The sequence below is a fragment of the Drosophila persimilis genome, unplaced genomic scaffold (assembly GCF_003286085.1).
Source record: "Drosophila persimilis strain 14011-0111.01,24,50 unplaced genomic scaffold, DperRS2 tig00000191-arrow-pilon, whole genome shotgun sequence".
NCBI classification, from domain to species: Eukaryota; Metazoa; Arthropoda; class Insecta; order Diptera; family Drosophilidae; genus Drosophila; species Drosophila persimilis.
The window spans coordinates 1332616-1399993 of NW_020825298.1; the positions used below are offsets into that span (position 1 = coordinate 1332616).

The 67378-nt window shown below is 46.7% G+C and overlaps 6 protein-coding genes across 6 annotated transcripts; 3 read left to right on the forward strand and 3 right to left on the reverse strand.

Annotated features, from left to right (window-relative positions):
- Positions 1–18268: 18268 nt before the first annotated feature.
- Positions 18269–20153, reverse strand: LOC6595422 (ABC transporter F family member 4). Its single transcript, XM_002020808.2, has 2 exons — positions 19791–20153; positions 18269–19726 (listed from the first exon to the last, which is right to left on the reverse strand). The coding sequence occupies exons 1-2, from the start codon at positions 20104–20106 to the stop codon at positions 18474–18476; spliced, it is 1569 nt and encodes a 522-aa protein (XP_002020844.1). The 5' UTR covers positions 20107–20153; the 3' UTR covers positions 18269–18473.
- An 11339-nt stretch (positions 20154–31492) lies between these two features.
- Positions 31493–32540, reverse strand: LOC6595421. The gene is made up of 2 exons (XM_002020807.2): positions 32024–32540; positions 31493–31955 (listed from the first exon to the last, which is right to left on the reverse strand). Exons 1-2 carry the CDS (start codon positions 32322–32324, stop codon positions 31639–31641), a joined length of 618 nt encoding a protein of 205 aa, XP_002020843.1. The 5' UTR covers positions 32325–32540; the 3' UTR covers positions 31493–31638.
- Positions 32541–32740: 200 nt separating this feature from the next.
- On the forward strand, positions 32741–33541 carry LOC6595420 (protein enhancer of rudimentary). The gene is made up of 2 exons (XM_002020806.2): positions 32741–32805; positions 32886–33541. The coding sequence occupies exon 2, from the start codon at positions 32916–32918 to the stop codon at positions 33222–33224; it is 309 nt and encodes a 102-aa protein (XP_002020842.1). The 5' UTR covers positions 32741–32805; positions 32886–32915; the 3' UTR covers positions 33225–33541.
- Positions 33542–34184: 643 nt separating this feature from the next.
- LOC6595419 (protein enhancer of rudimentary) lies at positions 34185–34986 on the reverse strand. The gene is made up of 2 exons (XM_002020805.2): positions 34831–34986; positions 34185–34755 (listed from the first exon to the last, which is right to left on the reverse strand). The coding sequence occupies exon 2, from the start codon at positions 34728–34730 to the stop codon at positions 34422–34424; it is 309 nt and encodes a 102-aa protein (XP_002020841.1). The 5' UTR covers positions 34731–34755; positions 34831–34986; the 3' UTR covers positions 34185–34421.
- Positions 34987–35113: 127 nt separating this feature from the next.
- On the forward strand, positions 35114–35988 carry LOC6595418 (proteasome activator complex subunit 3). Its single transcript, XM_002020804.2, has 2 exons — positions 35114–35527; positions 35587–35988. The coding sequence occupies exons 1-2, from the start codon at positions 35287–35289 to the stop codon at positions 35952–35954; spliced, it is 609 nt and encodes a 202-aa protein (XP_002020840.1). The 5' UTR covers positions 35114–35286; the 3' UTR covers positions 35955–35988.
- A 29506-nt stretch (positions 35989–65494) lies between these two features.
- Positions 65495–66565, forward strand: LOC113565765. The gene is made up of 3 exons (XM_026988863.1): positions 65495–65540; positions 65599–65934; positions 65996–66565. The coding sequence occupies exons 2-3, from the start codon at positions 65610–65612 to the stop codon at positions 66286–66288; spliced, it is 618 nt and encodes a 205-aa protein (XP_026844664.1). The 5' UTR covers positions 65495–65540; positions 65599–65609; the 3' UTR covers positions 66289–66565.
- The last annotated feature ends 813 nt before the right edge of the window (positions 66566–67378 follow it).

The following is a 67378-nucleotide window of genomic DNA, read 5'->3' on the forward strand; positions in this document are numbered from 1 at the left end:
CCGGGACTGGGGACTGGAGACTGGGTCTGGGTCTGCAAAGGGTTAGGAAATGCCGTCAGCGAAACTCATTTAAAACTAATCAACAAGTAGCGTGAAAATTGAGCAAAGAGCAAAAGGCAAAGGGAGAAAATATAATGGAATCGATGAGTGGAAGAATGAACAGGAATAGACATGAATTTCGTGGATACGAGAGGACGGGGGGGATGCACCTCGGGGCAGCTGAAGACGAGAAAAGTATCTTCGTTCGAAGACTCACACTCTTTCGGATGAAGTGGCACTGAGGGGCAGTGCTTAACGTTTTAGAGATTTCCCATTGCAAGCAGGAGAATAGGAGTATCTCAAGCCCAACCTAGTGCCCGAGTAGCCTGCCGACTTGGCTCTAATTTAAGGAGTAATCCAGGCATTTCAACAACCCAAACACACCTGCAAGCCCTGCACACACTGCCTACTATTTTCCATCAATTTGTGGGGCCGGCTTAAGCGCTCAACAACTTGTCCGAGATTCGGGTACTTGCTGCTGCCTGCCAGATTCCCAGGACAATCCATGAGCCTCTGCTGCTACAATGCTCTAAGGCTGGCCTGAGCCATTCATAGATAATTCCAATTGAATGCAATTGCAGGAAGTGACTGGGACTGCAAATGGGAATGGGACTGGGGCTGGGGCTGGGACTGGTATGGGGCATGCAACAATTACATGAAATGCCTCAGGGCGAAGCAGGCAGGAGGCTGGCCATAGCCACTGCCAGTTTGCCACTTTGCCAGGCAGCTTTTTGTTAATTTTTTAATACCCTCTTCTGTGTATCTCCGGCTGGGCCTCCGTGCGCCTCGGTGTCTCCCACTCAACAGCATCTATCTGTCTGCAAGTCCCTCGCACCCGACAAAATCTTGTAGGAGCTCCGCACTCGTACATTCTGCAGAGCAATTTCCATTAATTTTGTGTGCAACTCAACTGAAACGTAAATGAACAAAGGATCTTGCCTTCAGGTGAGCACCCGACCATCAGGATGCGGTGCGGAATCGGTAGGGGCAGGAGTACGTACGGGGCTCGAGAGAAATGTTTGCTATTGATAAAATTTACTAAGCCAAAGGGAAGCTCTCTCTCGCTCTCTCTCTCTCTCTCTCTCGAATGAAGGAAAGCAGCAGGAAGCAGGAAGAAACCCTCTTGAGAGGGTAGCTTAGGGGAAGGGGGAAGGGGGTGGGAGGAAGGGAGGACTACCAGCGGCTATCAGCGGCATCGAGTGTTGATTGTGCTAAATAACTGCACAACAATGGCCTAAGTACGTTGATAGAAAAGTAATGAAAAGCCAGCGGCCAGAACATTGAAAGAAGGCAGCGCTCAAGCAGTGCTCGAGCAGATAGAGGGGGTTCAGCGGAGCAAGCAGTGCAAGTTGATTGGTTGCCCAACAAAGGCTAATTCGCTGGCTGGCCCCAACCCCAGTCCCAAACCCCTCCACGGCACTAGCAACGGCACTAGCAATAATTGGTAAAAGTCAGGGCTTCGCCAGAGAACAGAACCAACAAAAACCGAAAAAAGATACAAAACGAATTAGGAATACACTCAAAAAGAGGGCTCTAGCCTGGCAATCCAGCCTAGGACGGAAGATCTTAGCCCAAGAAGAGTGCCCAGGGTATCCGAGACTACAGTCACCATGGAGGAGGTTCCTCACAAAGAAGAGGAGTCCTACGAGATTCAGGAGCCTTCAGAGGAGGTTCGCGTGGTAGAGCCTACCTCTGAAGATGGGAAAACCCAGTACAAGGTCAAGGGAGACAAGCAAGAAGTCCCCAAGACCAAGATTTTAACAAAAATGCACCAAAAAGGAAGAAATAAGAACTATTTGTGTTTGGAGATATTCCAGAGACCGATACTCAAATTTATTGGTTGAGAAAAGGATTTTGGGGAATTAAAAGGACCTTCGTAGCTAATCGAACCAAAAACCCAATAAAGTGTATAAAGGGAAGAGCGGAGAGCGAAGAGCGAAGAAAGAATGAAACTGCTGCAGAAAGAACATGAAGAAAATCGAAAAACAAAAGACGAAAATTGTGTAAAGTGGTTTTATGGGGCAACAAAATAGAAAAATAGGATTTACCACACACACACAGCAGTACAGTGAGAGATGGACTGGGAGTGGGACTGGGACTCGGGACTGGGACTCGGGACTGGGACTGGGACCCGCCTTAAGGTTAAAGTAAAGATTGCAGCAGCGGCTCAAATGGATTTACGTGTTGCGAATTTTAATTAAACGATAAAAAAGCAGGGGAAGGCGAGTGCGAAGGCAGAGAAACGGACAGCAGACGTAGACACATCTCTGGGAATGGATGACCAGGCCAGGCCAGAACGGAAGAGGCCAAAACAGAGCCAGCACCAGTCCAGTTCCAGAGAAGAGCGAGCACTGCGTGTGCTTAGTACAAATTTATGGGCATGAGGTTTCTGGAACGGGAACGAGAGGACGGGATGGGTCCTCCAAGTGGCGGCATCATTTGGCCATTGTCCGGCCAGGAGCCCACTCCTTGCTATTCATTGCGGTTCGCTGGTGTAAAATTTAATTTACGAGCTTGTATTTTCAATATGCTTATCCCCCAAGAAGCGCCCCTCTGCCCCACGGATGCCCAAGCCGCATGGAAGTGATTAACATTAAATCATACAGACGGGGGGGTCATATCTTTGGCGGACACACCTGACAGCCGCTCGGAACGGCTTCAATCTCTCTGGAAGGTAGGATCTCCATCTTGTAGGCCCCTTCCCGGACCCGCCGGACAATTACACTTTGCGGCCCATCCTCATTCATCCATTTTCACGCACGTACAATTTTTTCGCACACAATTTTCACCTTTTGCGTGGAAAACCCCAAAATGAAAAACAATAAATGCAGGAAGGAAGGAAGCCATAGCTACGCATTTTGTTTGCTAATTTCCCGCCTGCTTTTATCGGTATGTCGGGACTTATCAACGAGCCAGCTGCCAGATGCCATTAGCCATGGCCCAAGCCAACGCCCCGCCCCAGCCCCCGCCCCGATTGACACTTGCGAGGGGGGTCACGGCACTGGGTGGCACATCCTCCTGGTCCGTTGCCAAGTGGAAATTTCCCAGCAATTTGTTTGATTTTGCGCTTATTGGACTCGGCGCTTTGCATAAGCAATAAACATAAATTATCAATATAGTGGAGGCTGTTGATCCTGCAAGGATGGGTCCTACGAGAGTGGGGGGGATGGGACTCTGACCACAGAGTTATGTCCTAAGAGATACTGACAGTTATCTAAGGTCATAAGTCATTCAATAAAGGAGAGAGCCACATACCCGCATACCTATAGAAGGCGGAGAGTGTGATGCTAGGGCCAGAGATTGGGAGCAGCCCCTGAGAGCAGTACCCCATAGAAACAGTCCCTTATAACCTGAAGACTCCTTTTACGATTCCATCTACAGATGAGGCACATATCCCTTTCAAGAGGGTGAATAACTGTGCTTTAGAATACCATCAAATACAATAATCGTTGCCTCAGGATGAAGACCATACCATATACATGAATATATTTCAATGAAGTATCTAATATTCGAAGACTTTTAGTGGAAAATCTCCCTCTGCAAGAATGTCTCTCAACTCCACTTAACCGCTTCTCATACGAAGCCTATAATTAATTAATGAAAAAACAGCGAATGCCCGTAATGCCAACAATTAAATTTAGATATTTTATTAATGACCCATTAAGAGCGCAAATTGAATTCAAATCAATTCGATTCATCAGCGCGGGAAAATTCCATCAGGCAAGAAACCACACAAAAGCCGCGCCACACAACATTTTTTGCAACGCCATCGAACGACGGGGGGGAGTGCCAGGGGGAGACCATAAAAATTGGTTTTCATAAAACTCTGTTCACGTTTTAAATGAATTAAAATTCGAAAATCCGATATGCTTAGAGCCAAAATCAAAAGGCTTAACGTCACCGACGAGCCGCGGGGCTCAAAAATCCATACCGACAGACGGGAAAAAAGGGACATGTGGGAGGGATATGGGAGGGGATTGTGTACAGTCCAAAAGATACCCTCTAGCAGGAGCAAGATTTGAGGTTTGTTAATTGTGAAATGCAAGAAAACAAAGAAGAAAATCAAATATTTCCAGCTGTTTGGCTCGATAACTGTTGATTCGGAATAGACTATGGGTTCGACGACCCTTTCGGCCAAACCACAACAGGCCATTAAGCCGACTACCGACTGCCGACTACCGGGTGTAAAAACACCAAACAAAAGCAAAAGTTGCATCGATATAGGGCTAGAATTTCTCCCCACTGACACTCCCCTTCCCTGTGCCTGTATCTGTGTGTCTGTGTGTGTGTGTGTGTGTGTGATATGTGAGCTCTTGTGATATACATGAGCACTTTCTAAACTGCTTAAAATATTTTGCTGAAGCTTAACAAAAACAAAATCAACGGAAAACCCAAAAGTTATCGAATACCTCCTCTGTCGCTCCCCACTACGCTCCCCACTCCCCTCTCCACATATCCCCTGGCTCTGTGGGGAGCTCTTCAAACGGTTTTCAAGCGTCTAAACGGGAGAGGTATCGCTTTCATATGGAGAGAAAGCTGCAGCACCTACATGTGTGTGTGCCTGTGTGTGTGTGTGTGGGTTGTGTGCGGATGTGTGTGTGTGTGTGTGTGTATGGCGATGTATCTTTCACTTTTCCTGCATGTGGCAATGAACCGTGAAACCGTAAAATGTTATGTTCTGAAAATCTGAAAATTTTTAGCGCGCTTCAAAGCGTTCAGCCCCTCCCCGGCTCTCCCTGCACTCCTCTCCACTCCACCCTCCACTCCTCCGGCGCTCCTGATGCTTTAGCTACTTGTTTGGCTGCCGCTGCCACTGCCACTGCCACTGATGCTGCCTCCTGCCTGCCGCTCCTAGAGTTTCCACCTGGCAATAATGTGGACCAACCGTTGTGGGGTGGCCGCTCCTCCGCTTGGCTGGCATCTGCAGCTGAATTTCCCATAGACCAGGTGCCCGGGAGCTCCTCCACGTTGCTCCTCCTGTGCTGTCGCCTGTGTACCTCCCCTTGCGGTGTCTGCCCCATTTGGCTTCCCTTCAGCCCTCTCTCTATCCCTCTTTCTCCCTCTAATGTGAATGTTTCCGATGCACTTATCGGCTGTGGAGTGTGGCGTGTGGATGGGATGGGGCTTTGGGCTTAAATCTTGGGCAAAGTTTTGATTATATCGATTACATGGCGCTAAATACCGAAAATTGATCATTCAATTGGTGGAGGAGGAGCTGTGGAGTATGAAATGCGTCTCTTAATTGGAAAGAAACTGCAGAACAAGCCATTTGGGAAGTGTGAGTTCTATAACTAATCAAATTTGTGCATTTATCTATTAGCAGCGAAGATTCAGTCGAATCTTGTATAGATAAACCCTGTGAAAGATAGATAGATCAAGATCCCTGGATATTCAACGTTTTCCAGTAACGAGAAGAGGCAGGAATACCATTCAAAGTTCTACGGACTGTAAAGTATTCTAGAAGTTCTATTAATTAAATCTCGTTATATTCTGAATGATTTTCGGCCTGTCTTCACTTTGGGACTCAAATCTCAAGAGACATTAAGGCGTCCTTCTGCTTGATTTGATGAAATTACATTTGAAAATCTCCCAGATACTGCTGCCCCATTTTGTGGCACTTCAACACCCACCAAGAGACAGCTGCTCGCCCATCATCTGCTTTATAGGCAGATCTGAAGAGTATGGCGGTAGAGGGAGCTTGAGCTTGCCAGCGCCTACATGAAATGTATTTTTAAAAACCTTGTTAGAGAAATTTAATACGGCTTCGGCGGCGGCTATCGATAGACATGACCACTTAGTGCTTGTGCATTTTTAATAAACACCGACTGAAAGGTATTTCCAAGTCACGTGCCACACACCCGTCCCGCCACGGCGCCCCATGGAAATGCCTTTCCTTTGGGCTTCCTTTGGGTTGCTTTCCGCTGCCAAGTTGGCCAGCGATTTGCTTTCGAAACTTTCAAAGAGCAACAGAGCCAGCGCACACTTAATTTACGAATAAACGCGCATAATTTTATATCTACACAAGACTTGGTATTCCCCTCCACTCCCCACACCTGCCCCGGCCACTGCCCCTGCCCCTGCCCCCTCCTAGACGCTGTCTAAAGTTGGTGGCATATGAAAAGGTTGCCAACGTGGCGTGTTATAATAATTTCTCAAGATACGCATGTGGGCTAGAAAGAGCGGAGCTACACTGGGAACAAAAATTCAAGAAAATATACTCTTGAAAACACTCTAAGGAATATTTCAAGCATATTTGTAGATTTATAATACATTTCCATGTCTCCACAACTTTTTTCGGGAATTGGTTTTGTGTGATTGGGAGCTTTATTTAGTTGTCATATTGTTCCGATGGTTCTAACGATGACTGGAACAGCAAAGGTGGTGTACGCTGGAGCAGCGGCATAGGTGGTCACGAGAGAAGGTCACGGGGGCAGCATTACCTTGTAATTGTACAATTTTAATTTTGTATTTGAAAAACCAGGCTATAATTTTCAATTTCTTCTATGTATCCCCTTTGTTTTTCTTTCAGTGCAGCTGAGGATATGTGGTTCCGGCAGTGTGTGTGTGTTTGTGTGTGTGTGCACAGGTAGTTGAAAAGTTTGTTAACCAATGTCTGGTTGCGGGCGAGGCGCAAAATTGTGCTCAAGGTGTGCCTGGCACGCACCTCGGGACTGCTTTGCTGTCTGACTGCTGCTTGCGCTGCTTGCGCGGCTTGGTCTTTTGTGCAAGTTTTTGCCATTCCGATTTTACCTTTACCGTTACTAGCTGCCCCTCTCCTCTGCCCCTCTATGCTAAAAACTTAAACCAAACTTACACTCTCACCAGCACCAACACCAGCAGCAGCACACACACACACATAGATGTAGATGTAGATGGGTGCACCTGCACGCATGTGGAACCCTTTTTCGCCTCCATTGGCATGTGCAAAAAAAGTTTTATTTCGGTCGAAAACTTTTGCTACCCACTGTTGTTGTTGTTGCTGCCGCCGTTGATGATGATGAAAACGCAAAAAGCGACAAGAAAGCAGAGAAGCAGTCGAGCCAAAGGCACAGGGGAGGCCGCAGAGCGGATCCGCGTAGAGGGCCGCAAGCAGGGAGGCGAAAATCCTGGGAGAAAGGTAAATCCATAAAGGGTGAGGTGGGGAATTTGCACTCCCGAATTGTCGATCTTTGCAGGCACGATCGCATACGGAAAACCACGTTAATTGAAATACTAAGCTATTAATATGAAGAGTGCTTTGAATGGCTCACCTTATGACGATACACCTTTGCGGCGCAGAGGAGCAGCAGGCAGATAGGATAGCTGGCAAAACAGAGGAGATGGCGGCCGAGAGGAAGGCGAAACGCGTCGAGCCGCAACCGAGCAAAACGCGAGCAGCGTAAACAATTCGCAATAAGGCCAAAAACAACGGTGAAAGTAATGAAACGCCGCGGCGGCAAACCAACGCCACTTCCAGCAATAAAATACAAACAAAACGGAGAGAACGCCAGAGAGTTGCTTCGTTTCACAGTTTGATTGGAGGCAATTACGGAAATGCACGTGGAAACGATTTACATAATGTATTATAAATAACCAATTGCCGGACACTGACACTTGCATCATTTACACTGCACGGACATGTCACTGCATGTCGCACAAACCGAAAAAAACAACAACCACTTTACTTGTTACGAATCACGCGACGATCCGCCAAGGCTGAACAGAAGTGAACGAGAGAAAGAGGAAGGAGAACAGAGCAGATCACAGTTGGTGATTGCTGGTGCATTCTCGAAAAGAATAAGAGCAGCAGCAGAGAGCGACAAAAAGCTGTGAGAACAGAGAGGCTTGCGCTTTAAGCTCTTTGCTCAAAGCTGCAGTTTCGCTGCTGAGATGCTGCTTGGCTTCTTCGACTTTGTTTTTGCTGCTGCTGATCTTTTGTCTCTTTCCTGACAAGGGCTCTGGTTCAAGGGCACTAAATATCAGGTGAGGCCTGCATATATTCTTTGTATCTATTTACATGAATAAACTATTTGTTTGTTTTGCAGCAATAAAAAAGAATTATCCATGGGAAGCCAAAAATCAAATTTTTGTTCTCCTCTACGGCAAAGTGCACCTGCTGTTCGTTGTGGCTTCGTTGGTAATCGGCCCCGAGCCAGATCCCTTTCTTGTGCTGCTTTGTTACACTTCAGCGACTGTTCGCGCTGCTCCTCGGCGCTTTCTCGTCTCAAAACAGCGCTGCCAGGAGTCTAAAACTTTTGAAGGTGCCGAAAGTTGCTTCACGCACACCTACGCAGACACACACACACACACACTCCAACTCCCGCACAGTACATTTGATTTTTGAATGATAGACTTGTTGCAACTGGCGACAGCTTAGTGGCTGCACTGCTCCTCTGGCATAATGCACTGCTTTATCATAGTTACTGATTAGCCATTGCCTTGCGGTTCAGTATCTATAGTCTTTACTAAGTGAAATGCTAAAAAATGGAGATTTTAGAGTGCACATCTGCTTACCCTTCAGCCTTCAACCATACCTTCAGTGCTTCTCCACCTGTTTGCTTGGGCAAGCTGGTATTGATATCATTTCATGTCCCATCCATCAGTCAATTAATATCATTATGCAAAAGCAACATTAACCAACTGACAACGACAGGCAGCCCCAACAGGCCCCAGCAGGGAGCAGCAGGGGGGAGGCATATCGAGGATGCCAGGCAGTCAGCCAGCCAGGAGGCGGGATACGGGATATCAGGCAGTCAGTCAGGTGGGGGATACGGATACGATATCAGGCAGGCAGGAATTAGTCGTTCGGCTATATCCCCTTGGACCAATCACACAGCTGTCAGCGTTGACGTGCCACTGCGGGACCAGATTAAGGCAGGGCAGGGTATGGCGTACGTGTGTACATACGTGTGTGAGCGTGTGTGTGTGTGAGGTGGGGTTCGAGGGGGAAGTTCGACAAAGAAGACCATTAAGGAGTTGGAATTATGGAGAAACATATATTGGAATACCCTACAGATTTTAATCGATTTTATAATGGTTTTCTGGAGGTTCTTGAAAGAGAACATCCCAGGTTTATCCATGAAATTATAATGTGAGCAAAACATTTTGAAAGGATATGGAAAAGATTTATAAATATAGTGCCTGAGTGCCATTTCATTTAGTTCCAGGAAGGATCCCTTCAATACTTCCATCCCTTAGATCTAATGCATAACTCCCCCAAACCCTATATACTCCATAGTCGATGGTCCATGCCCTGCCCCGCTGTGTTTTCTCGTGACTCTTTGTTATAAAAAGCGGTGAGATTTGAGAGAAAGACACGTGGACAGATGTCAGGCCCAGCATCGATGGCAGCCACCAGAGCAGGAAGAGGCGAGTCTTTTGTGGCACATTGTGGCAGGCGGCAGGCGGCAGTCGGCAGGCGGCAGTCGGTAGTTTCAACGTCAATTAGATGATGTTTGCTGCATTTGCCACAAATTGACAAACTCGTCGACGGCACAAAGGGATTTTACCGCGCACACAGAAGAGGAGCGCCACAAAATATACGTATATACAAAATATACTTAGAAAAATATGTAAAGCCAAGACAGAGAGCGGCTCAGTGGAGGAAAAAACAAGTGAAAAAACCCCAAATGAAAATTCAAACCCGAAGAAAATATGCCAAAAGGAAAGCAAAGCAAAGAGGAAAGGAAAATTGTGTTGCTTTTACTTTTTCTGTTTCTGGTTTGCGGCTATGTTCAATTCCGTTGACGTTATCAAAAGTTGCGGCAAAAATAAGGAAAACCTAAGGAAAAAGGAAAATCAGGAAATAAATATATATATATGCGAGTATTTTGTACATAGAAGGACGGCAGGAAGGGGAAGGGGAAAGGGGAAAGGGGGGAAGAAAAGGATACAAGTAATTTGCCAAGGGCAATGTGGCCACAACGGAAGTTAACATTGAAAAGGATTACGGCGTGCCAGAGACTCGTCTTTTGTGTCGGACTCTTAGACGATATCTACCTCTGAGCATCTCTCTGCCTCTCTCTCTCCCTTCTCCCTGCTCTCTTCCCTCTTCACTGTGCAGAGGAGTATATGTATGTGTTGACAGCAGCAACCAGTTAGCATCCAAGCTATTGGGCCATTTGTCGCTTCCCCCTTGGGAGGGGGGTCCTGGGCTCTGCCTGGGCTTCCATTTCGAAGGTAAAAAGTCAAAGATTTTCTGCAATTGGGATTTCGTTATTATAAGCATTGTTCAGGCATTCCCCCACCCCATTCACCCACCCCCTACCAAAATGTCTCCTTCTTCGTTTAAGTTGGACAAATTGAAATTTGCATTTTGATTAGCTCTCGTCGAATGACAATGTCCAAGGTGGCTCTGGGTCCTATCCATTCATTTCCATTTCCATTTACAACAGAATAGGGACACACACACACACGCACACACACACACAAACATAAAGAGGAGAAAGTTCCAAGTCAACGGCAGGCATATGTGTCCGTAATGTCTTCATAATCCTCATGGACAAAGTCCCTTCTTGGTGCCAGACAAATTATGACACTTACTTACTAATTTCCTTCCTAAATGCATTCTCTGGGCTCGGTCCCGCTCTCGCTCCCGCTCCCTGGGATCTGTCTTTCATCTGAATCCTCTCTGAAGGCCCGGCTGGCTCCAAGGCTGCAGTTTAGCCTCAGCTCTTCAGACGGCATAAGTTGTTAACTTAAGCTTCTACAGCAGCTTCTACTGCCTCTCCCGCAGTATCTGTATCTGTAGCTGTATCTGTTTCTGTATCTGTATCTGCATCTCTAGATGTATCTGTGGATGTGTGTGTGTGTGTGTGTGTGTGTGTGCAGCTCCTGCTCGTACATCGCCTTTCCTGCTGATGCGTTTCCATGGGCTGCTTCCCGCAAGCATTTCGAGAGCATGTGCGGAAGGAAATGTGAAATTTTAAGTTCAACTAGGATTTCGGCCCAACAGACTGGCTGAATGCTGACTCCTGGCTCTGTGTGGCTTTATGGAGCTGCTGAATGTGCATGTGGTGCACCAAACATGTCTGCCATCTGTCCGTCCGTGCTCCTGCCTGCTGACCAAATCAAAGATATGCCAAAAATGGCTCGTAATTACAAGGTTTTTGGTGCCGCAAGCTGATGGGTTTTTCTAGCCAACTGATTCGGATTCAAGATGGACTTGAATGGGCACAGTTCTAGCGATACAGCTACAGTGTGTACTCGATTAACCTTTAAACCCAATTACCCTTCCATTCGGGCTAAACTACGAAATGCCTGTAATAGATTTGACCTTTCCTTGAATGATATTTCCTTCCACTCTATTCCGATGCCAATTAACCTTCACCCGCAGTTACCTCTAAGCTGGAGGCCTCCAAATATTAGCTTAGCCTTCAACTTTCCACCGCAATCAATATTAATTTGTTCCCCACAAAAAGAGAGCTCAAAAATATGTGTTTTGCTTTTATTTACTGCGGTCTGGCGCTCATTGGGGGCTCATTAATTTGGCAATTTGTATGCAAAATGCACACGCAGATACAAAGGTCTCCTCCTATTCACACGACAGTGTCCACTGTCCGTTCGACTGTCCGTTGGCTGTCATTGTCTGGTGTAATTAGAAGGATGTTAATGAATTTCATTTGTTTGTCTGCCTGTCGACAGAATTCCGTATTTATTTTTTTCCCCTCTACATTTCATTTTGTTTTGCCGTTTGTTTGGTTTTTCTGTTTTGTCCGCTTTTTCCCACTTTTGCTTTCGTTGCACGTGGCGTATGCGTAATTTGTGTATTATTATACGCTGCCTTCCAGGGGGTGTTTCGGTTTCAACATGAAGCCTGCTGCTGCCCCACATTTGAGTGTATTGAGCCCATGTTTAATCTCTCCTCAGAGATGCCATCGAAATCCCTATAAAAAGTGCCTTTTCTCTTAAATAATCATGTCTCAAATCCCAGGCCATAATGCTATAAGGTATCCGAGGCTTCGCATGTTCTGTGCTATCCTGCAAATATAATTCCTTTGTTCCGCGATGGCCAATTGCCTGTAGAGTACTGTCCCGTCCTGTGCTGTCATGTCCCGGCCTGGACCCGGCCTGGCCGATAGTTATTTAATTTTTAATTACTTATGATGGTCGCGAGTTTGAGTTCGGTTCGGGATTGGCATTGGGATTATTGTGGAGATCAGGATCCATTGAAATGTGAAATTAAATTTGCTGTCGCGGACTTTTGTTTGGGTTCGGGCATTGGGGCGTTGGGGCGTTCGGGCGGCCACGTCTTTGGCAATTAATTGTTTAATTTGGTTATTTAAAATTAATGATATGTTTTTCATATGTCATTGCACATTTGCACTGCTATTTTATATAAAAATATACATATATCTGTGCACTTTTTATCGGCATTTTAAATGGCAAACAAAAACCTATCGCTGGAAACATTCATTTCAATTATGCAGATAGGCGTAAATGTAATGAAAGTTGAACAGGAGGATTAACGCGGCCAAAGCGCGTCGCGGCTTAAAGTCAACTTAATGAGTGCCACTGCCACTGCCACTGCCACTTCCAGGGCCAGCCCTGAATCGGAATCGGAATCGGAATCCGATTGATTGGATTCTCCGACTGAATGCACCCAATTGAGCACTCATCAGGCCGGGGTTAAGGTGAGGTTAGCACCCACTCGGAAGTACAGTGCAGTACATCGAGAAGATCCATGCTTAGAGGCAATATTCCTCTTGACCATAGCTGCAGCAATCCTACAATTGTGACACTGACTGTACATATAATCCGCACTTTTTATGGATCGCTTCACCGTTTTGGTGGTTTCAGCTAGCCTTGTTCGGATAATTGACATTCAGTTTTTGCCTCTTTCGAATAGGTTTTAATTCCATTAATGCGGAAAAGTACTCGACCATCGAATGAGCGACTGAAACGAAAGCCCTCGATGCAACGCAGGGAATTAATGAAATCTGATTACAGTTACAGGACAATAGAACATTCAAAATATATCTTTTTATATATGCTTTTTTTGAAATAAACTAATTTCGGTCAATAAACGTTGATTCGGAGATTACGTGGCATTTTTTCCAGCCAATGTATTTTCTAGAAAAAAAATTCTGCTTTGTTTTCAATCAGATTTTAATCAGGAAAATATCTATGCAGAGGCCATAGAGAGGATGGGTGCATCTCTTTCATCAGTTTCTCATCAGCGAATTGCCGCCACTTAATCGGGGAACTAAGGCATAAGTAACTCCATTTAAAATCCCAATTAACAGTTCACTGTAATTTATGGATTAAAACCTTTAATCCGCTTTCGGACTTGTCTCCTTTCTCTCCGGGGAGACCGACAGGGATAATTTATATGACAATGCTTCATTAAAAAATATTCCATTTCCATTTGCTGTTGATGACTTCTCGTGTTGGCTCGTGCATTGGCTTTCCCTCTGTTTAAGCCGGGACGGGGACTGTCACAGTGGCTGATCTTTTTATTGCTCCGAACCGCACATGGGAAAACCCTCGGCTACCATTGCTCGCCCACTAACAGTTTGCGGCTTCACTTAATGGCGAAATGTTGCTGTTATTGTAATACATTTATTAAACATAATTCGAGCGCGTAAATTCCAGCCAAAAGGCTGTGACAGAGAGACTCTGCCTCTCATTCTCCATTGCAATTAACATTCATTGTTGTGCGCGACTTTTTCTGTCCGCATTTTCCACCATCGATTCGAGGTGGATCGGAGCCATTGCCAGTGCGATAATTATGGCCACACAATAGTTTGAGGTTGGGGCTGGGACGCGGGACGCGGGACGGGGGGGCTTAATGGTGGTCCGCATTTAAATGCATTTAAGTGGCATTTCAACTGACGACAGCTCCAACTGGCAGGCGGGGGCGGGCTTCCCTCTTAATAAGGGATAATTGCAGCTCAACAAGGATCGTCGAGGGTGGGGCAGAGAGAGAGATGCACACACGTATTAGAAGAGCGATTCCATGGAGGGGAATAAGAATAGATTACCTCCGACATATCCCCAAGTATAATTGAAGCTCCCAAAATCCTGCGGTGCATTTCTGACAAGCGTTGCAGGGACAGATTCCTAAATGATTTACTCCGTTTTCCAGCCACTAACTTGCTTAAATGTGTGGCAAGAGTGGGTGAAGCAGCGTCGACTAATTTCAGTAGCGCCAAAATCATCTGCAGTCCTTCTTTTTTTCGGCTGCTTGCCAATCAGGTCACGGAGTGTCGCCCGGTGGCGTCCAGTTGTTGGGGCCACTGATTTTTCATGCTTCCATGTTCTCACGGTGCTGTTCGTTTGAAAGGGTCACAGAACATGTTCATAATGTACGCTAATGTGCATAATGCATAATGTATGCGACGAGCCAAGACCCAGACACGCATACCTGCACAGAGAAGAGCACGAGCACACGTGCCACAGCCACAGCCACAGCCACATACACTCACTGGCAAACACGTGCAACAGCAACAGCAGCAGCAGCAGCAGCAACAACATGAAACTGGCAATTTAACAAGCCATCAACGCTGATGGTGCCGCCGACAATGATGTCAATGATGGCGATGGCGATGGCAATGGCGTCGCCCAGCCTCGTGCCTAGCAATAACAACCAAACAACAACCTAAGCAACAGCAACAGCCACAGCAATCAGTGACAACATGGCCACATTCTGCTGCACATACACGTACACCCTTTAAGAGCAGTCCTGCGTTTCTTTGCTGCCAAGAACAGCGGCTATAAAGCTATTGCCGTACACCTCTACGATTGGATGTACAGCAAAGATGAATTGGCCCAAAATGCTGGCTAATTTTCCTGTAATCTACCATAAACTTCGCATGCCCCCCACGCCCAATCAAAGCCTATTGCAATTATAGAGAGAGGCGCCTCAGCACTTTATAATCTAGGCTTTTGCATACGACAGCACGGAAGGAGAACCAAAATTAGGCCAATTCTGTGGGATGTTTGGTCCTTGTCACGTCGCTCCTTGAGTCTCACGTAGTCCTCCGTCACCCGAAAAAGGGAATAGTTAATGCAAAACTTTTGCCTTTGCGCCGCCTGCCTGTCGCCTGCCTGCTGCTTATCTTCTGGTTCTGGTGCAGCACATTCAATATTTATTACGCATACGCCCCGGTGACACGCCCGACTAAAACGAAGCCAAGGCCCCCGAACCCAGACCCAGACCCAGACCCAGATCCACAACCAAAACTCCGGCCCAAGTCCACCTATAAGTGGCTTAATTAGTGCGACAAAGTGTTTGCCAATTGAGCAGCTGCCGCTGCTGCCCCACTTCGCTGCAACTTGCGGCCTTTAATCAGCTTACACACTCTCTCCGTGTGGGCGGGTGTGTGTTTAAGTCGGTGTCCAGTTTCCAGGGCTCCTGGTTTCCTGGTTTCGAGTCCAGTCAAAAGTGGCTTGGCTTAAGCCCCCGATACCCCCCTCCCCACCCCCGACCACACCGAAATGGGGCCTGCCCCGGCATGATCTGACTTTTTGGCTTTGTTTCCGCTTGTGCGTTAATTTTATAAAAATTTCAGCGGCATTGCAACAAAAACAACTAAAATTTATGCCCCTGATGGCTTTGATTCGTGAAGCGGGGAATACCCTGCTTATAGAGGGCAGATGATGGGACTTGGGGAGGCTGCAGAAACCACAGGAAGATATCTCTATAAAAATTGTTTATAATTTCAATAAAAATCTGTCAAATTAATCAATCTTTTTGGCAGTTAATTAATGTTTACTATTCCCTATGTGGTATATGCTATTCCCATGGTGTTAGAGTATTTCCGAGTGCTACTATATATCCCCCTTGATTACCTTCGCTCTAGATCCTGCGTACACAAAAGCCAGGAAATTGAATAAAATTGCCATGTTATGATTATGGAAAGGAAGTGTGTGCAGAGAGAGAGAGAGGGAGAGGGGGAGAAACAGAGAGAAACAGAGAAGAGAAAATAAAAGAAAAGAGACAGAGATGGAAAGAGGACTGACGGCAACGGCAGCGGCAGCGGGAGCCAATGTCAAATGAAAAGTCCTTTGCCTGCTGTGCACCGGAAACAGCCTTTGGCTTTGAGCTTTCCAGCTTTGCGCAAGGGTAACGGTAACGGCAACGGCAACGACAACGTGCAACGGTTAACGGTAATGGCATACGACAACGATAACGGTTACCAGCCATCCAGTAGCCAGCCAGCCAGTCAGCCAGTCAACCAGCTGTTAATGAGCACGTTTGATGACTGACTGACTGGCTGTGGCAGTGGCTGTGGCTGTGGCTGTGGCTGTCCTGGTACTCTCAATGCATTGACTTTTGACTCGCTTTCGCTCTGTAATCGAGAATCGTAATATTGCCGCCTGATTCTGACTCTGTGGCACAATTTTAATATTACCTATAATGATGAATACAATACTATCGTATTATTATTATTATTATTTCTCCAGAGGGAAGCGTCTCTCGAGCTGCGTATTAAATTTCGTTGGAAATTTGTTTTAATTTCATTAAACAACAACAGCTGGCAATTTACACATCAGTAAAGTCTGGCTGCTGCCACTCTGCCTGTTTTTTCCGCCTGTTTTTTGTGTTTTCCAAAAAATAAAAACAAAAAAGTGCACAAACAATCAAATGCATTTCACTGTTCGGCGTGCGTGTGGGTGTGTGCGTGCGGTGTGGTGTGGTGTGGTGTGGGTGTGTGCATGTGTTAAAATGACCTTTGGCTTTTATTGTCGCCAGCATTGTTTCAGTCATGATACCCCGCAATCGTCTAGCACTTATGGGGGGTATATACAGCAGGCAGAACAAATAACTTGACACTCTACTCTCACACGAATATCTAGAGGGTCTGGTGTGTGTGATCTACCCTTTATCTTCATTAACATTTGACACTATACCTATTTTATATCCTCTTGGCAGTGCAGCTCTGACCCGAGCATAAGAAAAAGAGCCTACTACTTGGATGTGTAGACATAACCTTTTGCTGCCATTTCTCTTCAGTGATATCCTCTCTCTGATTGCCATTCCATTGAATTCATTGATCTTCAGCAAAGAAATGCGCTTCCATATTCCCTCCCCTTATTCACCTGGTTTTCTGCTCTCGCTCTCTGTTGTTTCATGCTTCGACTGCCTGTCTTGACGCTGCTTATCGCTGCTTTGATCTCCTGCGTTTCTGTTGTTGATCTGCTGCTCTTTTCATGCTGCGCTCTGGCTCTGACGCTGCCTCTGCCCTGCCCTCTGCTCTCTTCTGCCCTGCTCACTGCTCTGCCTCTGCCGCTGCCTCTGCCCTGCTCTCCACTGGTTATTTGTTGCTTTATTCTGCTGCACAGCTTCCAGCTGCTGCGTTAATTGCATATTTAAATTTATGCCGTTAATTGCTGGCAGCCCACGAGCAGGATTCATTGCCTTCATTCCCATTCGCTCGACTGAGTTATGTGCTGCCAGCCAATGCTCCCACTCCCACTCCCACTGCCATTGTGGGCGTGTCTGCAGCCTCAATCGTTACATTGTATACATTCCATTCGTCTGCGGCTGGAAGGAGACTGCTGCGGCTGCAGGAGGAATGTACAAAGGGCAGTGCACTGCATTCAAAGTGAATAAAATGTCAGCTTTTCACTTTAAAGAACATAAAATCATTCTCCCAAGGGTAAACTCTGAGAGATATGCTGCCAAAATGTCACAGAATTCATACACTTACAAAAACAACCAAAAATGAACATGTTTTCCGAGTTAACCCGGAAACCGTAAATTTAATTTAATCAAATGAAAAGAGCAGCCATCGATTTAAGTAATCGTTAAATTTGTCATGCAAAATGCTATGCAAGAAGAAGGGCGTTGGAGTGATGTCTGTTGGGTCTGTTACGCAGACCGATATTAAAACCCTATTATTCTTCGTACACCCACTGTACTTATATACATATGTACATACATATGCATATATTCTCTCCCACGGCGGCAGCCCATGCAGCCGATCTCTCGCGTCTTCATCGTGCGCCTTTCTTTCTTTCGCTCTATTCGCTCTCTCGCTCATGATGAAAATCTATAAGGTGGGTGGTTCACTCTCTTTCGGGTCTCAGCACAACTTAGAGCGCTTGGACGCAGAGAGCTTTCGCTCTCTTGATCTGTCGCGCTCTAATCAAAGCCTCTCTTGCATTCGGGCGCGGGCCATTCGGCTTCGGCCCGCCTACTTCTACTTCTCGCACTTTGCATATAATTTCAGGCGCTAAACCATTTAAGATTGCAATTGTGTTTATTATTACATTATATAGCTGCATTTTCCCCTAATTTGATACAAACTTAAAGAAAATCTGATGCCGAACGCCATCAAGGGAAAAATAAGGGGAAAATGACAGAAGAAAAATCAGCAAAATTAAATCATCAAACTTGAGAACAAAACCAAATAAAATTAAATAAAGTGTCGGAGGCAGGAAGGAGCTGCAGGCTGCATGCTGCAGGCAGCAGGCACCAGGCTCCCTCCAAGTAGATATTTCGATCGCAGTTATTTGAGAAGACATCCCAATCCTTTGGAGGTCCCAAGGAGGATCGGTGCCAGCAGTTGGCCTGGCTGGGGCTCCAGCATCAGCAGCTCCTCGACGGAGTAGCGAACGACGTTGTTCAGCGGAGGGTTGGTGGAGCCATCGACCTCCCCGGGCGGACGCTTGAGCAGGGCCTGGGCATAGGTGAGATTGCCGCGGCGCTTCTCCGAGTGGAGCAGTCGGGTCAGGGCCAAGTCGGCTGGGTCGGCAACTGGAATCGGTGGCACGTAGCGTGGAATGACTGGGGCCAGGGTCGGGCTCTCCAATTTGATCACTTCTTGGGAGTCCTTGGCCGAGTTGGACACTGTCAGGGGTCGACTGGTGTCGGCGCGCCACAGCACCGGCTTGTTGGCGGTCCCAGATGGCTTCTGGTTCTGGTTCTGGTTTGACTTCGACTTCTCGTTCTCCTTGTCGGAGACCCTCACACGCTCCAATTGGCGTGTGCGGCACTTTTCGTCCCACTCCTTGGTTGTGGGTATGTAACGTCGGGGGGGCTGCTGCTTTGCCTCAGCCGGCGGCTCCTTCTCCCCCTGTGGCTGTGGCTCCAGCTCAGCCTCAGCCTGGGCATTGGTCGTTGTGGCACGTTGAAGCCCGAAGTACCGCTTCTGCATCATACGCTGCTGGGCCGGCTTCTCCTGCTGTTGCTCCTGTGGCACCTCCGCCTCCGGCTTCGACTGTTTCTCGCGATTAGCCTTGCTTGGCTTCTGCACTTGGCAAGTCTGCTGTTCGCCATCCTCCTGTACACGGGCTTCCTTCTGCCACTTCTCGGGATACAGCTTCGGAGGCTTCTTCTTCTGCAACATATCCTTCAGGACCTTTTCGATCCTCTCCTTCTTGTCGACCCGCAGCTTACGCACGCGCTCCCGCTCGTCTTTCGTGAATCGCACTGGGGAACGCGAGATGTGTCGAATGACCGCTCCGCCCTCCGTTTTCTTGAAGGGGCCAAAGCTGGGGTCGCGCAGGCGGCGTTGCTCCACCAATTTGAGGGCCTCCAGGGCCACTTTTCGTCCTTGCTCCAGACGCTTCTCCTCCAGAGTGAGATCTACTGGAAGCGATGGGCCGTCTTCAGTGGAGACTGCCTCTTCGGCGGATTTTTGATTGGTCTTGAGGCGTTTCTCCTCGGCGCAGGCATTCGCTTTCCTGGCCCGCTTGCCGCCCAACTTGATCTCGTAGGCGTGATCCTCGTTGGCCATCGGCGTGACGTGTTTGGGATTGGCTAACGGTAACGGAGAAAGTCCATAAAGAACAACCCTCAACTCCTCGCGCTCCCCCACACCCACCTGACTTCTCTGGTCGCTTCGGAAATCCATGCCAGGGCAGGATCAGCATCGTCTTCTTCTGCTTCTCGTCCTTGAACTCGAAGTGACGCTTCAGCTCGTCGAGATCCATGGGGGCATCGACTTCCTGCGCCTTGGCTGCCACAGAGCGGGGCACAAAGACCTGGGCATTGGCATTGAGCTGAACCCCTCCGCCAGCCACACTTTTCACCACCTCAGAACGCGACTCTGCAACGCTTACCCCCTGAATCTCCCCACAGTTCCGACGCGGATCCTTCAGGATCGAAAGGAGAGCACGGCTCTCTATTAAATTTTGCATGTTTTTCTACTATTTCTAGCTATCTATAGTTATATTTTATTCTCAGTTTGTTGCTTCGTGCTACGTGTCGGCTATGCTAGTTTTTTGGAACTGGGAATCTATCGATAGAGCCCGACGTATCGGGAAAGGCCTACTGGGAAATTCGATTTCCTACAGCCTGTTTGGGGTTTTTCCTTTTGAGTTTTACTCTGTTGTGCCGGTCTTTGGGTTGAGTCTCGGTTGCAGAGAGTGTCCCCTCAGGGCCTGTCGAAATCCCATTCCGTTCAGCCCGTAAGTAGGTAAACCCTTAAAGATTGTAGAGTACTGAGAACTGAAGCCTCTGCTTTCCCCTCTCCTGAGAATCCGAATCCCCATCCATTGTCCGAAATCTCAGCGACTCGCAAAGTTATAGCCACCACTTGGTGTTATTTTTTATCTGCCCGAAACCTACTTTATAGACATACCATTTGGGCCACTATCCATACATGTGTATGTTCCCTCGTATCCTCGTCTTAAATCTCCGTTTAGTTCCCATAAAGTTTCCCCTGTCGTTTCTATCTCGTTAAGGTTCAGCATGGCACTCGTATGTGCATTTCTGATCGCTCCCACGAACATTACTCCATTGTCGACATTTATTCGCACAATAAACACAAAGCCAGGGCGGGGCCAAGAGTCGGGAGACGACGAAATAAGTCTTGGCCAAAACGGGAGGCCAGATGGAGGTGGCATCGGATGAAGGGTGTGGGCATGTGGGGCAGGCAAAGGCACAGGCAAAGGCAAAGGCAAATGCAAACGGTAAACGACATTCAATAAAACGTTTGAAAAGAGAAGAAGGAGAAGGACGAGGAGGAGGAGCTGGAGGAAGTACGATAAGGTAGAGATGCTGGAGATGGAGCAGCTCTGTGCGAAATGAAATGAAATGAAACGAAAGAAGCGCACAGAAATATGCAATTTCACCTCAATCAGAGTTGTAAAAACAAACAAACAATGGCCCAGTGCACTCCGAGCTCGGCTGGAGGGTGCCCCCTCACCGCCCCCATGTCATATGAGCCACATGCTGACTCGTGCCCGCCTTCCTCCATCGTTTCTCCATCTTCTTTGGGGCTCCGCTTTCCCTTTTTGCAGCAGTCCTGGTCCTGTATCGTTTTGCAAGCTCCAGTGCAAATGCAAAGAGCGCAAAAATGCAATAAGTAAAATGTAATAACTGCTCAGGACTCAGGACGCAGGACGCAGGACTGCTGCTGTTGGAACGGCTCCAACGGTTGGTGGTACCATCAGCCAGTAAGGACGAAAATACTAAGGGAAAACTTTCGTTTTCTGCCAGAGAAAGTGGAATTTTTAATGCTACGATAATGATATCTATAGATTTTTTATCAGGTGCAAGGAAGCTACTTACAGGAGAGCAGAAAAACCTCCATAGGGATTTTTCGAAGGCTTCAAAGTACTCATCTTTAAGTCCGATCCAACTACAGGATGGATGCAATCAAGGAGCTCACTTGGGTAAGGATAAGCCCTTGCAGTTCACCAGCGGATCCTACCTTCAATCAATAAATGGAAAACATTTTCGATTCAACACCCCCAAACGATAGAAAACTGAATGAAACAAAGTACGTATATCAATTAAGGCATTAGTCTGGGAGTGCAAGCAGTTGAACAAGGTTGTCCACCGTAGGTCCTTGTAGGTCAACCGGGGATTACCATACAGAAGGAGAGAGCGAGAGAGAGAGTTGGAGATGGAGATTTGCATTTATCCATGCAGGCGGCAGGCACACAGAGTGCTTTGAAATTTTTGTATAATTCGACTTGGAAAGTAGGTGGAAAAGTGGGAAAAGCAGCGGCAGAGCAGCTGTGGCAGCTGTGGCAGCAGTGGCAGCAGCAGGCCGCCACTAATGCATTTGTGGTCAATTGTTGGGCACAGGAGGAGGCGACACCCAGCGCCCGCACAAACACTGAAACACTGACATCATTTTAATAATAAAATTGTTAACAGAATTGCTGTGCTTTTGGCCCTGGCCCCCCACACACACACGCACACACACAGAAAAACATGTGTTGGCCTTGTTAGCACACATTCGTGCAACTTTTGAGGGCCCCACGACACCGACCTCAATGTGTCGTTGTCATTGCTCCTGTTTCAGTTGCTGGCTGCTGGCTCCTGGCTACCGGCTACTGGCTCCTGGCTGTGTTTTTGGTCCTTTCGCAATCTAAATAAAATTGCCGACGTGTGTGTACGCACAACTTTTGCCATATTTAATCGTATTTGTACACAACAACAACAACACCGCAGAGAAATATATATTTGGTTGGATTTTTAGTGTTGGCAATTGTAGCCCAACACTGGAGCAGGAGCGGAGGCAGGAGCAGACAGAGACGGAGACAGTGACTCCACCCCTGGCACTGGCTCTGTCACTGGCTTTGCTTTTGGGCATTTGCTTATTATTGTTAAAAACTTTTTACGCCCACACAACACAACAGAAACAACAACTGAAAACAGGAACAGAACAGGGATCACACAATTGGCCTGGACGCCTCTCCATTCCCCTCTCCTCCCGCCCCCTGTTGTGGGAGTCGGCAAATGTGTTTTTAGAATATTTTGTAACACAGAAATTACCTTGGAAATTTGCACAGATGCAAATGTAACTAGAGATGGTAAAGTGACAAGTTTTCATAGTCCAAAGATTGGAAGACAAAGTGGTATACAATAGTCCACAGGTTAGCAGACAGTAGACTTATAGAGAGAATAAGCTGATAATTCGTACCGCAAGTTCACTAGATTCAAAAGTGTTTTACAGGCTTCAAAAGGTGGGTATATACATAAGTATGTACATATGTATTCGTATACTCTCTCGTAGGTAAGAAGGCTGGGCTCTCTCAACGCTCGCGTCCGCTGAACCGATAGCGAGAGAACAGATCACGAGAGCGCGAGAGCGCAACAGCGATAGAGCGCGAGAGCGGTCGTCAGAGAGAGCCGGCCGAAGCCCGAGAGAGGAAGCTCTTTATTCACTTGTCAGCTTTCGTCTCAATCATTCGTCGTCTTCAAAGCCAACCCGAAGCTATTGTAAACCTCCATTACACCGAAAATCAATAAAAATTGCTATAATTAACATTCCCGCACAAAGGAGTATATTTCGTTCAAACGATTACTGCCCTCCAGTTGGAAAATCCCATCTCGAATAACCGATTCTGGGGCGAGTTTACCTTTGTGTCGTTTTGGCTTCGTGCAGATTTTTAAGCTTGTTTCGGACTCGGACTCCAACTCCGAATCTGCTGGGGCAGCTTAAAACGTGCAGCCGAAACTTTTGCCTGGGCCACGAGGCAACTTTTAAGACACAAATTTATGCCGGAACGGCGGACCGAATGGACGTAGGACAGGGGACAGGGGACAGAGGACAGGGGTTAGCATGTGTGCTTGGAAAGTGATTAAAAATTGGGTCAAGTGGCCCGGTGTGGCCCGATGGGGCCCGATGTGCGTGCGGTGGGAGATTAAGCAATTTGGGATCGGCACGCACACAAATCAAAGGATTTGCTCATCTTTTTTTATGAATACCGTGCCCCGAGCACTTAAAGTTTCTCCAACCATAACGATTTGTCATTCCAGCAGGAGAAGCAGAGAAAGACGGGAAGAGATGGGAAGGATGAGAGGGAGAAATTTCAACTTAATTACAAAACGAGACCACAAACTCTACGCTCAGGGAAGTGCAGCAGAGAGGCAGAGGTAACAACCAGTTAACTGGGTGGCATCAACATCAGTTGACTGTGGCGCCTCCATGCAGAACCACAGGCAGAGCACAACCCACTGGCTGCTGCTGCTCCTCCAGAGGAGGGGCCTCTGGGAGGGAGGGCTACATATCTGGTGGCACAGAGTGTTGGTGTTTGTTCCCCGGGTTTGTTTTGGCTGTGGTTGCAGCGGCCTCCCCGGCAGCACCAGGAACAACAGAAGCAACAACTCCCAGATGCCGCTTCACTCCCCGCCACTCCACTCCGGCACTCTCTGCGGCATTCCTGGAATTCTGCATTTCCACTGGCCTGCATCCTGCACGGAGGGACTGCGAATCCGCACTGGGGGGCTGCTTGAGCTCCGGGATTCCTCGCAGAGCATACAGCTCTGATTCGTGTGTGTCTTTGCAATTGTGTATCAATCATTCGGTGGGGATTCTGCTGTTCTCGGATACTCCTATGGATTGGGCTCTAATTTGGTTCGAAATCTCAAATTGTTCGAGGCAAGAATTTCGATCGATTGCTGAACGCTTAACCACTGCTTGAACTGCTTCTTGAACTGCTTCCGGCTTTTGTTATGGAATCCTTTAATAATATTTTTGTGTGCTGTTGCAAATCCAAATCAAATGCCACTTAAACGCTGCCCAGTGGAAAGGGGGTGTATGCGCCTCTCTGTGCCGTGCCCTTGCATATTTTATGGGGTCATCGGCGTTGAGGGGGGGGGGGGGGGCCAGGACGTAGAGTGGAACTGCAGCTGACCGCAGGACACGACTCGACTCCACTTAGTGTCCTCCGCCTGTCCGTCTAACTGCCTTTCAATTGTTGTTGTCTAAGCCTTGATTGCAGACGGGAGGATCCTTCCTGGGGCGAGGGGTGGGGGGTGTCTCTGTGTCTGTGTGTATTTAACGTGCCTTAAATCACATTTGGTCTGTAATCAAGCTAAACAAATATGCATGGGCACACCGGGTGCCCATATGGGAGGGAAGTGATGTGTGCTTGAAGGAGTAGAGAGGGGCTTCCGTTACGTTTCGGTAAACTTAAATTTGGACCCTTCCCCTGTCGGCTTGGGGTCTCTGTTTCGGGGGTCTCTGTGCGGTTAACTGGGTCAATTGTTGAGCTGTAATCCGGAAGCTAGAAGCCAATCGATTGATGGACCCTACTATACGGCACTAATAAGCCAAAAAACTGTGTCATTCATCGAATGGAATGCCGAAGTGCAATCCCAACTGCAGTTCTATTAATTTTTAGTTATATTACCCCAGTAATTCCACTCGGAATACTTTTTTATCGAATAATTTCATGGAAACCGCATTTAAAAATCAACCCAAATGCCGTTAGTTTAATCGTTGAAATCCCTGTGTTTTAGAACTTTTCTGAATAGCCATCAAATCTACGAAATTGCAACTTTCCACTGCATTATAGTTACGCAACGCACTGTCTGTCAGCGAAACTGCAGTTAAAGCGCTTATGCCCGTGCATTTATAGACACGACACGGTTTATGGCGATGGGGAAAGGATGGGCCATGGATGGGCCATGGCTGGGCCATTGCTTGGCAATGCGGACATTTTATTGTCACAGCGAGCCATCATCATCGCCATCGCTACTCGTACTGGAGGTTCGGATGGGGTTTATTTTTTATGCAAAATCAATACGAAAATGACAGCTGAAGAGGGGAGCAGGGGAACAGTGGGGCAGTGGGGCAGGGGAGAACAAGAATTGAAATCTGATTGAAAAATTGCCATAAATCGACGTCAATTCAATTAACATAAATTGTTTGATTAATGATTGACAAATGCTAAGCAGACAGACAGACAGACAGGGACAAGAGAGGCAAAGTGAGAGAGAGAGAGGGAGAGAAAGAAGCAGGATGGGATTCCCGCAAGTAATTGCCGCATAATTCGATAACGATAGCCATGAATGATGGCTCCCACACACACACACCAACACAGATACACACACACAGTTTACACTTTGCTCGAAGCAAATTTTGGGTCAAATAATTTTTTAATTTCCATCCGAAAATCCAAGGGAAAGAAATCACCAAATGTCTGAAAGTCATTAATCATGGATTGTCCTTTCGAGTCCCTGACCATCCCATCCCATCCACTCCGTCACTCAGTCAGTCAGTCATTCTCTCACGCCCCCTCTCGCACACACTCGCACTCTCTCCCAGTCCTTCAGTCAATCAAACAATTGAATACATTTCAATCATTAATGGACACGGACAGTCGACAGTCGACAGTCGAAGGTAGCACACGCTCTCCGCCTCCCCTCCCTCCCTTTGCCACGACTTGACTGGGGTCAGAAAGTCGCTGAGGCCCCAACGCCAGACGAGCTCCGAGACGGAGCTTTCCGCTTTCCTCGTGTCTAATTGATGGACAGTTGCTGAAGTTGCTGCCCTAATGACGGCGTAGGAATTATTGTTATTGAATTATGATTGCGAGGGTCGTGACCTGTGGGGAATCGGGAGTAGGCAAAGAAGCGAAAGGGAAGAAAATGAATGGCAATCGCCTGGCTTCTAGTTCAGTCCAGGTGTGAGATTGATTTGCTCTTCAGATTCGCAGATTTGCCGAGCAAATACTCTCCTTTTTCTGCATTTAATTTTATATCGATTAAATTCCTGATCGCACTTTGATTAGTTGATCATCGAATTGTGGTAAATTATTCTCGATTTTGCATTGAATAAATTAAAACAACATTTTGGCATTCATTTGTGCATTTCTGGCGCTCGAAGGCGGGCAGCGATGGCCAGCAGCCATTATTTATCCCCGGCCTATTCCGTAGGTCGTTAATTGGCGAAATATTTTAGTGGCACTCTCATCGATGCATTTTCCGCCTCCTCTGTCTGCCGCCTCCCACCGCCATCAACACCCAGCTATAACTGTTCTAATGCATATGCATATTGCGGGGTTTCCCCCTCGGCCACACTGCGTGGAAAATGTGTGGAAATTTATGCGTGCTGCCGAATGGTGGGGGAAAATGTATCGTTTTGGCCCTGACCAGCCTCTACCCAAAATGTTTTTCGGAAACATAATTACTTGGCTGTGGGCCGAAGAGACTTGTAATTAGCTTTTGTAATAGCTCCTGGGATTATTTGCGTCAATTGAGCAAACAAAAGGCTGTCTGGCAGTACTTAGAGAGGGGGAAATACAGTAGGGCCACAATCGAACGAAAAACTAAGAAGAAAATAGTGTATGATAATTGTGTACCTTAGAAGAGATCTTAGACCATTTGTCGTTTAAAAAATTGTGAAAAATAGTGCAATAAAGTCACGCTTATAAAAATTAGCCAACATTATAGAAAATTCATTAATTTATCGGATAAAACTATTTCTCTTTTGAAAATCGCGTTGGAGAAGCTCTTAAAGCAGCAGTAAAGTCGAACAAGCCTATGGTATCTTTCTATAAATTCATTTTTATTGATGTTTAAAAAAGAGGACCCCAAAAAATGCTCTGTGGCAAGGACTTCCTTCCAATCCTTCTATGAAGCTCTCACTGTACGAATGCCTCAACTTTGTCTAGCCCGCAGGTTATTTTCTTAATATAAATGTTGCATAGCTAATATCAGTGGCACTTTTCTCCACCGCCTCCCCCTACTTTCTCCCGGTGTCTCTGTCTAAGCTTAACCCCTTTCAATCAGCGAGTTGTGTTTTTCTTGCCCTTTTTCCCGCTAATTTCCTGCGCTCTTTTGTCAAATTAAAAACACACACACACCCATACACCCAGACACCCATCCAGAGGCCACAGGGAAAAGTTTTGCCCCTTTTCTCAGCTCGCATTTCAGAGATTTCTCGGCTTTCTCCGTGCGCTTCTCAGTTTCTCTCTGTTGGATTGTTTGCCTGTTGGTTGGGTTCATTTATCATGATTTTGTTTGTCGAACTTTGTCGCGTATGTTTTCCCCCCACCAGCCGTCTCCTGCCATCTCCTGGCATCTCCTGGCATCTCCTGGATAGGCGGAAAAGTGTCTCCTCTGTTGTTATACCCTTGCAGAGGGCATTCCGAACGGGTATATCCTTATCCACTTGGGCTTTCCGAACCAAAATCTGGCATCAGGGCATATTCTAGGGTATCCAAAACTTCAGTCCCCAAATCTATCACTTGCTGTCTTACCATTGTTGTTCTTGATTTGAATGCCAGCAGCAAATGGCAGCTGTTGATGGTCCTTCCCGTCCCACTCTTCGCCCAGCAACAGATCCCCAGCCCTTCGGAAAGGTCTCCTCCTTGTGTCAGGAGTTTTCCTTCGGTTGGGGCGGGTGGGGGGGCTCACTTTTTGTTTGTCTTTTTGTCAGAGAGAGCGCCGAGCCGAGCCGAAATTGCAAAGTGATTACTTTTGATTAGTTGCAAAAAGAAACGTAATTTGTTTATAGCTTTTGCTGTTGCTGTTGCTGCTCTGCTGATAAATGTAATTTGGGCCCAAAACTCGCTGATTACAACAGAAACAATGGCTAAAACAATGGAGAACAAGGGCTAACGAGCCGAGGAATCATGTGTGGAATCGTTTGATGTGTCTGTCTTTGTTTCTTGGTTGATTGTGCAGCAGCAGAATCAATCCAAATCCACATCCAAATCCATATTTAAGCTGTGAATGCGGAAAAGGCATCAGTCTGCTTGTTCCCGACTCGTTATCCCGGGAAGTGATCCTATTATTTCGCAGCAAGCCAGAAGAAAGGTGTTCTTACTCACAATATACCCCCAGAGCAACTGGCACTGCAATATGAAAATATTTGTGATGGCACAAGTTTTTCGGTTCAGCAGAAGCTAAAAAACGTGGCCATGCTTCTGCATGACTTTCATTACTGATGGAAACGTATTCAGATTGTTTGTCTAGGATGGAGATGGCAGTGGCGTCTGAAAGTGGGGCAGGGCAGCCAGGAGAAAGGGGGTTGGGGGTGGGTGTGGGTGTGGGTGTGGGGGTGGGGGGCAAACTTAATCTAGGAGCAACCGAGCTTACATTTTTAAGCAGCGACAGCTGCTTGCATGCAAAATTATGACTTAAAGCGCAGCTGGGGCCAGCGCCAGAATGTACTCCCACTCGTAGTCGTAGTCGTAGTCCTACTCGTACACTGGTACACTTCTAACCAAGCAAGGAACCACTCTGTCCTACACACACGCAGAAGCAGGAGCAGGAGCATGAGCACAAAAGGATAACATAGAAGTAAGTTATTCATTGTGCACGCAAACATTACGGAAGTCATATGTTAAAGGCAGGAGAGCCGGAGAGCCGGAGAGCGGGAGAGCTGTAGAGAACCGAGGCAAAAACCTGGCTAAAAGGTAGCAAAAGGTAAAACCAGCAGGCTCCCGCCTCCACTTCCTGCCCCCGCCCCCCCGCACAGCATGAAAAGCTGGCCAAGTTTTTGCCGACTAAAAGAAAAGAAATATGAAATATGACTCCAAGTCGAATTGTGAAAACTTGCAGAAAGGTACGAATAAGCATATCAAGATCATAAATAAAACACAGTGCGAGCGAGAGCGAGATAGCGCGAGAGAGTTGGGAAATTAAATTTTCGACTAGGAAAACCCAACCGAAAACATGGCTACCCCTAACCCCACCCCACCCCCACCCCACCATGGTGTGTGGTGTGTGGTGTGTGGACTGGGAGTGCACATTGCTAATATACGCAACGCGCGCTGCCAACTTTGATTTGCAAATAAATTATTTCGTTTCGTTTCGTTTCGTTTGCTCTTTTGCCTCCGAAATGAAAATCCTGCCCAAAAGACCAGAAACATGGAGGCCAGAAGGTAAGAAGGAAAGAAACAAAAACAGGTGAGGAATAGCTGGATAAATGTACAAGGGTTTTTCAATAGGGGTCTATGGGGTATACTGGCTATAGGGAGAGGAGACCTTTCAGTGGACATATGCACTCCCCCTGCACTCCTCAGGTATTTAATGGCATTCACAGAGAAAGGGTTTCTCCGCTTTAGGTATCAGCCATTCCACACCTTGACCATCGCCAGCCCCTGTGCCAACCTCCTTCCCTGTTCCCTTCCGATGCCACCCCCCCAATGGTTCCTCCCTCTCCTACCCTCACCTTGTGCCTTTACCCCGCAACATTCTAACCAGAAAGTTAACTTGAACTTAAAATAAAAGTTTTCTACGTTTTTTTTTCGGTTGGAATTTTCGTTTTTGGTTTTTTCCTTGGCGTTCCTTTCCACAAAGTCAAATATCATAAAGTTCGCTACGCCTTTTTGCATATTTTATTTGCGCTTATTTCCAAAAGCGAACGAACGCGGCAAGACGAAGACGACGATGAAGCAGGAGAGGGGCAGGAGAGAGAACGAAAAGTTGCGGTGGCTGCTCTCATTTCTGATGCTCGCACTGCTTGAGTCGAGTCTGTATGACACTGCTTCCACAGCACAGGCTTTATTCAGTGACGCGTATGGTCTCATGGCCAGACATTATTTAGAAATATGTATGTATATAAAAATATACAAAAAAAATGCTAAAATTGGTAATATTAATTGGAAAGATAACATAAGTCGGTCTATATTGACTGAACTGCTTTAAGGATTGCCCTACGAAGCGTAGTTGTTGGCTAACTAATTTATTTATACATACAAAATAAATACCATTTTTACGCAAGGATTATGCAAAATTATAGAAAAATAATCCGAAAAAATTGAATGGAAAAACAGTTGGGCCTGAAATCCACTGACAATCTATGCCGCAGTTGCAAACGACTGGTACAAGCAGTACCACCAGTTAGCAAGTAGTATTTGTCTGTGAAGTGAAGAAGCAAACTTCTACTGCTTAGCAAGCAGTAAACCCATCTGAGAACTGCTGCCTTTCTGCCTCCAACCACTTTACTGTGCCATAGGGCTTTTTAATTAATAAATTTAGTCATTAACTAGAATGTCATACAGCCTCACCGCTGCGCTGCCGCCTCTGCATCTTTTATTCCCGCCGACGCGACGCCGCTGCTGCTGCAGATGTCGCTGCTGGCTTCAGTCAAGGTTTTCACATCTTCCTCTCATCCGCGCCATTCCTCTTTCTCACTCACTCTCCCTCCCTCTCTCTCTTTCTCATTCTGTCTGTTCGTCTCCCTTCTTTTGGCAACAATTAAATTATTCAACCGAAATTTGTTGAAGCTCCCGAAAAAGTCACGCGCACTTGACGGCAACAACAAGAACAACAACAACAACAAAAACAATAGCAGCAGCAGCAGTTTCCGAAACTAACTTTTGCCGCTTTTACCGCTTTCGTCGCTCTCGTTGCTCTCGCCGCTCGCGTCAGCGGCTACCAGTGCCGTTGTCGTTGTTGTTGCTGTTGCTGCGCTCTCGGTTCGGTTCGGTTCGCTTCGGTTTCGGTTCCAGTTCGGTTCGGTTGCCGTTGTCTTTTATCCTAGGTCTCGGTTCAGGTTTTTATTTTCCAAATGAAATGAGTTTGAAGTGCATTTGACGGTGGTCGCCAAAGTTCTGGCGTGCGCCTTCTTTTCAACATCAGTGGGCGTGGCCTGCAACTTTTTCGTTTTTGTTGTTTTTTTTCAGTATAATTGTTGTTTCAGTTGTTGTATTGAGCATTTTAATGGAAAAGTTTGGCAGTTAAAGGCGCTTTTCCACCGAATGGTATTTTAAAAGCTTTCCCAGAAAGGAAAACCAAACTGTTGGAATGCCAAAAACCAATTGAACAATTTTTTGAAATGCATAAATTTGATATTTCGTGATTGGTTTTTGAAAAGAAGAAATCAGATCATTTTTGTTGATTTTTACCAAATTTTGTATCTTTATTTTTGATGATGTCCAATCCTGCTCCGAAGCGATCTGCAACAGGGAAAACACATACATACTACATACATATGTATGTATGTATGTACATAAGCATGTACCATGGATGGATAATTACAAAGTGTCGGAATCCTTAAACTTGTTCCAGTCTTTGTCGGCAAATTCGATAAGCATGGAGTAGACTTTGCGCACCTCGCAGAGAATTTCGAAAATATCTTCGCGGCACTCCTCGACGCCCGGATAACGCGCCACATCTGAAGGGCGCCTGGCGCGCACGGCGTGGAACTTCGAGATCTGTTTGAAGCTGTCATTGGCCTCCGAATGGATTTTCCCGATTCCTTTCTGGACATCGTCGAGGATGGAGGCGGCAAGGCTGGTGCTGTACACGTTTTTGTCTATCATGTACGCTACCCACTTCTTTATGATGGTTGCTGCAAGCAAAGGCAACAGTTAGTAGGAGTAGGTGTCCCCAGCAAGATGTGCCACGCCCTTCACTTACCATTCGCTAGCATTGCTTGGACGATGGGCTTGGCCGCTTCGACAATCACCCAGACCGCCTTAGTGCAAGGAACTGGGCACGAACACTTCTTTTCAGGCTGATCATGGGAGCCGCCATCGCCTTGACCTTCGACCTCGACCGGAGTGCCTTGCTCCCGCTCGACCTCTTTGAACATCGGCGAGTCGAGCAGCTCGTTAAGCTCGACAATCTTCTGCGGGAAGCCCTTGGCCAACAGCTGCGTTCCACCTTTGGTAACGAACACCTTAGGATACGGGATTGCGTTCTCGGACATCGACGACATTGTCGTGAGTATTGTAATTGCGAGATTTGTTGAAAATGTGCAACCACACGGCAATGAGAAAATTTTGGAGGTGTTATTTGGGTATTGAGTGCACTTAATATGTGTGATTTTCGAGCTATTGCCTGAAAAGTTGTCAATTCTAAAGCCGATGCTATTTATTCTGCCACGTGCCTACTATCGCCCAATCTGGAGATGGCAGAGTCAACGATTTCATATATCGATGTTTCGAATAGAAAAATTGTATGTGCTCAAATGCGCAAAAATGTATTGTCAACTGAAATAAATATAAACTTGACTACTAGCTCGATTTCGATCCTGCTGCTTGTCGATTTAAAGAAAATCCAATTCGTTTTCTACAAGCGCTAGTGGGTACTCCAGCTATCGTTGTGTTTGCCATTCCTATCCGAGTACTCACCTGTCATCGCTAGCCTGTTGTGGAAAATATTTTAAGCCGAATAAGCGCTGCTATCGTCGGAGACTGGTAAGTTATCGGAAAACACATAAACATAAAATTACGATTTACTGTACACAAAGCCCTCACCTCAACTGTTTCATTTGCAGACAAGACACCAATAGAGGAATCCATCCAAGATGTCGCACACCATTCTGTTCGTTCAGCCCGGGGCTCGCCCGGAGACTCGCACTTACTGCGACTACGAGAGCGTCAACGAGTGCATCGAGAGCGTGTGCAGGTCCTACGAGGAGTATCTGAAGCGCCGCAACCCCAAAAAATCGACCATTACGTACGAGATCAGCCAGCTCTTCGACTTCATCGATCGGCTGAAGGACATCTGCTGCTTGGTGTACCAGAAGACCACCAAAACCTACGCCCCGTTCAACAAGGAGTGGATCAAGTCTAAGATCCAAGAGCTGCGTCGCGAATCGGCGCACAGCGCTTGAGACGAGTCCAGGGATGCTGCACGACGAAGTAACCAACAAAAACACACGCAAGACAGTGAACACACCACACAGAAGGGGAATCATCCGGGGGCAACACATAATCATCATAAGCAGATCAATGACACAATAAGAATTCAAACAGGAACCACAGTCACACCAACAATCAATGAAATGTATTCCTTACTTAATAAGAAATAATATAATGTAGAAACATAATACTGAATGGGTATGACGGCACTACCGTTGGCTCCATGCAGATCAGTACGTCCTTGTAGACCTGGAAAGAAAAAGTAGAACAAAATAAAGACGAAACGATTGTGTGCCAATTGGTCTCAAATATCACATGTCAATGTTCTTATTAAACAATTTGCCCACTCTTTAAATAATTGCGAAAGAGATACGTTTATGTGCCCGTCTAGATTTGCTTTAGGCAGCCAATTCGTTGAGCACTTGAGCACGTTGCGGACATCCTCTGTGGGGAAATCCAAAGTAGCTTCTATATATGCTTCACCGATCTGGCAGCCCAGTGGAAACCCGGTTTTATGCACATTCCAAATATTTTAAGGTGTTAAAATGTCCAAAAACCCCAGTAAAGAGTCGCCATAATTCCTCAAAAGAACTACAAAGACTCTGAACGGCTGTGGCAGCTCGTTTCTTTACTTGCCAAAAACTTCGGCCAATGGCCGTGGGCCTGGCAGTCCCGCCGTATGCTTATGAGGCTGCACCAAGCTCGACTTATGGTGCACGTTCATTGGGCTCTCCACCAACCTGCACTACAGACTCTTTACCGGTCGATAATACACCGAATTTAAGCAAAGCTCAATAGCGTGATTAAGCGACAACTTTTAGAACAGCTTCGGTTTTCCACTGCAGCCTCAACCTTTCTATGGCGGCTCAGGCACCCAGGTCTACTAGGACGTAGGGATGTTCTTAGAGACAAAGGTAAGCTAGTTTCTACATTATATTATTTCTTGTAAAGTAAGGAATACATTTCATTGATTGTTAAGTGCTTCAGACGATGTTGGATGTGGCTGTGGTTCCTGTTTGATTTCTTCTTGTGCCTTTGATGTGCTTATGATGATTTTGTCTTCTATTTGGAGCATTGATTGCCCTCGGATGATTCCCCTTCTGTGTGTGTTCACTGTCTTTTGTGTTGTTTTGTTGGTTACTTCGATGTCCAGCATCCCTGGACTCGTCTCAAGCGCTGTGCGCCGATCCGCGGAGCAGCTCGTAGAGCTTAGACTTGATCCACTCCTTGTTGAACGGGGCGTAGGTTTTGGTGGTCTTCTGGTACACCAAGCAGCAGATGTCCTTCAGCCGATCGATGAAGTCGAAGAGCTGGCTGATCTCGTACGTAATGGTCGATTTTTTGGGGTTGCGGCGCTTCAGATACTCCTCGTAGGACCTGCACACGCTCTCGATGCACTCGTTGACGCTCTCGTAGTCGCAGTAAGTGCGAGTCTCCGGGCGAGCCCCGGGCTGAACGAACAGAATGGTGTGCGACATCTTGGATGGATTCCTCTATTGGTGTCTGCAAATGAAACAGTTGAGGGCTTTGTGTACAGTAAATCGTAATTTTATGTTTATGTGTTTTCCGATAACTTACCAGCGCTTATTCGGCTTAAAATATTTTCCACAACAGGCTAGCGATGACAAGTAGGTACTCGGATAGGAATGGCAAACACAACGATAGCTGGAGTACCCACTTCTACGCTTGTAGAAAACGAATTGGATTTTCTTTAAATCGACAAGCAGCAGGAACGAAATCGAGCTAGTAGTCAAGTTTATATTTATTTCAGTTGACAATACATTTTTGCGCATTTGAGCACATACAATTTTTCTATTGAAAACATCGATATATGAAATCGTTGACTCAGCTTGGGCGATAGTAGGCACGTGGCAGAATAAATAGCATCGGCTTTAGAATTGACAACTTTTCAGGCAATAGCTCGAAAATCACACATATTCAGTGCACTCAATACCCAAATAACACCTCCAAATTTTTCTCATTGCCGTGTGGTTGCACATTTCAACAAATCTCGCAATTACAATACTCACGACAATGTCGTCGATGTCCGAGAACGCAATCACGTATCCTAAGGCGTTAGTTGCCAAATTGGGAACGCAGCTGATTGCCAAGGACCTACCGAAGGAGATTGTCGAGCTGAACGAGCTGCTCGACTCGCCGATGTTCAAAGAGGTCGAGCAGGAGCAAGGCACTCCGGTCCTGCCTTCGGCTGGCAAGGCGGTCTGCGAGATGATGGAAGTGGTCAAGCCCATCCTGCGCACTCTGATAGCGAATGGTAAGTAGTATATCTTGCTGGGGACAGCTACTCCTACGAACTGTTGCCTTTGCTTGCAGCGAATCTCTTCAATCTGTGGGTATCGTCAATGATACCGGAAGGAGTGTCCGGTGACAGCCTTGGGGTCTCCATCCAGAAGCATCTCCAAGAAGAAATCGTGAAGGTCCAGTCAGAGGCCGATGCCTACTTCGAAACGTTTCCGAAGTACTTCGAAACGCGTGCTAAAGCCGCTAGAATAGCGTCCGAGTATCCGCACGTGGAGGAGTGCGGACAACTTGTGGTCGAGATGGACCAGATTAATATATTATTTCTGCAGAACATTGTCCGCGAGGTGCGCAATTTCTACTCCTTGCTCCACGACTTCGGCACTAAGAACTGGGACAAGCTTCAGAGCGGCCAATCGTCGAATACCAACGGCTATCACTGATCCACGCATACAATATATACTAAACACACTCGTATGTACCCTTCTTAGTATTCAAAGTGCGGGGTCAGCTCTGTAGAGGAGTTGTTGCTGGATCAGTGGATCGATGAATCTTTCACCCCGAAAGTTTTTGTATGCAGATTCGAATTAGATGTAGGATTTTTGGGTTAGGGCTGGTTTTGTGAAGATCAGCATTAGAGATCTTTTTAGTTGAAAGGAAGGAAAATTCTTTATATTCGTGTGTTTTTGGCCTTCATCCGTGTTTCCATTTTCATTTATATCTGTTCGTTGACGATTTTTCTGACCTGTTCCTAATCCTTCAGTGGCGTCTCTGCTTCTGCTTCATTCAACATTCGATTGAATCTTTCCTTTCACTTGCAGCTCTATACCTAGCCCTCTCTCTCTCTCTCAAAGGGTCTCCTGCATGTGGCACTAGATTCCGAGCACTGCGTCCCTCTCCTTTGGTTTGTTGACTGCATTGCACTTTAGCACCAATTCACACTCGGAAAAAGACAGGAGAAAGCAACAGAGTATGACAGAGAGACACACAGCAAATGGAGACAGAGAGAGAGAGAGTCCAAGAAGTGAAGAAAGAGCCAGCTCGAAAAGGGACGCCGGCAGACACTTACAGGCACACAGACACACACTCGTCATCTTGTAGTTTTTCCAGCTTCTCCTTTTCCGGGCCTAATGGCGCATCGTGGTCTAGGCCTCCCACATCTGTCGCTGTCCTACGTGTGTTTTTTAGCAGCTTACAGGCGTTTCCCCTCAGAAGTCTCCTATGAAGTGGTGCTCCCATAATCGCAAGTGTTCAAATTCAAGAGGATAATACTTTATACTAATTTTAGTAATGGGAATATTTCCCATCTTTTACTTTACTTTGCTTTATTCACAATTATAAGTTTCCTAAGCACTTGTATAGAATAAGTTATTGGAAAAATCCTACCATCCAGTGGTACAGCAAGTACATATATATGATGCTGATATATTATGTATAACCATTTCGGATCCATTTGTTAATAATCTAAAATATAGAAATGCTATAACCGCATCATTTCTTTAATTACATTGCAGAAAGAAGTACATTTGCTCTCTGTATTACGATTATTGTCCAGGTTTTGGCCAGCACTTTGTGGGCACAACCGTTCCATTCGTCTCTAATAACAAGGCCAAGGCAATTCGCAAGAAGACAGAGACATTGCTCTAAAATTCCGGCCCAATTTTCACTCTTCAAGACGGAGGATACGGAGGTGTTCGATGGAAGCTTCACTCCTGCAGTGGCTGTCTCTCCTGATATGTCTTGCACTTTCCTGGCGCTCATGTAACTATATTTGGATGCAGACATGTCCCTGGGAGGACGTCACTGCATGACGTCTTGGGAAGCCAGGCTGTCGTCCTCTCTCTTCCTCCATCCTGGGAATCACTGGGATATGCTTTGATCTGCTTTTCGCTGGGCCATGACTGGGCATTGTTCCACTCGGGCTGCCAAATAAAAATAACTTTATTTACATATTTTATTTATGCGCTTCATTAAACCTTTAAGTCGCCTTTATTTACGAGTATGTCCCCCCACCCCACCCAGTCCGCTTCGGGGGCATTGTTAATATTAATATTAATATTGAATTTATTTTATATCATATTTGTCGGAACGTGCATATATTTTATGCACAATAACAATGTGTTGATGATGTCCTTGTTATTGCACACAGAAGAGACAGTATGTCGAGAGAGTATTCAAATGGGGGATTGATACCCGAGCATTGAACCATGGTTATAGCTATTAAGAGTAGCCGAACGATTCAGGAACGATACAGAGTCCTTTCGGAGAGCAATCGCTTCGATTTACTCCAACAGATTCGATGCCAAGAGTTCTCCCTTCCGTGGTCCGAAAACTAACCAGACCCACTGTACCCATTGTGTTCGAAGTGAATTGGCTGACTCGGGCGTCCGATGTCGTCCTGGTGTCGCATAAATCGCACTCAATAAAGCATATAGAAGGCATAAATTATATTTTGCCTGCTCGGAATTTTCATTAAGCCAAGTCCCAGACACAGTCGGCGGCAGACAGAGACAGAGACAGAGAGAGAGGAGAGGGAGAAAGGGAAAATTGCACAAATTAAAGCTCTTGAAACTTTAATGCAATTTCAGAGCCTCAACTTATTCCAGCTCCTCTGCGTTTGAGTCTTGCTTCACCGCCAGCGCCAGCGCCACCGCCTCTCAACCTCCTCCTCCTCCTCCACCCCCACCTCCTCTTCGACTCGACTTGTGCTTCCTGCCATTTCTATTTTTATTGTATTGGCCTGGCCAAAAAGCAACCGACAGCCACCGACAACAACAACTCTCCAAAAAACAACCAAAAAATTAATGAGCGCAATAAACATTTTAAGTGGAATTGTTGGTGAAGTTGTTAATTTTTAGTGCAATTTATAATTTTATTTTCCGCCGAGCGAGTGTAATAAAATTGTTTGCGGGTAAAATAGGGGCAGAGAGAGAGAGAGAGGGGGGAGCGGGTTAGGACTAGGAGCATCGCTCTCCTCAATTGGCATCATAAATAATCAGTTTACAAGTTAGTTACGCAGTTAATTCCTTGGCGCTTGCCTCGGCCTGTGCCTCTCGTTCCAGCTGGCTTTGACCTTTTAAACTAATTTCCCCAAAGATCGGAGAGCAGTCCAACAGCTGGCTCCAGGTCTCAGGCACGCAGGAGGCGACGCTTTGGTAGCCATCTGCACCATCTACTCCTCCTGTGACCTTTGACACCCACCCACCCCATAGCGCATCCCCTCCCCGATGCTTTGTTTATTGTTGTGTAAGCCAGGCACGACACCTGTCGGCCCATTTCTGGTCTAGTTTCGCTTTCGGCCAGCACAAAATTATTAATATTTCAGTTGCCCATCCCCCACACCCCCCTATGGCAACCCTCTATGCCACCCCTAATCGCTAGTTCTGTTTCGGGGGACCTGTCTTCCGTTCCGCTCCGTTCCGTTCCATTCCGCATTGCATACTTGATGACGCTTTCATCTCGTTAAGTGGCTTAAAGCCTTTCCTGCCCCATGCAGCAGACAGACGGGGAATCTTAACGGAATGCGTGCGAGTCTGTTGCTGTCTCTGTCTCTGTCTCTATGGCCCCGGAAAGCCCCCTCCTTGGAGCTGCCTGTCATAATTGCGCAATCTGTTTCGGGCGTTTATGGCATTAGCGGTCAGCGTGCCACCAAACAGGTCGATTCCGGGCTGTCAGCGCGGGATTTCGATGTGCATTGGATATACATTTTCAATGTGGCAAGGCTCTTAGCTGCGACTTGCTCTTGGACTCTTGTGGCAAATGGAAATGGGAATTCTAAGCCAATTTTCATATTAAGTATCCGCCTTCTCTGTTGCAGCTTCCTCCCAGCAGGCGGGCGAGGGGCAGGGGTGGCGGAATGCTCTCCAAAAGTTGGCATTAAAAGTCAGCTGTTTGACTGCAATGTGTGTCCCGCTCGTATGAATTTATGGATGAAGTCAATGCATTAAAACAGCGCCCACCCTCTGCTGTTGAATATGGAAAAGGGCGAATGGCAAAGGGCAGGGGGCAAGGGGCAGGGGGCAGGTTACCTGCAGCATAAATGCATGTCAAACATGTGTTTGCGCGTATCTGTGCGGAAGAGTCTTGCGGGGTACTTGAATGACAAAAAGGGTATGCTGTAAACGTGGAAATCGTGGTTTACAAATCGAGAAAAACCCACTTGCACATTCCACAATTTAGTTGTATCTTATATACAGTGGATTATCTGCAGATACAGATACAGTGGGTACTTTCTTCAGTATCTGCCCCATCCAGGGTACTCTTCCAGTCGGTACCCATTTGCTCTCCAGACTTTTTCTTGCTTTTAATAATTTTTTGATGAACTTTAAAAAGGCAAGAGCAAAAGCATTCGAAATAACTTGGAATATGTATGACGAAGGCGAAGGTAGGCGTAACCCGGGGCGAAGGAGTTTCGGAAGGGATGGGCGATGGGGTACGGAGACGATATGTATTCGTGCACCGAAAAATACAAATTAAAACAGCGAATATTTAAATGTATAATGAGCAACTGAAAGCTTTTTAATGGCTTTTCAATTAGATGAGGTCCAGTCGAGCCGCAGTCTGCGTGTGTGTATGTTTGTATGTATGCGGGTGTATCTGTGTGTGTGTGGGGCACTGAAATTAGCATACCACCTGATTGTGGACAGCGGCGGGGCTTGAGCTGGCAGCTAATTAGACACCAGCTGAGGCGAAAGCCATCTTCGTAATTGAGTCGGCAATTGGAAATGCTTTTTAATTACAGTTTAAAAGACACATCAGATGCTGCTGAGGCACAGAACTTTAACATAAAGGCGATCTGCCATTAAACGGGGAACCATATGGAATCCACTTCATTTAAAAGTTGAGGAAATCTGCCTGTTCTGTATGCTTGATCTGCTCTACTCCTCATTCAATCCCATGTTTTTTATATCCACAATGCAGCTGTTTGTAGTAGGGCGGAGCGAGACGGGGGTGGGATCGTAACTAGCAGTGTGTGAGTTCTCGCTTACAAGCCACGCCCACCCGAGAGCTGCGTGGGTCGTGTGGATCGTGATAACAGCGCGGGTCCGCTCTCAATGCGCTCTCAGAGAGCGCTATACCTGGCTGTTAACTGAAAGCGGTACCTGATGGCGCTAACAGCCTGTTAACCTGGGCTGCTAACAGCCACCCGAGAGCAGTGTGGATCGTGGAGTCCCCTCTCAGTGAGCGCACTACCTGGCTGTTAACTGAGAGCGGAGCCCGGTAGCGATAACAGACTGTTAACCTGGGCTGCTAACAGCCACCCGAGAGATGTGTGGATCGTGAACTCCCCTCTCAGAGAGCGCTCTACCTGGCTGTTAATTGAGCGCGAAGCCCGGTAGCGATAACAGACTGTTAACCTGGTCTGCTAACAGTACGGTTGCCCTGTTACAGCTGTTCCCCTGCACAGCATCGTTTTCCACTAAAGAGATCACATTTTTAATCCTTTTTACCCTAAAACGTACTTGGATCAGACTGAAGCATCTAATGTATTGCTCTTAAAATGTACTACTTTCCTGCTGGGATATTCAAGATTTTTCCAATAACTGCTGTTCTTCCCCCACCCCCTTCTCCTAATGAGCCCGTTCCCGCATGCAGCCACACTTCCTCCCGTCACCCACTTTTCCTCCTCTCGCTCTGGCAAAACTCGCATTCCTTTTCTCCACATTCTCTGCCTGGCAGGACCTTTACAGTTATTTTAAGGATTCCTTCTGCGGCTGCAGTTGTGGTTCGTGTTTTATTTTCCTGGCCGCAAGCTTTAATGTGTGCAAAATCATTTTGCAGCACTAAAAAAAAGAGTATCTAATTAGAATGGACAGGCTACAGGCCACATCCTGGGCCACTTCACCTCCGGGCGGATAATAGTGAAATATATTCCCAGGGCAGGTCAATGGGTCACTTGAACTGAAACTAAAACAGAAACCCATTGATTATGATATTGTATCTCGTTGTTCGATGAACTTTCGGATTAAATTCAGCTTATTCAGCGCCAACAAACGAGAGGGTGAGAGGGGGAGAGAGAGAGAGAGAGAGAGAGAGAGAGGTGGGGGGTTGATCGGTGGAACTGAGAGACCCTCACAGTTGAAATGATTTCCACAGGCTTTTGTGCCATTTGAGCTTATTTTTCCTGCAACCCCCTCCCCGCCACGCCTCCTGTCAGTTGCGCCCTTAATATAAACAGTAACCATTGTATCCATGTATCTATGAGTGAAATGATATCCGTATGCAAAAAGCAATGCCCTGCCCCGACCCGACCAGAAAAAGTAAACGCCGACAGAATTTTTGCATGCGTCAGGATTTCACCGAAAATATTTTGCAAGTACAAATAAATCCATTTGAATGCAAGTTGCACAGGACACCCCACCCCACCACAGCCCACCCCCAAAAATACACAACAATCGAAAGAGCGAAAAAAAAGGATATGTGAAAACTCAGCGATACCAAAGGGGCACAGAGCCCAGAGCACAGGACGGGTATTAGTGGATTAGGGGGGGGTGTAGATAGGGTTGGGAACTATGCGAAAAACCGCATAAAAAACAACGTAAATAAATCAATGTAAACAATCGAAACAGTTGTCGGTAAATTGAAATTTGAAATGCAACGCTGCCGAATGCCACGATACCACGATACGAGTACGAAGTGCTCCCCTTCCCCTTCCCCTCCCCATCCCCCCCTCCCACTCGACAAAACGTCAACGTCTTTTTGCATGACTCTGCTCTTTGTGACAGGAACAACACCACCCACAAGAGACATGTGCGAAAACAGACAGGCGGAAAAAGGAAGAACATTGATGATGACGACGACGACAACATCCCACGTCCCACATCCAGCAGGAAACTAGGCAACCCTGCCAAGCAGCTGACTGAAGATAGGAACGGAACGAAACGGAAGGGCATGGCACAAAAAGTGCGGAAGTACAGCATGCAAAAAGCCTTAATTGACAAATACTTGGGAGCGAGTGGGAGGAAGACTGCTAAAAACAGAGAAATAGTTAAGAATAGAGGGGGATAAACGAAATGAAAATGAAAGAATGCGTATGCATTGCACTGACCAACACAAGATTCCACACTTTTGCACTATTTGCAGCTGCAAAACTGTACCAAAAGATTCCCCCAAAAAAAATTTCAAAGAAGATCTGATCAAAAAAAACTAGTGAGGAATGGACAAAAATGGACAAGGTGTGTGAGAAATGGAGGTGAAAGAAGGAAAGCAATGAAGTCTTCTATATAGCGAAATTTATTTACAGAAATCTGCAATGCTATCAAAAATTAGCTCTATATTACGTATAACGAATTCCCCTTGAGATTCGATAAATATTTGAAGAAACACCAAAGAATAGCCTTATTGGAACACCTAGAATCCCGACTGCAAGCCAATATCTTAGATTTTTTCCGACATCTTAATCATCCTGGAAATCCATTACGATTGCCTGCCTGCTGAAGCTTTTCGGCTTAGAAATACCCAGGGCTTTCAGTATACATTCCCAGCATAAATCTCAACCCGTTTTTGGCTACTCCTCTTCCCTCCACCTCTCCATGGGGCAGGGGGAGGGGGAGGGGCACTACTTGTGACACATGTCATGTGTGGCACAGCAGGTCAAGTCAGAGGGATTTTTGTTGCTGTTGGAAGCAAGACAAAGGCATGGGGAAGGGGCAGGGGGCAGGGGGAAAGGGGGAAGCAGGAATGCCGACGCATGTTTCGTTGTTGCTGTTGTTGAGGCATTGTGAATGCGGAGAAGAATGATGGAGCGCAGGAGGCACAGCCGCAGCAGCATAAAATGAACTGCGCCAGGAAACAAAGGAACAGCAGCCAGGATCCAGGATCCATCTACACATCTCCGACAAGGACACGGACACGGACACGGACAACGACACCGACACCGACACACTGGACTCTCCGTGTGGCAATCAACAATGCCACAACTCTCGCCTCGGACCATGTCCAAGTGCCATGTACAACATTGTCCGGAGCGGAGCTCCATTCATTTCACACCACATAGATTTTATGTACTGAGGGGCAAGGCGAGGCAGGGCGAGGCAATCTTTACCCCAAAAACTTGGCCAATAATATAAAGTAATTAAAAACCGCAGAGACAGAGAGCCAGAGAGTCAGAGACAGAGACATAGACACTGTCGGCTGGTGGGGGGCTGGAGAGGATTCGAGCTGACGGCTAATCTGGTTTGACTTTTATTGAGGAAGCGTACAAGTGTTTTGCTGCCTGAATGTGGCCACAGGATATGCTGGCACCTGCTTTGCCCCTCCCTCTCCCTCTCCTCCTCCTCCTCCTCCTCCGCTGAAACAAACAAATTTTTATGATGGAATTACAAAATTTTAATGTTTGCTTGTTTGTAATTAAATTTTCTGTAGCTGTTGCTGTTGCTGCTTCACGTTGATGTTTGCTGCGGATACCCTCGCGAGGGGCATGATGAATGGCCCGGGAGTAGGTCATACAATCATCGATCTATCGTTCTGGATAGTCAAGGGTGTGGTAGTGGTCTCGAGAGGACTGGAGATCTATGGGAAACACAGCATAAATATCATACCTGATTATTCAAGACAACTTCTTTCTGGAGCGGATTACTGCTCACTTGTAGGGAGCCCCCAATAGAGGATCCCTCAACATTTATCTACTTCTAAAGGCATATCTCTGGAGTATCAACTCTTTTCCTTCCTCAATCCCAAGGGTATTCCCGGCTTCGACCCCGCTTAAGACCTCTCCTGCCATTCCCTGCCTGCCCCTCCCTTCCGTCCTGTATTTTTTTGTTGTTTTATGTGTGACTTTTATGGGCGTGACACGTGAGCAATTTTTATTACCCTGCAAGAGGAAGAGGAGACGACGGAAGTGGATACAGCAGAAGGCAAAAGGCACCAAAGAGAGGGGGCGGGGGAGGGGGAGGGGGAGCCTAGGCAAGGACATTGCCGGTGACCTTTAAACTTTTAATTACACACGACTGTCCGAGCGGCATAGTAAATTTTTAATTAAACCAAATTGCCCTCAAAACCGGCGCCTGGAACGCAGGTCCTTGCCTTAGAGGGCTTCCAGCTTTAAGGACAAATTGCGGCCATTACTCGGCACTATCTATGGCCGATTATCTATGGCCAGCAATCGATGGCCACAGCAATCCGCCACTCGTTTAAGTGAATTATAACTTTTGGCTCTTCATTCGCTCGCCTCTGTGTGGCATGTGGCAAAGTTTTGTGGCAGTTATCCGCCCAGAATCAACATTTATATTGGCGCGTGTGCGGGAAGAAAGGAAAATAGCTCAAAGGTTCAATTCGGGCACTCAGCCGCTGACTGGCTCGAAACAGAGCGCCCCGAATGGAGCCCACAGAAGGGCACAAAAAAACTGTCAAAAGTTTCATTCTCTCTCCGTTTTTTGGCCAACAATAAGTTAAACTTATCCCAGAAGCCACAGAGTTGTGGCAGCGATCCAGTAGGATGCAAGTGCGGGGGGGAGGCAGAGGAGGAAACGCGGCACCGGGATGGAGGGAGACAACCTAATCGACTGCTGGACATTCCCCCAGATAGAGAATGAGAGATGGAGATGGAGATGGAGGGGGCAGACACTCGTAGCATTCCCCACATTCTGGAGACTCGAATTCCAAGGACATTCGTGAGCGTACAGCTCCCTGGAGGCTCGTCAAGGGCTGCAAAACGCAAGAATATGCTAGGGAATATCTATAGTCCAAGAGCCACAGAGGAAAGCTGAGTAATGGCCAGGATATTCAGAGTGTTTAAACTTTAATCAGCGACATTTGAATACCAAAAGGAGACCGGCGACAAACACCCATTAGAATCATGTGAGCAAAAGCCGGGAACAAAGGTAAGCGGAGAACCTTTAATTAAAGGACCTTCCCACAAGCGACAGACACGCTTCCACGTAACTGGAATCCTTGAGACTTTGAGAGCTGTAATTTCTCCTCCTTCGCCCTCCGCCCTCACCCCGGGGTCGCCTCCGAGAGTATCAATTTGTTGTAATCCAAACTCCCCAAAGTGCGCCGGCGAATGACACATGCCAATTATTGGTGTGTGCATTTTTCATGACATTCGACATTCGACCTGGAAACGTACTCCCGCCAGCCCCACTCCTTCGGTTTCGGTTTCGGTTTCCCCCTTTGACCTTTCCTTGGGGGCGGATGTGGGGCGGCGGGGCGAGGCTCTTCGGAATGCCCTTGGCCTCGCAAATAAATGATTAAAATTGCATTCCTGTCATTTCCTTTATTATTTCAGGACACGAGAAAGAGGAGAGGAGAGGAGAAGGAACGGAGAAGGAACGGAGAGGGAGGACAGAGGCAGAGCAATAAGCAAATGTGTAAATCAACAGAATGAAAATGGCATTCAAATTGTTCGGATTATAAAATCCCTACATGACAATCATCATCGGAATCATCATCGCCATCATCGATGGCATCGACAGGACTGCCAGCGTTGACAGCCCCAATTGTCGGGGGCCATCGGGCAAGGACATCCAGCAGCTCAGCAGCAGGAGGGGCAGCAGCAGAGGAAGACGTACTGGTGCTGGTCCTGCAGCTTGGTCCTCCTTCAATCAATACGAAGCCAAGGACAGGCGAGAGTCCATCTGGGGCTGGGGCTGGGGCCGGGGCTGGGGCTGGTGCCGCTTCGATGGCCGCCAATTATGATTGGCTTCTTTGATTCCCTCGTTCGGTTCATTCAGGCGATTCTTTTTCAAAATTAAAGCCAATTATCCTTATGCAAATAGGCACCGAGCAGGAGGCGACCTTGAGTGGAATTTCCTCTTCTCGGAGGAGCAGCAGAATGGCAGGCTGCAGGACGACGATATGCTGCAAGGACAAGACTCTTAATGAAGCGACCAGATTTCTCTCTTCTGCAAGGGACGATTGTTGATTGGTAAATGACTAAGTAATCTGCCGATTAAGATATTTATAGTGCGCAATCTTCAAGGTTTTGGTCCTTAATTTTCCCGAGTTTTGCAGGAAAATAAAGGAACAATTTGGAAGGAAGTTTTCCTTGTGTGTTGAGTCAAGCTTTGGGAATTTAATTTGCCTCGACTATTAGCTGGCGTACTGGAATACCCCCCATTCCCCTCATCCGGGGCCCAGTCCATGTTTTGCGGCTTTCATTGTTGGCCGCAACTTTTGCTGTTTTCTATTTTCTATTTTCTGTTTGCTGCCGGATGGATTCCATTATGCCTCGAAAACATTCTGTTTGTCCAGGGAAATTTGTGAAATTCTTACATGACTCGGGACTGCTTGGCACTGGAGTTTTCCTTTGATTTTTGGCCACAAAACCGCATTATTTTGGTTGCAAGTTGCATGCTTCTCCCATTTGCTGCCATTTACCGTCTCTGGCTCAGTATTTTCTTAGCGTCACTTTTCGACCAATTGCAAAAGTTTTCCGACGTTTTTCCATCCATTTTTCACACATGAATGCAGGCCGAAGAGAGCAAACAAATTATTAAGTTTTTTCTTCACTAATTTAATTTGTAATTTGTTTAATTGATGAAGAATATTTGGGAATGTTTCTAGGGAAATTTTGGATACTTCGAAGACCTCTAATTGGATGCTAATCGGATAGAAGTAGGGACAGGTTTCATATACACGAGGAGGAGGCGGAGAGAGATAATTAAATTGGGAGTCCCCCCCACCACACATACGTGCCACATTCAAGCGCATTCCTGCCCCATAATATCACCTTGTGGCACTCTCAAGCAGCTCCCCATTGAGCAGACCGCAACTTGAGATTGAAATATTCCTTTTGGCTGCTGGCTGCTGGATCCTGGGGTTTCGGAATTCCGAATTTGGGTTTGGGTTTGTGTTGCTGTTGGTTGCTGTTGCCGTTTGAGCTCTGGGGCTCTTGACTCTGGCGGTTTTCTTAATTAAAATGTCGTCAAAACAATGGAAAATTTGTCAAATGCAGTTGGTCCGGTGTTCGGGTGGGGCTTGGGGCGGGCTCCAAGGGTTGAGGGGTTGAGGGGTTTGTTTGTTGAGGCCGGACAACAGAATGACAAACAGCTGCCGTCTTGAGATTGCTCTCCCTTCCCTAGAATGCAGACCTGACCGCACATTGATGGTTGACTCAATCAAAGGGACACACAGGACACCCAGGACACATGTAGATGTGGACACACACACACACACACACACACACACACACACACACACACACACACACACACACACACACACACGCAAACGTCATCAAATGTGTGTCTGCTGGCCCTGTAATTAGCTCATTTATGTTGATTTCCTTTGACAATGTAACGAAAATATAAATTGCTTCTATTAATTCGGGTTATTCATTATGCATTCCCACCGCCTTCCCCCACCCCGCTCCTGCCACCGCCAAAAATCCCACAGCAACCAAAAGCATTCATAAATTTGTGGTCAACATGTTATCGACCGAATTTCCAAATGATGCGGTCACCGAATGTTAAGTGCATGCCATTCATTCGTTCGTTCATTCACTCATTCACTCATTCATTCATTTGGAATTGTGATTCAAATTCCGAATCCGCATGCGAATTTCGGGCTAAAATAATTATGGTCTAATGGTTGACTCCTCTTTGGGGCTCCGATTTGTTGCTAATTACAGACAAGAGATTCACACGAATTCACGACAAATCTGTGAATAATGGTCTATGAGTGGACACTCTTTGGTTATAGAGTGACAACGGACGGATATTCGAGTGTTTTCTCGTTGAAAATTAGTTAAATGTGCAACAATACTTGTCTTTCTGTCAATATGAGACACTCCCACAAGGTTTGGTTTACTTTTACGATGAAAATGTATTCTCTGAACTTCAAGAAAAAGGTTAAAAGGATACAGGACGTGGCTATGCAAGGACTGCACCATCAAGTGGCGCATTCAACGCCAGTAGAAGGCTGTTACGCGCGGATCCTCCCGCCCAACCGACCGAGGGGCGCTGCTGCGCGACGCGTTGACCAGACCGATAGCGAACATGCAGAAAAGATAGAAAAACATAGATAGATAGCTGGAACTAAACTTACTTAAGGACCTCGCCATATGTTCTCTTAGGTGGAACCAAAAAGGGAGTAGTTCCGTCCCTTCCTGCACTGCTCTCTCTCTCTCTCTCTCTGTCTCGCCCTCTTGGCTTGGCGAAAGGATAGATGGAAAAAACCCTTCATTAGGCGGCGCTCCTTAAATATTTCGCCTCTTCAGGCGGGCACTCGAAATGCTTTAAAAGTTGCAGCTTCTCCTCCTCCACTACACTCCAGACTGGAATAGATACTCGTGAAGAGAGAGAGAGAGAGACGGGAGATGGGAGATGGGAGATGGAGAGATGGAGAAGCCAGCATGGATTTAATTAACATTGAAATGGTTTCAATTACGTTGGGGAATTAGCAGAACTTTTGTGCTGCAAGTTGGGTGCGAGGCGCCTGCCTGCTTTCCTGCCTGATTGGGGACACTTGTGTGTGTTTTGGCCTTTGCTGCACTTTGGCGCCACTTTTTGACTCTCAAAGAGGAACCATCTCCATCTCCATCTCCATCTCTTGGGGTTCCATCTCTCCGTATCTGTATGTCTTGGGGCCCACTCTCTCTCTCTCTCTCTCTCTCTCTGTCCTGGCTTAAGCCCTACTCTCTAGTCTCTCTCTTTGCTGGCTTAAGCCTGAGCAAACTCTGGGGAGAGCACACCCATTTGTGTTTAATAATCTCATAATTGCAACTCTGAAACTTAAGCCAAATAAATTGAGTCTTGAGTTGGAATCCCTCCTCCACCCAAAGCACTTTGCATATGCAGATTTTCCAGCTTCGAGAATGGAAACACTCGAAGCTGGCACTCTCTGTGTGTCGGCAATAAATACGAAATACTTAAACAGCAATTGAGTGGCGCGTGCACCCCATGTGTGTGCCACAGCCACTGCCCGTGCCCCATCCTCATTGCAGCCTCCATTGCATCCCATACCCATCATCGTTGCTTAAAACAATTAGAAATGCAACATTGTTTTAATCTCTTTCGCATTTAACGCAAATTGCTTAGCATTAAGGCGCTCGCCCCTAAGCCCCCCTACCCCTCTACCCCTCTACCCACCAACCACCCCTCGAGTGAGAGAAAACAAAGGAAATGGCAAGTGAAAGAGCAACCAGGCATAATGCGGTTTAGGGGAGGGGCTTAGGAGGGGTGAACGAGGGGAAAACTGAAGGAAAACCATGGTTTAATTCGCATCTAAGCATCATGAGCAGTGCAGCTGCTTAAAGGTCTCTCTTTCACTCTAGCTATACGAATATTCCGCCTATAATTCAGGTATTCGATAGATATTTGTTGGATTTGACAATACTTCTAGTATCTAAACAGGAAATACTTGCCATGAAGAAGGGCTTCTTATGAAGATCTTGACAATAAAATGAATTATCATTATGTTCTGTTACGACCTTCTTATAATCCCAATAATATTCCTTTCGTAACTCTGTTATTGATAGAAGTATAGAAGTGAGCCACGATCGGATATTCCTTCCAGGTTTGGCAGTCGGAAGGATGGGGAAGGCTGCAGCCCAGATCGAGGTAGCCTTCCGATCCGATTCCGTAATCAAACACAATATTTGTTCTTGTGGTTCTCCTCTTCTTCCCCTTCTTCCAGCTCCAATGGGGCTCCCTGCATAGCAAATATTCCCCAAATATTTTACAGCAATCGAATTCTGGTTCTGGTTCATTCACCCCCAAATGGGGGACTATCTTTGATTCACTCGATTGTTAACCCTTATCGGTGGGGTGCGGTGTGGGGGGCTGGCGAGGGTTAATTTCCGAAATAAAACCCCAAATCCCCCTGTGGACAGGACATTCGTGTGCGCTCGTATTTTGTGTTGTTTTCTAAGCCCCAAAACTACAAACTGTTTAAGCCAAAGACAAATCCGTTGGAGCCAAAAGCAGCTCCCTGACAGGTACACATGGCAGCACGGAGGGGGAACTGACGGGCGGGGGAGGGGGAGGGGCATACAACATAGTCGGAGGGAAGCAAATATTTATTTGAGCTTTTATTGCTGTCCCCCCTCCATGGTAGGGGCTCTCGGACTGGGGCGGGGACGGGGGCTGGGGCGGGGGCTCTCTGACCTCGTCGCGCATTTGCTGCGTTTGCTGCACACACACACACACACACAAATGGACGCACGCAATGCGGGCGTGCCTCAGAATGCTGCAAGCTTCGATAAGGGGAAGCGCAGGGCAGCGCTGCTTTGGTTATGCGTGTTAATTCCCTTTGATAAAATAATGCCAGGGATAACCTTTAAATGGTTTTGCGCCGCCGCCGCCACTGCTGCTGCTGCCCGCATGGCAAATCTCTCTATGGCGCCACCAGAGTGCCCCCCAGCCGATGGCCTCCTCTGCGTATACGCAATTAAGCCTTATTTATACGGAGGCCTCCGCCAATTGATTGCTGTGCCAAGCAATAAATGTATAAATAAATATTATTGAGGAAACACCACTCACACACACACACACATACACACACACACACAAGAGGCTGAGAATCCATCAGAGAGGCCACGGAAAGGAATCAAAGGCCGCGCTAAGTAATATCACAAAATCTTTGCTTTTTCCCTGTTTATACACTTCCAAGGAGTCTTGTGAATAGAAACAAAATATTGCCACACGCTGGGATAACCCCTAAAGGAGAGGTGCACAATGATTGAAACTCGGAAGAGATCTGCGGCGGTTCACCCAACGATGCATCGTCGGAAGCATTTGCTGGTTCGGAGAGTGATCGAGGACTAGCAGTTCCGATCGTGGTTCCACACAATATAGACACACTCAGCAAATTAAGAAGTTTCGATAGTAGAATAGGAATAAACAAGCACACGAGATCATAAATAACACATTCCATGGTTCCTTCATTGTCTTACGCAGTATACAAGCCAAGGAGCCAAAAGGATATCATATATTGAATGTAGGATTCGAATCTGGCGGGCAACCGCTAATAGGGGCACACTGGAAGCGGTTCAGCCTTCTGATTATCATCAAGATCGAACTTATCTATCCAACTCGAACTTCTCTATAATGATCTCCCATATAAAGAAGTTTTCTATATAACGAATTCATTTCCAGAACACTGCAATGCTATATTCTGCAAAATTATCTCTATGTATAGCGACTTCCCCTTGAGATTCGTCATATGGAAGTTCGTCTGTGCAGGCATCTGCCTATAGAACTGATCGATCGCAAAGAGTATCAACAGCTGGCCTTCCTTTGCCTGCTGCCTTTTAGCCTCGAACAGCATTTCTCTTGGCACTAATTGGTGCCTTTCAGGCACACTTTCAACACACACACACACACACATCCACATTGTAAGGCCTCACCGAAGACGCTGGTCAGGTCAGGGTTTAAGAGTGGGGGAGGGGGAGGGGGTGGGCGTTCAGAGAGCATTTAGCAAACATGACAAAGTGTTAATACCCAAGGCTGGCTAGCAGGCTGACTGGCAGGCTGGCTGGCAGGCTCTCTGGCTGGGCATTGCGTAAGCAGGTTGCAAGTGCCACCCGCTAGAACAGGTGTGGCATGCGGCATGCGGCATTTGGCTGGTGGCAGGTGGCAGCAGGTGCTTAACGAGCTTAGTTGCGTGCGAGCGCGCTGGCGCATCAACAAATTAAAAAGAAAAAGAAGGCAAAATTCTAGTCAAAGAAAAATTACGCCAAAAACTAGGTTCAAAACTGTGGCAGGAACGGCACAGGAATGTGCGGCACTTATGTGGCAATGTGGGGGGGCATGCGTGGCATAAATCTCCCAGGAGTTTCACCTTTTGCTCAACAGATTCTTGTCAAACATTCCGCGACGTCTGACATGCCTGAAAGGCCTGAAAAGTAGTTGCAAAATAGTTGACATTCCACGCGTGAGATACTGAAGGGGGAGGGTCTTTCGGGGGAAGGGAGGGGTTGTAGTCTGGAGTCCATCCCATAATTGTTTCATTTGCATAACTCATACGCTGTACCCTCTACCCCCCGCCTCTTTGGGGGGACACGAAGCAATCTGCAGTCAATTTGCCGTAATTTATCACATATCCCCGTACAACCTTCATCTTTCTTCCTTTTTTTGTGTTTCCCAGCCACTTTAGATCATACTTAAGATGTCATAAGCAGATGCAAACCCCCCCTACCCCTCAAGGAAGGCCTAGCACACACACACGGGGCGTCAAGGCCGAACGGGAATCCCCTGGATGTGGGCAGCCTTGTTGTGGTCCGGTCCTCCGTCGTGGGTCCTCCTCCATCGCTACAAATTGATCATAATCTGTAAGCCATTTATCTTGGCAACACAAGGATTGGGGAGCAGAGCGGGTCGGGATGGGACGGCAGGGGGATGATAGGAAATGCGGCCGGAGGAGGATTGACAGCGGCGGCGGCTCAAGATGAATGACCAGAGATGCTCCTCGCACGATTGGACATCCCCCGCGCCACGAATGACACTCTCTGAATGGCTGCTGGATGCTGGATGTTGGATGTTGGATGGCTTTGTTTGAATAGATGAATGGCCTGGCACACACCCAGGACCCATCTCCGATCTCCCCTCCCCCTCGCTTTTTTCCTGGTGGTAGGGGGGGGCTGGGTGGGTGCTCTGTGCTAATTTGCCAATTTGTTTATCGATTTTGTTGTTGGCTTGTTGTTTGCTCTGAAAGCGTTAAGTGGCCAATAATCAAAATCACTTAGGCCCAAGTGTTTTGGTTAACACGAGAAAAAAACACTCACACCAGTACCCGTACCCGTAGCCGTACCCGTAAAAGATATATTAATGATTGACGATATTTTATTGAATTAAAGAAATTTTTGTGTGGCGGGGGGGGATTGTTCTTGCGAGTTGGAAAGAAACTTGTGGGCCAATCAAATGTGTGTTTCTTTTGATATTCAATCGATTCAAAGTACATATCATATCATATTTGTGGGTTGGGAACGATGATCCGATCCCCAGACAATCCAAAAAGTACGACGAGCGAGAATTATACTTCCGCGAAAGGGGAACAGAAGAAAAGCCACTATGGAAACGCCAGAGATAGTACGGAAAACCCCTAACGATGAAAAACATGAAGACATTAGTAGCCGAAGGTCAGTGCTAATCAGTGCTATTCATAACCTCGTTGCAAATAAATAAATATTACACATCAACATTAACTAAAGATTAAATATTCAACCCTTAAATAAAGAAAGACCCCACTTATATTGATTGATTCGATAAGAAATGTGCCTGAAACCCATTCCGAATATCTGAAATAAATATTCACAGAGAAAACCCCTTCCCAAAAGACACTTTCCTCCCCCAATCCCAATACCCATCCCAATCCCCATCCCAATATTTAACCTTATTCGGAGATATATTCATTTGTTCTACATCTATATCCATATCCAAATAAAGTCATTATTCCACTACATTCATTTCGGTTTGTTTTCTCTTCTCTGTATTTGTTGTTGTTTCTGTGCCAGATTGTGTTTATGCCCTTTCTCCGGCCTGAATGCTGCTGCTGACTGGAAACATTTGTTGAATACTTTTGGCACACGAAGATACGCCGTGCCCTGCCGCATGCCGCCTGCCGCATGCCGCATTCTGCGATTTGCGATTTGGCACTTTCAGTCACACAACTCCTTGACCCCCATGACACTTCATCCTGCTGCTGCTGCTGCTGCTGCCACAGTTTGTGGCACAAGAAAACAAGGTAATACCGGGAGAAAGCTTAGGTACAGCAGGGGCTGGTCTGACACGATGGGTTGTCCACCGATGGCTTTTCTTCGATATATTTAACATTCAAGAACTGGAAAAACTCAACCTATACTCTTCCACCCAGCAAAGGCGTAACGTGTGAGGAATATCAGCTTGCGGGGAAATCATTTTATGAGCACGCCATCCACATATTGATCAAGTGACAGGCTGCCTGAGTGACAAACAAACTGGAGGTCTCTCTCTCTCTCGTCTCTTATTATGCAAATATGCAGGCCAAATTGATTTGCTGCCTCTGCGGAGGGGTGATAGAGGGGGTGAGGGGGCCTCTGGTGACACAGAAAGACGGGGAAAACAGAACGCGGCGTATGCGCAATTTCCTTCCACAACAACAGCAGCAACAGTCACCGCAAAATGTATGCAAATATTACACACACACACACACACACACATACATATATAGATAATACTGTACGTAGGAGGCTGTGTGGGAGGAGGCCGCCACGTAAACAATATACGGAATTGCTAGGCACAAAATTGAAAAGAAATTGAAAATATATGCAGATATATGTATATGTATACCGTTGTAGCTAGGGGCCATCACCTGAGTGCCGTACTGTGTCGAAAGAAATCTCAGATTAAACTAATTTTTGGCTTGTTGCATTGGAGGCAGGATCCAGCAGTCAGCAGCCACCAGCCAGCATCCAGCATCCAGCATTGGAGCCACTGAAGTTGCCTTTGAATATTTAATAAGCCCAGCAACAGAATAAAACGAGCCAAAGAAAAGCTGCCAAATATCAACAACAACAACAACAACAAGAGGGCAGGGCAAACACTGGGGGAAGGCCCAACGAAATGGGGAATACACTATGCGGTGGAGATATACATATATGTAGGACCCAAAAGTGTTTACAGGTGCATTTTGGATCTGGTTCGCTTGGAGTCGAATACCCACTGAATTTCCTTTGAATTGAAACAAAACTTCCATCATTATTTCCTAAGCCACATCCGCCCAAAAGGCCAAATGCTCATCCAAAACTTGTAGGGAACCAACACTCACACCGACACACCCCCCCACACACCATTGTCCTGGGGGAAATATGAAGGAACGGGCATGGAAAGCGCCAAAAGCCAAGGTGAATGCGAGTCCCACTTCCTTTTCCTCTTCCCGGCCCTGGTCCTGGCCCTGGCCCTGGCCTATCTCTATCTCCCTCCCTCTCCCTGTCTCTTGGCTGGCGTTTTCATGGTCATAAAGGGACCTCTCCACCGCCAACGCAGGACAAAGAATTTGTACACAAATTATTGAAGGCCCAAACGAGTGCAGTGCGTTTCGGTGGCGTAAGGCTTTGTGTCTTGTTTCCTGCATTTTGAATGGCTTTTGTTTCGTTTACTTTAAGCTGCGATATTTTTGGGGAATTTTAACACTTGAACGCATTCCGATCTGTCAATCCCTCGAGGTGCCATTCATTTATGGGAACTTTACCCGGTTTTTGTGTTACTCCAAGCCCTGCCTTGATTTTCGTCTCTCCCTTGATGAAACGCACTTTCCATCTGCCGCTTTCAGGGCCAAACTTTATCCTGTATGTCCTGTTTAAGGCCAAGATCACGAGCCATAAATAAATTTGGCACAAAATAATTATAAAAAAAAGGAAGAGAAACAAAAGCAATGAAGGCGGGAGAAGGCAGGGCACAAGCCTGGCCATAAAACTAGGAACACAGAGAGACGGCGGCACTTTTTCGATTACAACTTTTTTGGTTCCACTTTGGAAATAGAAATAAAATTGGTCAGCCATTGTCCGGCCACGCCCCCCGCCAGTTGGCCCCCATCGTGGTTCGTGTGCGTTTGATAGTCCTGTCTGTCCGTCCGTCCGTCTGTCCGTCCGTCGGTCTCTCCGTATCCTGTCCTGTCCGACCACCCACACAATTTCAACTTAATGACACAACAATCACGAATGCCATAAAACATTTTCCCTGGTCGCATACACACGTCCCCATATATTCGTATATATACATATATTCTGTATATTCTGTGTGTATTTTGTGTATATATTGTATTTGGAAAACTATTTCCGTTGAATGCCAAACGAAACGCAGCAAATTTGGTTGTCTGGCAGTTGGTTTTTGGCTTCCATTTCGGCTCTGGCTCCCCGGACCCCGGACCCCCCTCTCCACTCCTCTCCACCCACATTGTTATTGCTGCAAACTTTTGGATGTTTTAACTGCAGATACCCTCGAAAGTGGAGCAGTTTTGGCCTGGAAGGTGGTCCGTTGTGGCATTCGGATCAATCATACGTGTCCATGGGCCAAAGTCGAGGGTACTCCCCGCTTCGAGTGCCCCAAATGCCCCACTGCCACACGGTTCAAATTGTTGCTTTGTGCAGAAGTTTTTCTATTATATTCAAATTAAACTTTTGGGCTGCCCGTCCGCCCGTCTGCCCGTCCGCCAGGTGTGGGCTCTGCAGGAGAGCGGAATGTTCCGCATATCCTTGGATATATATCTGATGTCCTGCCTAATAGGGCGGCTCTGCTCTGCCGCTGCGACTTGTGGCACGTTCTGTCATTAAATATTGCAAACGGTGCCCAGGCCGAGCCGTCGCTTAAGAGCGTCATTAATACGTGGCCAGGAGTGTTCTCCAGTCTGTACATTTTTCTTTTTCATTAAATAATAAATTTCAGTGCACCTGAGACGCAGCCCCGGAGTCCGAGGCCGTGTGGCATGCACCAAGCTCCGTTTGCTCCTTGCCTCCGCCTGCCGCCTGGCGCCTTGTGCATTTTAGCAAGTTATCAAGCACTTGACTGTAATTCTATTTATTGCAGCATTTGCAGGAGGACGAAGGACGGGACGGGCCTTGCAGCAGGCACCAGAATGGTGTCGACTCCGCTGGGCAGGGGCTGCGCTTCTCCGCTGGGCATGGGGGAATCGAGTGGCAGGCAGCCAAGCTCCGAGCTCCCGGCTCCCAGCTCCAAGCTCCCAGCTCCGAAGGGAGTTCTTCAGAGATTTATGCTCTCGAAATTAAAATAATACTTTTATAATTAAAAAATGTGTGTTTGCTGGAAGGTGCATGCCCGTATTTCTGCATCTATCTAGTTATGCGCCATATTCAAGGCATCTTGAGGTGCCTCAAACGAAGGAGGGATCCCTGTTTCAAGTGGTAAATGTTGTCTTAAAGGAAAGACCCCTCTAGATACCCAGATATGAATAAACATTGACACAATTTCCTCTAAAATATGCCACAGCTTAGCCTGGACGAAACCGCAGGGGCTGCCTGCCTGGTGTTGGCCAAGTCTTTCTGTTTAACCCCAAGGCCAGGTCTGTCCATGGCCAAGAAGCCGCTGGCAGTAAATGCAGCTGCTGTTCCTCCTGCCTGCCTGCTGCTGAAGTTGCAATTTTAACTGCCTTTTTCTCTCTCTCTCTCTAATTTCTCTGCAGTTTCCCCCCCCTCTATCCCCCTGCCCCTGCCCCCTGGCTGTTGGCCATTTTCCGACCAGAGGCTTAGCACTTGCGCTTTTCTGCAACTGCCGCAAGAGGCTGTCAGGGAGAGATGGGTTGGGATGGGCTGGGAGCAGGTCCTCTGGCCTGGAAATATAGACATAGACGACTGGCAGCCAGCGTCAGGAGTTTATTTTGTTGGCGGGACTGTATTTCTTCAAACAGAGACTCTGGGTGTGTGTGTGTGTGTGTGGCAGGGGCTGTGGCGGTGGCAGGGGGAAGACATTCAGGGAGAGAGAGTCGCACTGACAGCCGTCGTCCATATTTCTTATTGATTTATCTGTTAATTAAAATTCTTAGCACGTAACGGGGTGTGTGCGAGTAAATGGGTTGGGTTCCGCCTTGGAACATGAAGCACACACACTCGGAGGGAGGGGGTGGGGCAGGGGCAGAGACACATGCAACACGAAATGCATTTCAACGGCTTGTCTTCAAATTGCAATGCCAATGTCTCTCTCGGTGTCTCCTTGTCTCCATGTGTCTCTAAAACCTATATTTAACCCACTCCGAGAGGAAGAAATATTGGTTCTCTTTTAATTTGATCAAAATCCCACACTCCCCCTTCCCCTCCGCCTTCACCACTCAAGGATATGGGGTTTCGTATCGGTTGTCATTGCATTTGATTTGATTGATTTCTGAAAAACAAAAACCCAACCCAACAATAAATAACTTTACAGCTGACGATGCAAGAAAACCCAACAAAAATACTAGATTTAAGGGAAAATACACTATATACGAGCTGCAGAAAAGATACATTAGATGCCAGATACAATCGAATAATTTACAATCTTTTTTTTGCAGGATTTTCTCTGATTTGTTCTTCGATTCCCCAAAAAAACATTCCCATACATAGGAATATATCTACATGAAACAGTTAGTGTATCTATAGATACAGTATCTAAGCCCACATTTACAAGGTATACCCCCCGCCCCCCTAAAAACTGACAGACAGACCCTGGCAGGGGGCGGTAGACGACAGACGACAGAGACAGAGACATAAGCATATTACAATATTACACTGTCACCGGAAATGGCTATAACAACAGCAAAAACATGGCAAAAAAAAAGCCAGAGGAGGGGAGTGTGGGGGGGAAAAGGCAAGCAGATTGTATGCGACAAATGGGAGATAATGTTACTGCTGAAAAGGGGACTACGGACTGGCGATAGAGATGGTGGCACGGGGGCACGGAGGGGGGGCAACCCAAAACTGAAGGTAAAGCCAAACGAACAGTGGGGAAGACCCTGGGCCCTGTCTATAGGATGTCTGTGCGGCACATTATTTTAACATTTTTATGCTGGCACAACGAAAATCTGACAGTTGACGTTGACTAGCGCAGAGAATATAGAATATGCTTCCCAAATAGTACAGATAGTGGATACAGAGGGCGGGGGCACCGACTGGTGGAAAATCAAGCCGGAAACGAGCAGGAAAAGTGTTAAAGGAAGCCCGAAACGAGCACGAAAAGTGTTCAAAGAAGGCCAACAACGAGTGCAGACGGAGGATGGAATTCCTTTTGTGCCCGAGCGTTGATATTCAATCAGCAGCACTCATATATTCATCATCATCATCAACAGCAGCAGCAACAGAAGCACCAGGAGCACTCATATCATCATCACCAAGCCACCTCCTGCGCCGCATGCCCCATCTCTGGGGCGCACTCTCCCCTCTCCACCCTCCCCGCCTAGGCCATCATCCGAGTACATTCATGATTGACAAACCAGATCACGTAGTGAATCAGTGATGAATGTTTTTATGCTTATTGTTGAGTTCACTGAGCGAAATGAGTTGTTTGTCTGTGTCCGTGGGCTCACGTATGTGCCAATGTGTGGGCATTAGCCCGCCCTGCCCCACGGAGGAGTGGCAGGGGCAAGGGCACGTGTGCCTGCCACCAAAAAGGATTCTGAATACAATTATTTTTCAAGTTTAATTCCGATAGTTTTCAAGATCAACTCGGAACAAGGAACGAATATTAATGGATCGTAATTCAGGGTAATCGTAAAACAGGAAAGATTATAAAATACAACAAGGATACATTTATGCATCCTCCAACATCCCCAAAATGTAATGTAATTTAAATATAATATTTTTTTCGATCTTTTTCGAATATTTTTCAATGGCAGTGTAGCCCATAATCCCATCAGAATAAGTAGCCTTTGTGCCATTTTTTGAAGGATGGTTAGCCTTTATCCTTTGGTTTAAGGAACGACATTCTTGCACATGGAGAGAAAATTCGGTTTCTGCAGGTCTTATTGGAACGCCATTCAAATAAAAGTAGATCTGCAGATCTTTCTTTCGATTATGGGAAATTTTTATATATTTCTATAATTTCGGAATGTTGAGAGTTGGGAAGAAAGGAAAAAGTTCAAATACACAAAAAATGGAACATCAATGGTATATGGGATGTGGGATGGGAAAAACATTCAGTCCATGGATTCTGTTATACTTTCTTGTAGACCATTTCCTGCCCTGTCTTTTCCATATTGTTTTTGTTTAACATTTTCATCTGATTTCTACTATTTCAAGTATTGGGCAATTATTACTTTTCTTAAGGTGATTTTTCAAGGCTTTTTCCACAAGTCACAGAGACAATCTTTGCAGGGTTTTGCACCTGTTGCCTGTAGGAATTTTCCCGTGATTTTCCCATATCCCATACTGTTTGTAGTCCCACAGGGGGACAACCAACCTTTAGCTGGTAGAATTCTTACCCATTTCAAGGCACAACCTAACCTCCTGACACCCAAACACCACACTTACAAAAGTGTTTCCTTTATCCTGTTTTCGATAAACCGCAAAGAGCAGACAGCACAGGAATAGGACTAATTTAAAATGTTTTTAGCGAGGCTCAAGGGCTTCAAAGTAACCGAGAAATAGATACAAAAAAAAGATACAAACCGCAGCCACAACTGCGGCTGCTGGCTGCTGCACTGTTCTGCATTCTGCACAAAATGGCAATTGAAATTATTAACATTCATAACATTCATAACATTCGTGAATGACAGTCGTCGTCATCGCTGGGGCGGCCAATCGATGTGGTTTTTCGAGGGGGTCTGGCTGGGTGGATGGATGGATGGATGGGGATGGGGATGTGGATGTGTATAATAAATTAGGTTGATTGCTGTGGGTATTCGTTCGCTGGAAACTCCCTTCCGTTCCCCGTGTGCAAATTGCCCGTGCAATTGCTTTCCCTTCTGGCCCCCCCACAAAGGAAAATGGGGAAATTATGCATGTGTTTGTGCTGGCACTCGAATTTCTCAAAAAGCGAATCAACTCTTTCAGAATTTGATTAGCAGTTTTCGTCCTTTGGCCTCCCATCATCAATTATTCGGGTGGGGGGCAAGCCTTGAGGCATTTCGAGAAGAAGGCGAGCAGCAATTGCAATAATTAGCGAATGATTTAAAACCGTCAGTAATCATCATTACGTTGTTGTCGTCTCCTTTCCTCAGTCGATTCCTGGTCCTGGTCCTCCATTTTGGTCTATTCTCCGCTGCCCTCATTAACAAAGGCAAAGGGACCCAACACCAGCCAGGCTTAAACACTGAACCGGGCCCAAACCGAACCACTGGACGGACCAACAGCACCGCAGGCGTTTTCATTTCAGCTCGTGGAAATTGCAAGTGAAAATTTCGTTGGCGACGAGACCCTGCGCTAATGACGATAAATTGCGTCGCCATTCCACGGACAACTATAAATAAGTTGCGCCCGGCTCCGGCAGGGGTACGACTTGACTCCTGACCCCCTTTTGGGGGCTATCCAGGGGGTACCCCATCAACGTTAGGTAGGCTTAATAATTGCTGCGCATTCCGCACTGAATGTAATTTCGATTTATCAAATTTGAGATCGCCAGGAAAGGGTTTATCGAATGCAGGCAGATTAGGTCGGTCGAAGGCTATATAATCTATACAGCGGAAGGGATTACTGAAGTCTTGTATATGCTGATTGAGATGCCAAGCTTTTTTGGCAGCTATTTACATCGATATTGAATAAAACGATTAAGGTTGAACGTTATAACGGCGGCTAAGCTGAAGCCGATTGCTCGATTGCGCGACAGAAGTAATGTTTATACACGAGTCCGACATGCAAGCATTGCGATAAGAGATGGAACGAGAGCAGAGAACGTCGACTCGACGGAGCGACGACGGCAGATTTAAGCAAAAGCCGAAGCGACGAGAGCAGATATGTATAAGCAGAACACGAAGCGGCGGCAGCAGATCAAATCAGGAGCTGAAGCGGCGACTGCAGGTCTAAGCAGAAACCGAAGCGACGGCAGAGGTTCAATGCAGAAGCCGAAGTGGCGACTGCAGCTCAAATCCGAAGTCGAAGTGGCGGCTGCAGATCGAGACAATAAACGAGAGAGCGCAGCAGCGCTGCCGAACGTCAGCATTTGCAGTATAGGAGCATAGGTGGTTTGTTATTGCTTTAAATCTATCTTTAAACATACATACATATACGCATATGAATATCGATATGACTGCCTATTTACAGCTGTTTGTCCTTGTCTTTGTCTCCAATTGATACGATTATCCCACGGTGCAAATAAATCGCTAGAAAAGAGCACAAGAGCGGGGGAGCGGCAGAGTGGCGGAGTGGCTGAGAAGCGGCGACTCTTATTTAGTTATACTCAATCAGGGGACACAAACAACACTCGAGCTGTTGGCCAGTTTCAGTTTCAGTTCCACAGTTGGCCCTGGCAATGGCACAGTAAATAAACGAAGGGAAGTCTTCGCACTCTGAATGGGAGCTAGACGTAGGACTGGTACCCTGCCCCATTCGTCCATGCTGGCAGTCGTAGTCCTAGTCAGTCACCCACTTGGTCAGTCACTTGTGCTGCACATTCAAGTGTCACTGATTTGAGGATAAGCACTTCACAGGCAACTTGATAGCCCTCTCGTTCCTCACTCTCTCTCTCCCGCTCGCCCGCTCTCTGTGGAGCCCACTCCGGGGACGGATTGAATTGGATTCGCCTGGGATTCAGGTTGGGGTCGGGGCTTGGGGTCGTTCGGTTGGTTGGCTGGTTGGTCAGTCAGCCGTAGTTGGGAAAATATCACAGCCGTACGACGCTTTCGTTCGAGTGCCACTCGTGCAAAACGAACTAATTTGAATATATAAAATCAACGGGCAACAAACGGCAGCCAAGGGGGGATTCGAAGCCCTCCCCCCACACACAGACACAGCGACTGACAGAAAGAGAGCAGCCCCAACCGAGTGACTGAATGACCGAATGACTGAATGACTGGCAGAGTGAAATTGATGAAAACAAAAGCCGTCATTATGCTGTAGCCAACTTTTTGTAGAGCTTTAATTGATACTCCCTTAACCGTACGGAAAACAGTTGACAGTCCTGGCGGAAAAAGGGGTTTCCATTTGATTGAATGGAAGGAATAAATAAGTCCCATCTGTAGAGGGGAAAAGCGTCTGAAAGGAGTCTGAATCGAGCCAATTATGAATTTGATTCACTTTTGTGGATGATCTTTTGAGGTGCTGCCGAAAGGTAAAACCATTTATCTCAAGTTTTAGTTTTTGCCATAAATTCAGGGATTAAACATAGAATTAACTCTCTAATTAATATACCTTTTCTTTGATACGTTTTCCAATATGTAATTTCAATTAAAATATCCCCCGATCTCTAGCTAAGCCACAGAGAATTTTTATAGCAGAATTCTGCTGGCCACAAAATGGCCATTCAAGGGCTGGCTAACTGGATGGCCGACTGGGTAACTGGCTGGGCAATAAATTAGCGCAAGTAATTTGTGCAATTAACTAAAAACAGTAAAAACCGCTATTAGTTCTCGATTCTATGCGCGAATGCAGCAATCCATTGGCCATAAATTAAGCAAATGGCTAACGACTGGCTAAGTTGCGTGGGGCCACTGTGGCATGTGGGGCGTGGGCGTGGCAGAGTCAGCTAATTTATGTTTTAACACACTCGCACATGCAAATTAGCTCGCACACATATGGAATGAACTCAACAAAGGGACAATGCCACTTGGTGGAGTGTTGCAACGCGGAGATACTTGGTAATCAGGTGGGGGGAGGAGGACCTCCTTTGAGGATCCACACAGGCTCCTAGCGATCAAAAACCCCTTCCTTCTGGCTGTTACAATCCTGTTCATGGGCACATCATGCCCTACGACATGCTGTGCCACTAAAGGGTACAATAAATTCATATATTTTACATCTGCGTAGCCCCCATAATGAGCTCAAGTTTGGTCTGAAGTCTGGGGCTGTGGCTGGGGGCCTAGGGTTCTTTGCGGTTCGGCGACTGGCAACAACTGTTGACAAAATGAAATCAATAAATATTGAGCGCAAATCAATTAAAATCCACAGCGAGAGAGTCCAATCCAAAACTTCTGGGAGTCGGGAGTCTGGGAGTCTTGTGTATTTGCCCCCGAAATGAAAATATTTGACAATTTGCGGTTTTCACAAAATTAAATTTCACCCACAAAAACGCACACACACACACACGCACACTCGCACACACACGGAAGTGAAGAGCGAAAAGCGAGAGGATTTTCAGGATAAATATGTACGAACGAGTAGTATTCTAATTTATTTATACGGCTTATTAAACTTTGTTGTAAGTTGTAGTATTTAATTAAAAATTTTTGTCAAATTTGATTTGTGGCATGCCCCCCGTTGCAGCACCAGGGCAAAAGTGACAGTTCAACCAACAATTTATAAATCAAATTAAATGAATATTCCGTGAATATTCTGTGGGTGTATGGAAATTCCACTGGAAGGCAGGGCAGATCCCAAGTACCAGGAGTATAAACTGATTATTTGCTTACGAAATTCTAGTGTTTTTGTCTGTTCAAATAGAACACGAAATTGGATTAATGATGCAAGCAGGCTAGCCAATAAAGCTTATAGAAGGGCAAAGTAAATTAACCTCTAAATGATTTTAAAATGGGGTCTGTAATTAGTTTTGGAAATTGGTTTAGTATTTACACAAAATTTTACCATTCAAAGAAATCCATGTGGGTGTCGGTGGGAAGCCGCAGAGCGCAACAGAGGCTGTAGAGATAACAGAGCAGGTAACAGAGCGAGTAACAGAGCAATTTACAGAGCAAGTAGCAGAAAGAGAGAGAGACTACCAGCGGCCGTCGAACAAAGAGAGCAGAGAGCGCAGCCTAAACGATCGACGCCAAGTACATAATTCGGTGCCAAAGTCTCAATCAAGCCACGCGCATATTATGCCGCAATTTTAATTAAATTAAATTATTTTAATCATAACAAATGAAAGGCCAAGTATAATAAAACCTGGCGTCCTGGATTAAAGTTTAACTACGGACACTACGGTCCCCCTAAGCCGGGGACCACACACATTTGCGGAAGCTTTGGACAAAAGGCTTGCTATTAGAGCTGGAGAAGCATCGCCCTAGTGTAAAAAGGGGATTTACAAATAATAAATTTAATATTTTAGTGTGCTATCGCGATTACCTAAGCTATAGGATGATTATTTATATGAAAAATAATCTTGTTGAATTTGTATTGTATTCATTTCATACCCTTAATGGGTTAATTTTAAGCGACAATCGATGTTTCATCGATATATTGCTATCAAAAAATCGACAGCATCGATGTCCTCAAACATCTGATTCTCCAGCTCTCAAAGGCTTGCTATTCTCATTTCCACGTCTCTTTATTGACAAATTCTTCCGCTCGCAGCTGAGAGAGTAATACAGGCGCTCCCTCAGAGAGCGGCAGGTGTCTTTAATTAGAGATGACACTATCGGCAGGTGCCTGCGTACTCCACAGTGATTGTTTGGCGAGTTGGAATGCTTTTTCTCCGCCTACTCAGGATACTTGAAAGAGAGAAATATATGCACAGTATATCAAATATTCCATAGTGTAAAGTAGGCCACGGTAATAAGCTCCAATTGAAAGGCGAACAAAACCTTTCAATCAGTTCAAAGTTAAGTCTGAATCGGAAATCGTAGAGTCAAAAAATAATATTTTTTTTGTGAATATAGTTTGCCGAACGATGTCCTGTGATAACGATAGCGAATCTATAAAGGAAGTAAAGCGTGAGGAAGGCGGCGAGGTCTCCGGGGGAAGCCGCTCTTTGACAGTCGGCGAGGTCCGTTCGCCTGGAGTGGACCGCCTATGGTCCGCAGTCCATGAGTCCATCGGGCCAGCCGATGCTGGTCCCGGGGGCAGTGGCCCCTTGCCTCATTGCGGGCGTCCAGACGGAAGTCGTAACTGGACAGCCCTTGGGGCCCCGGGTGGCCGTCACACACTCAATCCCTATGCGGCGGAGTTTGTGCCACGCGTCACGGATCACATATTTGCGGAGAAATTTAAAAACTGTAGGTTTCAAGTCCAATCCAATCTGAACCGATTCCCATCATGCTTTCTATTGATCAGCAGGGGTGTGCTTCTCGCCCTGGAACTCTCCGCCGAGCATATCGTGTGGCCAGCGCTACGACAGCATTTGGCGTGAGAACAGCATGGAAGAGCAGCTGCCTCGTCGGGAACAGGATGAAACCATAACAGAGCCGCAGCTGCCACAAAAGCCTGAGACGACACTGCCTGCGGTTCCGGAGGAACCCGAGGAAGCCGAGGAGGCCGAGGAGGAAGAGGACGTGCCCCAGCCAGTTAAGGTCAAAAAGAAACGCTTTAAGATCCCTGCTGGGCTCCAACGACGCTGCAGCCTTATGTAGGCGCCCTTCAGGCCTTGGAGACTAGAACAGAGCCAAAGCAGCCAGACCAGTTAAATATCGAGGAGAGACGGCGTGTGGAGAACAGGAACAGCAGGAGGATCCAGAGTCCGTGACAGAAGAAGAACCAGAACCCGCCAAGGCGCAATTGCAGAATTTACGCAATGGAAGTACTGAGTACTCCAGAGACACTCCAGAGACATATGTAATCTTATACTTATACTTATACAACAATCTGTTCGTCCACTTCCAACCATAAGATCCGATTAAACCTCCATCAAGGCTGCGCCATTGAAGAAGTGAAATCAATCAGGGCCTTCAACAGCTGCATTTAAAAGAAAGCTCCGATGGAGACTCCCTTCAGCAGCTGCATTTAAGAGACGACTCTACCTATGACATAATTTATGGTCTCCATTTTAGCGCCTTAAACGGGCTTGTGTTACTTTCCCTGGAGGTGACGTGGCGTCGGAGAGGCGCCTGTCCGCCGTCCGCCGTCCGCCGTCCCTGTCTTGCCTTGCTGCTGCCTTCAGCTACTTTGTCGTGACTTTCTAATGATGTTGAATATGCATGGAAAACTTTTGCCTTACGCAAAATGTTCCTGCAGGGAAAGAAAACTTGATTCACCTGTCTATGGGTTGCATGGACAACTTGCAACACGCACCAGCCGCGCAGCAGGCATCCCCCTCCCCCTCCCACAGCCCACACTCCACACCCCAAAGGCAAAGTGGCGACAACTTTCCTTTTTTCGCCTTGATTATTTTACTTTTTAATACGCGGTATTTGCCAGATTAAGAGGGTATGCCGTGGTCGGGTGTCGGGTTGGTAACAGGCGGGACCTTCAGCCTTCTGTGGCACCTCAGAGTGTGCCCTGGGGTATCCTCTAGTCGCATGATCGATCCTGGCATTACTGGGGAAGCTCATAAGGGGGGGTGGCGAGGGAGGGCTAGTGTGTGGCATAATGAGAAAAGTTTCATGCCTTTTCATGTCTCATTTAGAGAGGGCTGACAGCAATGTGGGCCAAAAGGGTTGACTTTCGCAAGACAATGGCCGTGGACGCGTCCGGGCCTGGCCCGTCCTGTCCCGTCCCGTCCCT

Excerpts from the sequence above, each read along its gene's own strand:
- LOC6595422 (XM_002020808.2), bottom strand. The coding sequence starts at position 20,106 with ATGCAAAATTTAATAGAGAGCCGTGCTCTCCTTTCGATCCTGAAGGAT. Across the intron at positions 19,727-19,790 it reads GAAGCGACCAGAGAAGTCAG|CCAATCCCAAACACGTCACG; the intron begins GTGGGTGTGGGG and ends CGTTACCGTTAG.
- LOC6595421 (XM_002020807.2), bottom strand. The coding sequence starts at position 32,324 with ATGTCGTCGATGTCCGAGAACGCAATCCCGTATCCTAAGGTGTTCGTT. Across the intron at positions 31,956-32,023 it reads CCAAGCAATGCTAGCGAATG|CAACCATCATAAAGAAGTGG; the intron begins GTAAGTGAAGGG and ends CTTTGCTTGCAG.
- LOC6595420 (XM_002020806.2), top strand. The coding sequence starts at position 32,916 with ATGTCGCACACCATTCTGTTCGTTCAGCCCGGGGCTCGCCCGGAGACT.
- LOC6595419 (XM_002020805.2), bottom strand. The coding sequence starts at position 34,730 with ATGTCGCACACCATTCTGTTCGTTCAGCCCGGGGCTCGCCCGGAGACT.
- LOC6595418 (XM_002020804.2), top strand. The coding sequence starts at position 35,287 with ATGTCGTCGATGTCCGAGAACGCAATCACGTATCCTAAGGCGTTAGTT. Across the intron at positions 35,528-35,586 it reads GCGCACTCTGATAGCGAATG|CGAATCTCTTCAATCTGTGG; the intron begins GTAAGTAGTATA and ends CTTTGCTTGCAG.
- LOC113565765 (XM_026988863.1), top strand. The coding sequence starts at position 65,610 with ATGTCCTGTGATAACGATAGCGAATCTATAAAGGAAGTAAAGCGTGAG. Across the intron at positions 65,935-65,995 it reads TGCGGAGAAATTTAAAAACT|GGGTGTGCTTCTCGCCCTGG; the intron begins GTAGGTTTCAAG and ends ATTGATCAGCAG.